Source organism: Callospermophilus lateralis, unplaced genomic scaffold (assembly GCF_048772815.1).
Source record: "Callospermophilus lateralis isolate mCalLat2 unplaced genomic scaffold, mCalLat2.hap1 Scaffold_64, whole genome shotgun sequence".
NCBI classification, from domain to species: Eukaryota; Metazoa; Chordata; class Mammalia; order Rodentia; family Sciuridae; genus Callospermophilus; species Callospermophilus lateralis.
Genome location: NW_027514767.1, coordinates 1,003,464 through 1,075,552, shown reverse-complemented (window position 1 = coordinate 1,075,552; position 72,089 = coordinate 1,003,464). Strand labels below are relative to the sequence as shown.

Sequence of the window (72,089 nt, the reverse complement as noted above, 5' to 3'; positions counted from 1 at the left end):
GTTCCTATTTTAAAATACAATTGCATTGACACTCTATGAATTATAATATGAAATCCAAGCCATAAGCAGAGGTGTGGATGAACAATTGAAAAATGGTGTTTCCTTATCACATTGGCAGAATGAATATATTTTTTTCACTACATTTTCTACTTGTTCATAGGTTTCACCATCTATTAGCATTCTCTAATATTTACAAAACTTAAAAAAAATTATAGAAAGAATATCTGACTTCAGGACATTTTTTTCTTCTATGGAAAACAATTTAAGAATCACTGATAGAGGAAAAGACAAAATGTTACATGTCTAAACAATCATCATCTGAAAGGGACCATATACTAAGACAATTTGGCAAATGGCTTTAGTGATATTCTAATTCAATTAGTTTGCATATATAATAACCTCTTCAAAGTTAAGTCATGCAATGCTGATCATTCCATTAAAAATACATATTATTTCATATATATATATATATATATATATATATATATATATATATATATATGTTTGTGGATGTGTATTGACAATGACAAATATCAGCTGAATAGACCATAAAACAAGGTATCATTTGTGGCTAAAGGGAAATAAAAGGTTCAGATCATGTTCATTCTGCATCCAAAGAAATGCACATGTTTATCAAAACTTTCAAGAACTTGTCTCCAGGATGATGGAAGGCAAAGAAATATTGACAATAGACCATTCTTCTCAGACACAAGCTGAAGGTCAACAGAGTGATCAGTATACTTTTGAAATGCCATCAAGAATACCAGGAGATGCCATTATACCATAGGTGGTGATTGCTTTGCAATTATGTCTGACTTCTTTGGTGTTGCTTTTGAGTGCTTTAATCTCCTCAAGTGTACTTTAAAGAGTTCTACTTATTGTGAAACATGCTGTGAATACAAGGTTGTGTTCTAGTCCAAAGACTTCCATTTTGGAAATGAGAAAACTGAGGCTGAGAGTGGTTGGGACTTATCTGGGGCCACAGAGGTAAGGCAAAACTAAAACCCAGAACTTTTCACAGGTTCTTTTATGTTCTATTATGTGACTGCTCTTTAGAATATATATCTTCTCTTATTAAACAACATGTGAATTTTAATATCTCCAGTGTATCTACAACTATTCTAGTTATTGTGAAATAAAAAGCAGTCTTAAAACAAATTCCCTGACTGCATGACATCATGATAGAACAACACACTATCAACAAAGGGCATGAGAGAATGAAAAAGCAAACACCATTTGTCACCCTGTGTTCAGGTGATTTTTGAAGAGTGAGCTGGACTAAAAAAATATATATAGGTCATTTTCAAAACTCAATGCAGACTCATTAATGAGTTCTCACCATTGCACACAATTTACCTCTCAAAGGACACACTAAAATGGTTCGTATTGACCCTTCAGGTCTGTTGTGGGGTGATATTTTTAATGTCTTTGAGATGGAATCAATGAAACTCTTTCCTGTAAGTGTAGTTCCAACCTACTTGCTCATATTTTTCTCAGATGTTAGATATATCCTATAACTCTACATGTTGTTCAATGGGCAGTTACTTACTTTCTTGAAAAGATGACTTCCTAAATATGTTCATAGTTAGCATTAATGTAAGATGATGGTACATTTGTTTAGTTCGTATTTCTTCTATATAGTTTCTTCCATAACTATAACAACTTTAGGGTCAAGTCTCTGAAAATGTCCTCCACCCAGCTCATACCACAATTTTTTTTCCTTTAGATAGGTTACTTAAACTTCATAGTACTTAATTTTTTTCTTCTAGCAAATGGAAACCAATAATATGTATCATTTAGGATGAGTAGGATTGAAAAAAATTTGTATTTTCACATGTGGCACATTTCTGTAGCTTGAAACCACTCAGTAAATCTTAAGTCACTTTACCTATCATTATACATAGGTTACAATTTAGAATGTTGGTTTTCTATAGGATACCGCAAGCAATCCACATGCAATTTAATAATTTGTTTAAAAATCAAGAAAAATACATTGCTTTAGTTATTTTCAACATTCTAGACTATTATATACCAAATTATAAAACTGAGGTTTATTTCTATTAGTATTCTTCTTGAGTGGGGAGCAGTGAATGTGTTTCACGATATGGCAAAACACATTTTAGAGAGTTCTTAAAAAGAAAATGCAGTGCCCTAAATTCTAATGCTTGTTTATAAATAAGTAAGTAAAGGTTATAGGCATTGACCTCTCATCTTCAGTCTCCTTTTTCATTTTTCCCTTTCTTGCTTAGGAAACACTGGGATTAAAGTGTGGTATAAATTTCTGCCCTTCCAAACTAGTCCTTGCAGCTGAACTAAGACATTAGTAAAGGTTAATGCAGGTTTGTTTCATGTCTGCTACGGAGGATATGACTTTCCTTGACTTATTCCTAGCCTCAAGAGATTAAGAGAGTTTCAAAATTTTTTACCTTTCAACCTTTGATTCAAAACCTGCTCCTATCATCTAGACACACTTACTCTTAAGTATATGTTTAGTGGTTTAGAAGGTAGAAAAGGAGGTTGAATATCTCCAGAGATATTTGCCCTGTCTCATTGGGTTACATCCTAATATTATGGAATCAGAGACTTAGAATTACATGAATTTAGAATAGTCAATTAACATCTCTTTACCACATTTTCCTCCTCAGTGAAAAGGTGATAACAGTGCCTCGGTCATAAATTTGTTAAGAGGATTAATTAAGCTAATGTATATAGAGAATAATGTCCAGGTTGGGGAACTGTAATTCAATATATTGCCATTCTTATTTTATGTGATTAAAGGGACTAGACATGTTTTAGCCTCCTAGAGTGAACTTGCACTTTAGAAAAAGTGATCCTAATGACATATCCTCTCACACACCATAAGCAAGTTAGAATTTTTCCAGACGAGATTTTGGGGCTTATTCTTATCCTTCCTCATTATAGATGAAAGAAAGAAAACACAAACTAAAATAATAATAATAATAATGCTTTCCTTCAAGTTCATGCAGGCAATTTGAAACCAATATGGAAAGCAATTCACTAACATTCAAACCAATCCCAGTTAAGAACATTAATAAAAAAATCTATAATATCCTTAATAAAAAATAAAAAGTAAACATGAGCATTTTCAAGGGTTCTGAAAACTCCAAATTGTTTTGACAATATGATTTAAAAAATAAAAATAGTTATTAAAATTGTCTCCTCATAATATGTCTTTAATGCCTCCAAAAAAAGGTTTATTACTCTAGGTTGCAAAATATGTCAAAAACAAAGGGATCCATCTTAAACTAGGAAAGCATAAAAACTGAGAAATCTGACAGATTAAGGGTCCTGGACTCTTAAAATTAAGTGGTCCCAAAATGGAGTAAGTTTGGTAATGACCACTACAGAGGGGTCCAAAAGAGGGGCTGGAATGGAAGGAAGAAAAGGGAAATGTAGCAATCTGGAGCTCTTTGACTGACATATGCATAGCAAGAGATGGTAAGAGTGAAGAGGAAAATTCCCATCAGCTGCCTGCCTGCTTTTTGTTCTTTTATAATTTCCTTTTTCCTTCAATGCTTGTAGGCATTCATTGCTGATCTTCACAGTAAACTAAGCCTTTAGTACTGGACAGCAAAATAGGAAGAATATCTGAATTACAAAAAGAACCAAAAAAAAGCATGAAAAATTAAAGTGACATGTTGGCAAGAAGCAGAAGTGGTTGAAGAAACTCCATATTATTGAGAACATGTAGGTTTTCCCTTCAGATATTAGCTCATTTAACAAATAAGAAGTTCACCCCCAAAATGGGGTATCATTCTTTTCCTGAAAACTACCATTAAGAATGATGCTGAAATATATTGAATCATTTTTGCATATCCCATATGCATCTTTATTTCAGTTGGTCATTTTATAGAACTGTAACTTATGTATCCCTGGATATGTGCTAGCTGTTTACCTTCTGTTAAACCCTGTGTCTTAGCTTTACATTATATTTATACATGTTTTATAAAATAGGGAGAGCTGAGTTGTGAACACATTAAATGACTAGCCCATATTCCTTCAGCTAGAAAGTGAACAGATATCAGGCCATCATTTTGGGAATTGCTTTGTGAATTAAATGATAGTGTTGCCTATACAATTTAATCTATTCATTAAAGCACACAGAAAATAAAAACTACATATAAGGATGCTGACTCCAAATGGTGTTGGCAAATAACAACTTGCCATGAGATGGTATATGCTACATTAAAATTATTCTTAAAATAAATCAGCCAAAGTAATTCATTAGTTTGAACAGCAGCCAAGTTGAAGCTTTTAATATAAATACAAAAGTTTGCCAGCTAATTTAATTATTCCTGTATAGAAAACATATATGTCCACAGGTGAGTGTTTCTCAAAATATACTCCTCAGTGTACCTCAATGAGAATCTCCTGGAGTGCTTCTTATAAAGGCAGTTTCCAGTTTCATTTGCTAGGTGGATTAGATTTGATTCTCTGAGAAAGAAGGCAGTTAATTTTTATCTTAATGTGGAACTAGGGTACATCTAATAGCTTGGAAACCACTGCTCTAATATTTGAGAACTGTGGAGTTTGAACACCTCTTTGGCATGTACTCAACAGAAAAATTGCCTCTGAAGTCCAAAGGACAGGAATTTGGTGATGTTTTGACAATGTATAAATATATTTAATAAGTCTTCCACCAGGTTGTATTTGTGAGCCAAGTTACATGAAAATTATTCTCTGCCTTATAGACATTTCTGCAGAGGACTGAGAAAATAGTCAAACAAATTGAATGATAGCAAATATTCAAATAATTTAAGTGGTATATAACGGTGTGCATGGATTCACCTTTGAATATATTCCATTTAAAAAGTATATGAGAGTAAAGGGGAATCTCTGAGGTGTACCTAGAAGAATGGATACTTGATTGTGCCACTTCCAGGCTTTCATCACTTTAGTTTACATAAAAGGTAGGCAGTAAAACCAGGCCTTACCCATGAAGCCATAGAAATGCTTATTGTCTTCTAATAGAGGCAGAAGGTCTGAATATTCAGACAAAGTGTAAGTAATATTTAGTATGGTGAAAATAAAGGTTTGATCAACTCCCTACGACCTAGTGGTGATCAGTTGTTCATGATGTGGAAAAAAATTGGGAATGATTCATTTTCTGTGTTAAGTATAAAGTGCATCTATGGTACCCATATTTTCTTACTGTTCTTCTCTGTAGAATCAGTTATGTCTCTTGGAATTAAAAAGGGAAGGGAAGGGAAGGAAAGGGAAGGGGGAGAGGAAGGAAGGAAGGAAGGAAGGAAGGAAGGAAGGAAGGAAGGAAGGAAGGAAGGAATTTGGAAATTTGGGAGATGTTTTAAATTTGGGAGATGTTTACTGATACTTCCACTTTCACTGGAGTGAGATTATTTGCCCAAAGTTATAAACTGATACATGGAAGAGCCAGTCTAAATTCAGACCACAAACAGCGCTTGGGCTCTTGCTTGGAATCAATATTCTACAGCACCTCCTAGTGTGTAAAGTCAAGTACTGAAATGAATTTGTATTGATTTCTTTTGCAGGGGGGTGGATTTCTGGTTTAATGTGAATATTCTTCTTAAAGAAATGGGTAGCTGAAAATGTTACATGCAGTGAAAGAAGAAAAGCAAAATGCAGCATCTTCTCAGATGCCCTCTAATATCTCAACTAAAGATGACAGAAGATCCTTTCGTTAAAGATGTAAATTGCTTATTTTGTTTTATTGTGAAAGAAAGTAATCCTAGTCCCATAAAGAATTGTCTTTCTGTGTGTAAGGTGTTTTAAAATATGCCATGAATTGCATCGTTCTATTGCCTGGCTTCAGATGTCCTACAAGTGTGAACTGTGGGGCTTAGGAACAAGTGTGTAGGAATCAGGCTGATCTTTGTTCAACCTAATTGAAGTAGCTTAAACTTTAATTTTGAAAATAAAATTTTAACAGTAGCTATAGGTTATTTTTTTGTGTGTAATGATTCTACAATGAATTTCTCTAAGTTTTATTAAACTTAATGCTTTTCAGAACCTCATGAATGTACCTTATAGATTAAGATGCTAAGAATTAGAGAAGTTAATCAACCTAAGGTCATAATAATAATAAAGAATAGAGATGGAATTTGAACCCATGATTTAATAGGCATTAGCCTGAAGGTCAGAAATCTGAGTCCATAAAGGTTACCATAAAAGTTTGTGATGTCTAGGGATTTGGGAAGTAATTCAGGAAGTAAAGGACCTGTTGGAAACCACATGAAAATTGGCAGGGAAGAGGACTTGAGTCTTATATACTCATGGATGCATGAGCTGAGTTGGAGCTCAGAATGCAGTAGCATAAGCTTCCTGTTTGCAAGCTGACTCTCAAGGCATCCCATGTGGGAAGAGTATCACCTTTTTTTTTTTACAGATGTGAAAAGCAACAGATGCTTCATCTGAACATAGTCTGTCTTGAATACAAATTAACAATAATAAATAGCAGCCAGATATCTCTTAGGAAATTTTAGTGCTGTTTTACTGGAACTGCACTTCCACTAATAATCAGAAGATGGCACTGTGAAGTACTACAGTCATATCTATTCTAGTTAATCTACTTATACAACATGCTCATTCCAAAAATGATTTAAAAGGAAAGGTTGATCTCACATCAAAATTATTGCAGTACAGGTATATATGTGTGCACAGTATATATAATATTCATACATATATGTTACATATAAATTAATACAATTTTAATAAATATGTATTATACATAGATATTTCCCAGTTTTCTGAGAACTTGTTATTGACAATATGTTTTGTTTAGCAACACACTACTTATCACTAACTGAATTCTGTGAATTATTACAATGTTTCTTATATGATGGCCTTCCCAAAGAGAAATCAAACATGAAAATTTCATAATGTAGGCATTTCCCCCCACAAATACTTTTACACAAGAAACTACATTATAACTTCTATGGTACAAAGACAGTTTTACCATCTTGAATACAATATAACTTCTCCAATCAAGTGTATATATAGACAAGGTTGTCCTGGTAAGAAGGCTTAATTAAGACTTTTCAGCTTCATAAAGGTGTCAAATGATATACATTCAGTATAAACTGTTCTTTAATACACATATGCTCATTTATGGTGACCACTTGTACAATTAATCTGTTTCTCAGTTTCAATACAGTATTCTTATAGATACTCTTTGCATTTTATTATAAACCAGTCTTGCATAGGTGATTTTGCCCTGTCATAGGCTAATGGAAATGTTCTGATCTAAAGTGTTAAGATCACAGGCTGAGCTATCATGTTCATTAGGTGAATGTATTAAGTGCATTTTTGACCTAGGATATTTTCAACTTAGAATGATATATCAGGACGTAACCTTATTGGTAGTCAAGGTGTATTTGTGTATGTGTGTGTGTGTGAATTATGTTTAATGATTGTTGATATACAGCTTAGTACATTAATATTGCATACATAATTCAACCTAAGAGTTAATTTTTGATGCTAATTCTAGAGGAAAATGTTTGTGAGAGCTCCTAAATGTATTGTGTTGCAAACTAAAAAAAAGCTCAGGGGCTGGATGTTTCTACTGGGTTACTGAAGGATATGCATTTGGTCACAGCTGAGAAAAGTACATATTGATGGTGGTGGAGTATTGGTAGTATAAATCTTAAGAACATTCTCAGAATTCTATCATTTCATGTATTGTTGGGTCTTTAATTTCTACTCCAATTTATGAATTAATATAAGGAGGTTCTTATGTCATAGGCTGCCAGATTACCAGAAGTGAACTAATTGCCTTAGAGTACAACCAAGACAAGGGGGAAAATAGAACAATACTCACATTACACATTTTGTTGCTGATCCAGCGACAATCTTTCATAAAAACTGAGAAACACTCCTTAAAATCTTGAGCTTCCCTAATCAATGTGAAACTTCCTGGAAAAACTATGAATAGCTCATGATGGTAGTTTTCATTTCAAATGTCTAAATTGTTCTTTTCCAAATAGTAAGAATGTTCAAAATTAGAATAATTTTGTGCTATTATGTGGTGCTAATACTTTACTCAGAGTTCTTATTTATTTACATATAAAAATATAGCATCACTTACCCAAATGTTACGTTTTTGGTTATGTTTTCTCCCATATGACATAACTTTACTTTTGTTCTATTTTTTTTCTTTTCTTCTTATTATTATCATTTTTAAGGTAAATAAAGTATGATGATTATTGTTGCCATCTGAGCTATTAACATGATTTTCTCTCAGTTAATGGAGACCTACTTACAATGAACTTCTTTTAAAGTTAAAAAAAAAATTTTGACATGCCAATCATCAAAAATTAAGCAATTTTCATGTACCTTGAGATTCACAAAAAATTTTTGACATCATTAAAAAATCTTTACATAGAAAAAAATTTAGTAGTCATAGATGGTTAGTCTTCATTCTTTAGTAATCATTGGTAAAGTTTTACTTTATTTTTTATCAGTGCAACAATTAAAAACAACAAAGAAATGAGATTTTTTTTAATAAGACAAGACCTATATCCCAAAGGATTATCAGATATTGGGACAATATAAATTTATCAATAGCCACTTTGAAATTATATTGCTGCTTTGTCTCCTAAGTAATAAAGGGTAAAGATTATTTATTTTAGTATGCTCAGGATTAATTCAGGACCCATATCATTTTGCCTGTGACTCATTTCTGCCCCTCATTCCTTGTAGCCATACCGTTTTAAGGCCAGGACTTGGGTCCTAGACTGATTCTAAAGCCTAGAATATACAATGGAAGAGCAGTCAACTCATTCTATTAGTACCAAGCAAAGGTTAAGTTCTGGCAGAAATAAGTGAATTGCTCTTTTAGGAAATCACCAGCCTTTGTCTCCCTACGACCTTTCAGAGACTGGGGCAGACAATGTTTATGTAAAAGAAGCGATGAAAAAGATGATAGGATGGAAAAAATAGGAGTTGCCAAACCGAATGCTAAGTGGAGGAGCCAGTGAGACCAGAACTGATCTAGTGTTTTGATGTTAGCAATGTATACAGGATTCCCTGGCTATGTTTTACAACAATCTCATCTAGCTAGGGAACGAAAGCAGACCTATGGAAAACAAAATGATTTAAACATGAGTGGTGAGCACAGTGACCATCAATAAACATATGTTTTATGTCACTGTTACTGAACAGCGATCTGAATTGGCAGCAGAGAAATCCTCCACTGAGTGTTGAGTGACTTTTTTCTCATTTCTAAGCAACAAAATGACATATAAGACAAATTGGAAGAGAGAGAGAGAGAGAGAGAGAGAGAGAGAGAGAGAAAGAGAGAGAGAGAATATGAAAGAGTTCTTAATTCCCTGTCCAAGGTGAAACTAATAATAGAGTGAGAATAATAATATATTTATTTGTTTTGCATTATTATAACAAAATGCCTGACACTAGGTGACTTCCTAAAGTAAAAAAAAAAAAGTATTTAGTTCATAGTTTTGGAAGCTGGAAGTTTAAGATTGGTCAGGACCATACTCAATAAAAGAGAAAGATCACATCACAAACCAGGAAGCCAGAGAGAAGGGGAAAAGTACAACTTACTCCTTTTATAAGAATTCTCTTGCTGGAGATGTGATTCAGTAGTAGAGCACTTTCCTATCATATGCAAGGTCCTGTGTTCAAGGAGAGAGTACAGTGTGGTATCACAGAAGTACCTGAAGTTTTTCTATGGACTCAGAACTTAAAAGGTTTTTAGTTATTGTTTGTTGTTGTTGTTGTTTGTTTGTTTGTTAGTTTTTGCTTGTGAAAATGAATTCCAGCCAGAGAATAGCAATGTGTAAAAGCAGTAAAATAAAATAATAATAGTGTCTGGCTGATATGTAGGTAAAAAACAACCGACTCCTTCTCAGGGTGGGTTTGGGGTGGGCTCACATCTGGGATGCATTTGGTGCTCCTGAGTTACCTGGGGACTAGGTGAAGCTGGTTTCTGACAGGGATCACTTCCTTTTTCAACTTCTTTGTCCTCACATGTCATTCTCTCACGTTCTTTAGAAAGTGCTCATTCATCTCCTGTATATCAAATTTCCAAAGGAAACTTTCACCTTAGAAGACAGACCTGAGGCAGAGACTAGTTCACCCAGCTTTGAATCCCAATGTTTCACATCACTAATTATGTGATTTGGAAGGACTGTGGAAAATTACTTATGTGAGATTTTCCTCTAGCTGATTTGTGAAAATAATGAGGTGAAGATTAATAGAAAATATGTTTATAAAGGTGGAAACTTATACTTACTTGGTATATGCTACTATCATTTACCATTAAATGACCAACATGATGTTAAATGCAAAAAAATAAAATCTATGGGACAGGTCTTACATGAAAATAAAATGCAAACATGTTTAGCATATACAAATTATGTGACCATTAAATGTAGAAAACATTATTTGATAAAATATATATTCCAATACCCTCTGTTGACATTTATTTTTCAGATTTGAGATTTCTTGTTACCTTATATATCACTTTACTCTGTTAATTATTCTTGATACAAAATAGTATTTTTTCATTATAATATATTTTGCTTTATGTTGAAATGTAACATGGAATCTTATTTTGAAAACAGCAGTTACTTAAGAAGTTTTTACTAAAGTTTAAGAATACTATACATGAATATTATCTTTCAGATAAAATCTTCACCATTTTTTTTTCAATTTTATATAATTTTAGTTGTCTAAACAATGACTCCAAAAATATGAACAACTTCAAGAGATCATAAAGCACATTACTTGTTTTGGTTTTAATTTTTTTGATATGATATCCATAATTTATTTTCTTGGAAATCCATTTAAGAATGTTGAATTTATCAAAAGGCTTAAGTAACTAAATGAGAATTTTGTCTCAACATAATGTAGAATATCTCTGTTGCCACCCAGTGTCATTTTCTTATTGTGTCTGGAGAAAGAAAAAAAAATTCTTTATGTGTCGAATGCGTATGTATATAAGAGTCTCTTTTTAATGATGTAGAAGTTCTGCATTTGTATCACTGAGAAAATAACTTTCCTCCTGTAAAATAACAATTTCCTTGTCATTTGATTTCTGAAATGACACATTCCAGGAATTGTTTCCAAATGTGAGATGCTTGCATGCTCCCTGAACACTTTGTATCCATTAAAGCTCTACTGACTTGGGAAATAAAATGCAAATATTGTAGAGAAAATGATTCTTTGAGATGAAGGGAGTGAACCTTTTCCTTTTACACTTTATTCATGAATAAATAAAATAGTTTTTATTAAATTAAGGTAGAGAAAAATTAGACATTACTTATGTGTTAGATATTACTTCATTTAATTAGTGAGTTAGGTAATTTAACTTGGTATGAAGCTTATATGAGTTAAGAAAATCGTTTCTCCTAGTCAACTAGTTAATGATAGAAACAGAATTTAAGTGCAGAGCTGTATAAAACTATAGCATGACTTTTTATCACTACAGCTATACTTGTATAAAACTCTGAATTATTCAGAAGAAAAATCTGTTATGCTTGTTTTCTCCTTGTAACATTGTATAATTACAGTTTGGGTTAGCACAAAATAAGTAGATATCTAAAGATATCCTTCTATACGTATTCACTGAGAAATGTTTCCATTCCCTTTGAAAAAAATGTAAAAGAAACTGCTTAGAGTTATTAATGATAATGCTTATTTGTTGATGTTGATGACTGAAACACTGGAATATTAATGTGGGTTTTATGCACATTTATTAGGGTCATCTTCTCCTTGGTCTTTATATTTTTTTGTTTCCAGTGTACAAGTATTTAATAGAGGAAGAGCAGGAGGAAAAGTTTAACATTAAACAGAGTCATGAAGTGGGAGGAAAAGGGAGAGAAAAGGGAAATTGCGTGGAAATGGAAGGAGACCCTCATTGTTATACAAAATTACATATAAGAGTTTGTGAGGGGAATGGGAAAAAAATAAGGAGAGAAATGAATTACAGTAGATGGGGTAGAGAGAGAAGATGGGAGGGGAGGGGAGGGGGGATAGTAGAGGATAGGAAAGGTAGCAGAATACAACAGTTACTATTATGGTATTATGTAAAAATGTGGATGTGTAAGTAACCGATGTGATTCTGCAATCTTTGTAATGTTTTGAATAACCAATAAAAAAGTATTTAATAGAGAATGTTTTCATAAATTAATTTTTTCTTCCAGACTGTTCTCATTTCTGAAGTCTTCCTTCATATATTAACTATAGTTGTTTATCACACCATTAAGATCATATTTAAAGACTGTTTATGGTCTGTATCTTAAATATCCTTGGAAGCACATATGTTGATCCTCAGCTAATAGTGTTGTGGGGAGATGCCCTTTCTGTCTCTGCTACTAGACGCAATGAGGGGAGCAGTTTTGCCCTTTCTATCCTGCTACTAGACACAATGAGGGAAGAAGTTTTGCTCTACCACCCACACCCCAACATGATGTTCTACTTTGGCACATGCTCAAAGTGATGGGGGCAATTGAACTGAAACTTCTGAAAACATGAACCAAAATAGATATTTTCTCCTTTTAAATCATTTTTTCTGTTACTTTTTGTCACAGAAGTGACTGACACAAAACTTGTTCAGATTACTTCTCAAACACTCCTCAAACATAATTAATTTGAACGAGTTTTGAGTTTGATAGAGTCTTGCACTTTGAAAAATAGAGTCTGTCATTTAGGAAGATCCAGGAACTTAGATGTCAGTTTAGGGAAAAAGACAAGATTTTCAATAAAAAATTTTTTCTTTGAAGTTTGATTGTTTTATATATTCATAATGTTTTGTGCTCAATTCCTTGAAGAAAAATGACAAAAGAAGTATGAATTTTCCATAATTGTGATTGGATAGTGAACATATTAGAATACACACACTATTTCTACCTCTAAAACTGTTTCTGTGAAAAGTATCTGGGAAGAAGTTTTTACATTCATTTCAGAGAGAATGAGGCAGTTCTGCACACGTCCTAAAATGTTCTCTCTTCTCACATCTTGATTTCCTTGGAAAGGTCATTTATTTATTTTCTGTTACGTGAAGGCTATCCCTCGGCTTTTAGCAGAACCCTGCCTTCTCAAAGTGAATAAATTCTAGTCACAATGCACTTTCTAAAATACATACGGAAGAAAAAAAAGCACTTAATTTTTTTTTTCAAAACATTTTCTGGCTTATCTTTTAATTTTTGAGTGTATCTAATTATTAGAAATGTTTCAGTTCAGACAATTTATAAACATGTATTAATTAACAAAGGACTGGAACTATCTTCACTCCACTCTGCTGACACAATATAACAACAACAGCTACTATTAGTGTCATGTACCATCACAAAGGCTTTACTTTCACTATCTGAATGCTTTAGTTTCATTGGCTTTCTTAGCTTATTATCTGATTTCAGAAACTATATAGCTATTTGGTAAAATCCCTAATATCAGCAATTTTTAATTTTGGAGAATTGGAGGAGGAGGATTGTGGGCTCAATGTCTATGACCTAAAGGAAGGGTTTGGAAATGAAAGCCATAATAGAAAGATGAATAAAAGGAATTTGATGCACATGAATGCATTTGTACTTGATTTTGAAGTATTCTCTACAATAGAAATCAGGTGTAATTTCCGAGTTTCTCTCCAAAGAAAATACACATCTAGTACAAGTTGATACAATTGTTATACTTGCACAGAAGAGTGTCTGCAAACTTAAAATTTCTATACAGTGCTGATAAGGCTGGGTGCAGTGGTGCACACCCTTTATCCCAGGGACTCCAGAGGCTGAGGCAGGAGGATGGAAAATTCAAAGCCAGCCTCAGCGCCAGCCTCAGCAACAATAAGCAGCTCTGACCCTGTGGCTAAATAAAATACAAAATAGGGCTGGAATGTGGTTTAGTGCCCCTGAGTAGTTCAATCTCTGTAACAACATCAAAAAAAATGTTAAACTGCTGAGTAAGAGTTAATAGAATGCTTGCCTATTATCTTTAATTCACTTTGAAGAAGAGTTAAGTATATCCCACATTCTTATTCACAAATTCACATATCATAGCTCAAGATAGCTATGGGAATTGAAATAGTTGGACTTGTCTCTCACCCACATACCATAATAATGTGCTAATCATTTGTTTGGGGAGGGGACGGAGTATAAAGAAGCATAGTCCAGAATGAATTCTACTCATATGAGAACTGATATGTGGCCTTGATTAGGTGTAGGAAACCTTGATACTACAATTCAATACATAGCAGACATACCAGTGAAGCACCAGATCATTGACTCTCTCTCAACTAGCAAGGAAGTCCACAGAACAGGGTAGAGGAGAATGTGGCTATGGAGTAGCTAATCAAGACCTCCAGAGATCAAGCAGGAAGTAGGTCTGATTTTACTATGCAGTTACCATGTGTATATACTCAGGTAGTAGCTAAGCAGATTACAAGCAGCCACCAATACAATTTCTGCTAACTGTCCTTGCAGAGACCAATGGAAGCATGGGCCATGGTGCAAGTGCAGGGAGTGCAACACATGGCCTCACGCCCAGAGCTGTGCCTACAGGGTAAGGGTAAGCGGTTTGCTGCTCACACACCTACCATGGGGGAGTGGTTTGCCACTCAAATGCCCTTAAAATATGCCATGTATGCAATATTCTATGCGCTTATACCCACATCAGATACTTAATTTTGGTAGGCAGAAAGCAGGTTCACTAATTAGCAGTTCAAAGAGTAAATTCTCTCTGCACATAAAATTGCAAAAAAACATTGCTATGGCAAACACCAAAAACAAGAGTCCATACATCCTGGTATGTTGTTAATTCCACTATGAACTTGGAATATATTCGTCTGAATGTGGTGGGACAACATGCAACAAGCTATGTGAAATGGGTTTATTATGGATAAGTAGGTAGCAAGGGAGAAAAGAAATCTTGGATCAATTGTAATTCACATCCCTTTTACCCCACATTTCCACAACCATTTATTAGTATTTGTATTCTTGATCATTGTCATTTTAATACAAATGAGAAGAAATCTCAGTACAGTTTAAATTGACATTTCCTTGATTGCTAGAGATGTGGAACATTTTTTATATATGTATTGACTATTTACATTTCTTCTTTTGAGAAGTGTCTGCTTAATACTTTTGTCCATTTATTGATTAAATTATTTGTGTGTGTGTTTTCATTTTTTATTCTTTATATAATCTAGATATCAATGCTCTATCTGAAGAGCAGGTGGCAAAGGTCTTCTCCCATTCTGTAGGCTCTGTCTTAATGTTCTTATTTCCTTTGCAATGCAGAAGTTTTTTTAACTTAATGCCATCCAACTTGTTAATTTTTATTTTTATTTCTTATGCTTTAGGAGTCTTGTTAAAGAAGTTTGTCCCTGTGCCAACATGTTGGAGTATTGAGCCAAATTTTCTTTTAGTAGGTGCAGGGTTTCTGGTCTAATTCCCAGGTATTTGCTACATTTTGAGTTGACTTTTGTATGGGGTGAGAAATACAGATAAATAGAGATCTAGTTTAATTATTCAACATATGTTGGCACTGCAAATCAGTGCAACCACTCTGGAAAGCAATATGGAGATTATTCAAAAACCTAGGAATGGAATCACCATATGACCCCATTATCTCAATTGTCAGTATACATCCAAAAATTCTAAAATCAGTATGGTAAAGAAATGTAGCCATATCAATGTTTAAAGGAGCCTGATTCACAATGGTCAAGGTATGAAACCAGCCCAGGTGCCTCAACCAAAGAACTGATAATAAAAATGTGGTATACTACACAATGGAATATTATTCAGACTTAAAGAGCAATGAAATTATGGCATTTGTAGGTAAATGAGTGGAACTAGAGACAATGATGCTAAGTGAAATAAACCAGACCTAGAAATTCAAAGATCAAATGTTTTTGCTGATATGCAGAAGCTAGTCTGAAATAAGGGGGAAATAATGCCCAGTGTAGTGGTGCACACCTTTAATTACAGCAGCTTAGGAGACTGAGTCAGGATGATTGCAAGTTCAAAGTTCGCTTCAGCAACTTAGCAAAACCCTAAGCTGTAGCCCAGTGGTTAAGTGCTCCTGGGTTCAATCCATAGTACCTAAAAAAAAAGGAAAGAAAAGAAAGGGGCTAGGGGTGAAGTCCATTAATATAGTGCAGTAGAGGAAGGGGATTGATTTGGGGGGCGGACAGAAAAATGGGGAAAATATAAGAATGGAATTAATCTGACCTAACTTTTCTATGAACATATATTAATATGCCACAGTGAATCTTACATTTAGGTATATCCACAATGCACTAATTAAAACAAAAACAACAAACAAACAAACACTAAGTGAATGGTTGAAAGATCAGTAGACCAAGAGGGAAGGGAAGTGGGGAGAGAGTATGGGAAGCAAAGGGATATTATTGGGGCTGAATTAGAACAAATTATATCACATGTTTTCATAATTATGTCAAAATGAATCATAATATTATTCATAACTAAAAATAACTTATAAAATGAATTTCAGAAAAAAAAGAAATTATATTAATGGTAGGAATTTTCACTCAAATTCTTGGTTAGTTTGAGACAGCATAAATTACTGTTGCTTTAAAAAAATATCATATATAGCAAATCAAATAATCTGTCATAAAACAAACTTGGGATTCTTCTGAACCTGTTTCAGACATTGTCCTGATGAAATCTTTTTGTTGTGGTTGTTACTATTTCTTTCTTAAACTGGGAAAGTACTATGTCTGAAAGAGATACATTAGATAAATTTCACTTGGGAAATAAAAATGCTAATGTTATAATGAAAGAAAGAAAGAAAGCTGTCCAAGATAATAGGAATATTGATTGCATATTCCTTACTTCACAGGACAGCTGAGGGACTACGGATTCAGACCATCAGGTTATACTTCAGGGCCCGGGTGAAATACTGGGCAACACTCTGGAAGATGTCTTATTTCTAGTGAAGAGGGGAATAAAGCATGTGTTATCCTACACAGTTCTTTCCTCACTCAAGATGTCGCATTCCATAGGAAGGACAAGAACAAGGCCAGGAATGTTTCAGCTGGTTCCTCTCTGTCTCAGAATATTATGTTTAGAGAACATTCTTCAGTTACTCTTGAGAACTATGAGCAAAAAGGGAGAGAACTAAGTCAGTCTGAGGTGGTCTATGGAATTGTCCAGCAATCTGAATACAGCAAAATAAGCCAGATCACCTGAGAAGATAGGTCATATTACTTAAACCTAAAAGAAGTTGCACCGTAAGCTAAAGTTTCAGTATCGCCATTGAAAAGGAGAAACAAAATACAATGGTGGTAGATACTAAGGTTTTATAGTCACTTTCTTACTTCCCTGTGGGGAAATAACCATGGATAATGAAATCTTTATCAGATCATAGTAATAATGACAATAATTATTGTTATTGTCAATCATTATATTAATGATAATAACCAAAACTTCATTGGTCTCATCACTATAGTAAATACTTCATACATTTTATTCCTCTTAAGAAACTTCAGAGCACAATTGATTTTTTTTTAAATTTTAAATCACTGTCATTATAGAGATGAGGAAAATGATGCTTGGGGAGGTAAAGAATTTGCATAAGCCTTGCAGCTGATCAAAGACATAAAGAGGAGATTTACACACACATTTGTCTATCAGTAGACAGATTAAAAGGATCTTACCCAAGTACATATGAACTTTAATTGGAAGTAGGACAGTTGGCAGTTCTGAAGAATAGCTTAGACATTCATTCATTTATGTGGAAGACATATAAGTAGTAACTGATTACCTTTCTCTCTTTGTCCACTGAAACTATATCTTTTATTTGGCCAGTGAAAACTATTCTTTTTATTTTCTTTTCCCTCACCTTTAGACAGAATGATTCATTCATTTACTTGCTTAGTTATAGTCGTGGGTTTCTATGTGTCTTACTACTCTTTTTTAGTCACCTTGAAGAAGTGCTGTGTGAACCCCACCCTCTCATCCACACATGTCCATGTAGCTCAAGATGGTGTGTCTTCATCATGCATAGACTTCACCAGGCTGCTTCTGAAGGAGCCCTGTTGCCTCTTCTTCTGACTATAAAATTATCATCTTCTTTGTAGTTAATTCAGGATGCCTTTCATCATCAGAACCATTAAATCATCTTTTGGACCCAAATCTTGCTGAGAGTGGTTTCCCCAGATAATCTTGGAAGTCTTATTTTAAACGAGGACTGTCTACTGAGTATACTAAAGTAGTTGTGCTTCAAAGGAGCTTGTCCTGGTCTAGTTTGAGAAAATTCTAGTTTGCCTTTAGAAGTGTATATGTATTCTTTCAGAATCTACAATCTCTACTTCATGTAATAAAGGCACTCTCAGAGTAGATTTTTGTCAACCTGCACTCCACTGAAGTAATACTCCTAAACTTGTTTTAAGTAGTAGAGGCTGCTTCCCAGTAAGGACTTCTTCCTTCAAAATTTGGCACTTTGTATTCCAAACAAAACTCTTAATATATCAACCATATACTCATTCAGGCTTTGATAAAATTAGGGATAATGGCTTATATCTATATCCCTCAAAGTTCTCCAGGGAAAAACAAGTAATACAAGATAAGTGTGTGTGTTTGTATGTGTGTACATGTGCACGCATTTGAGAGGAAAAAAATTTACTTAAGGAATCCTCGTATGGTCATGAAAGCCAATAAGTTCCATGGTGTGCCATCTGGAAGCTGGAGAACCAGGGAAGCTTATTTTATCATTCGAGATAATTCTCAAAGCCAGAGAATTGTGGGGCCAGCTGCATATATCTTATTCTGATATATGCAGTGATGCACTTATTCTGAGTCCAAAAGCCTGAGAACCAGCAGTACTGCCATCCAAGGGCACAGGAATATGATTTCAAGCAGAGAGTGAATTGTCTTTCCACTTTTTGTGGTTTGATACCTCAGAATATTGGCTGGTATCTGCCCGCACTGGAGAGGGGCAATTGCTTTACTCAGTTCACCAAATTAAATGCTAGTCTCTTCTACATACATATTCACAGACACATCCAGAAATGATATTTTACCAGCTGTCTGGGCATCCTTAGCTCAGTGAAGATGACACATAAAAGTAGCCATCTCATAAGCTAACCCTTAATAATTAACACAATTGCATTTTACCTTCAGGTTTCTGAAGAAGATACCATTTGTCATGTTGGCACTGTTATAAATCCCACACAAAAGAGCATACTATCTAACCCCTGCAGAACACAGTTGCAAACTTGGGACACCGGATTTTTAAAGCTTTGTGGATAAATGTGAGGAAAGAGAAATTATTAAAATAAGGATTTATAGAAAAATTAAATTGAAGGTATTCATATATGTATAAAAGGAATTAAAACCCAGATTGGTACTGAAATGCACTTGAGAAACCTTGAATTGACAATCTGCAATGAACTTTATTCTTGGTAATAGCAAATTTTGAATTTTCAGGGCAGTAGCCATGATTTAGTAGGCACCATTTTATAAATTGCCTCTTTGCTCCCTATTTCTCCTAAGAATATGTAGGGTACACTACTTTCTCCTACTTAAATGTTTGTGGCAACAAAATGTTATTAAAATTGCTTTTTTGGCTGACAGAATGAGACATGATTTGTTAATCCGTGATTCAGGTTCATAGATGAATTGGATATGGATCCTGTATTCTAAGAACATAAAAACCAGAAAGAGATTTTTTTGTAAAATATTTAATATATTTCCAAAAGTAGATTATGGCTTGGAAACATACATTTAAGGTGTTATAGAGGTAAAAGAAAACAGAGCTTTTATTCTACTATGATAAAGAATAAAGAATAGCCAACAAATATCTAATCAAGACTTGTCTTTTACTACACATCTAATATTTTCTGAAGTTCTATTATATTATTCAATATATTCTTCTCCCAGATGGCTGGAATTCTGTCATTAAACTGATATCCAACTTGGAGATTATAGGAATTACCTTACTAAGGTTTCCAGGGTTGTAGTGGAGTCAAGAGGGTGGCAGTGGCAGCTCTGTCTACACTCTGGTTAGCTCTAGAAGGAAGTGGAGCAATGTTGACAGTTGACAGGATGTTTTCAATCCCCTAGCTTTGTGTTTCTGTAGTTGAATATGAATGAATATGTATCTCATCTGTATGTAACCTTTTAAGAACAACAATGTAATTATGTTTGATGATAACAGAGTAATAAAGGAAGGCTAAGCTAAAAGTCTTTAGGGCATGTTTCTTTAGGAAGGAGAAAAAGGAGCATCACATTTCAAGGCTAAAGAAGGACAAATTTATTTTGGATTCAGTAGTATACCTACTTCATGCATCAATTTGTCATTCCCCACCTTACTTTTCACAGAGTAATGAGACAACTTTCATAGAAGTCACCGCACATAGTTTAATTAAGAGGAAATATATTTGGAATTGCAAGTTTAATAACTCTGGTTCCAGTGAAGCAGATCACAATGAGGGAGCAGCTGCTTTGCAATTCAAAACAGATGGTGCATTTCTTTTTCTATTCAGATTTCCCTTTTCTAAATGGCATGTCCATTGAATACCAGAAAAGCTAGGACTTCAACACTTCTAGGTCATGAACATGCTTATGGAAGATGAATGTTAGAAATGTTTTGTGCTTTATATGCATGCTGCCTTTGACCACCGGTTTGTGACCAAATATTGGAATTGACTTTTTCCCACAAAACTGTAAGAAATTAGACCCTGCAAAGAAACCTGTTTTGAATAGTTTAAAAGCATAAGTTGCCAGCTATTTTTCTACAATACATTAACTGATTTTGATATGAAGGTATATTATCTGAGGAGAGAACATGAAAGAAATAATATGGTAGGAAGTCATAGAACCAACAGGTTGTTGCTGATGCTTCATCAGAAGGGCATGTTTTCTTAAAACTCATGAAGGAACTATGAAACCTGTGTGGAAAGACAGATAATTGGGGCTGGGGTTGTGCTCAGTGGCAGAGTGCTCGCCTAGCATGTGCAAGACCCTAGGATCAATCCTCAGAACCACATAAATATAAATAAATAAAGGTATTGTGTCCAACTACAACTAAAAAATAAGTATTTTTTAAAAAGACAGAAAATTTGCTATAAATATTCAGACAATTTTATAAGATTTATTCTAAAAGTCACCTCATTATCAAGATTCTGGCTTAGCTTATTGTATATTTTTCTGAAAGAAGCGAAATCTGTTCAAGTCATCTAAATATACAGTGCAAAGATATAAATATGGTTTTGGAGCCTCAGTGCATCTGTAAGCAAGTCTTGGACATGTGAGCAAAGTGGAGGCTCCGAGGGTTGGGTCTGTCAGGCTGCTTGGTATCCTGCAAAGTCAATTGTCTAAAGTCAGACTCAAGTTTTAAATGTGTGGTTTGATAATTTGTCAGGTTGGCTGCATTTGAGCTGACCTTTAAATCTAAGTGGCAATCCTAAAATACTCTACATTAGCTTTTTTATAGTCAGCTAAGAAAAGGTCTGAGATTAAATGTGCACTGATCCTGTTGACAATAAGAAGCTTGTTGAGCTTTTAATTGGAGTTTTGATCTTGACGCTACTCAGAATGACTGATATTTTAAAGCAAGATTTTTATTTTAAAGACATTCTATATTAATGATTTAGAGCAATAAAAAACTTTGAAACAGTCTTTGTAAATCCAATTTCTATAAGAAAGAAAAGTCATTTTTATACATATGCACACAAACTCACACACACAATTAGGCCTGGCAATATTCCCTATGATAAAACTTTTATGACCTGCTTTCAACCTCTGGTCATACAGTGAGAATCCTTCTAGAAGGTGCATTCATTATATGTTAAAATTGCTTTTGGGTTTAAGAAATCTAAGTTTTTTCCATATACTATATCCCTCTAGACAACATTTAATATTGCAGTTTAATATTCAAAAGAAAACTATTTTTATAGCACTATAGACTGTAGAAAATAGAGAAAAGCAAAAAAAAACTATTCAATTTTAACTTTCACATTTATATAAATTCTTCACGTCACAGATCATGGATAGTGTGTTTTAATAATGCTAACTGAATAAACATATATGATGATTCACTTACAATATCAAGGCTTAACTTTTTGAAATATCTTAATTTAAAAATCTGATACATTGAAGACATTGGTAATGGTTCTCATTTTGACAAGAAGCATGTTTAGACCGACTTCTTAGCCATGGGTCAGGAATTCTGGTAACCAATATTCATAGATAATTAGTCATAATAGAATGCATTATTATTTTAATTTAGGTCATACTTAATCTCAGTGAATAGGTAATGATTCAATAGTCTTAACATTTATTATAAGCCTGCAACATTATTTTGTAATATATTAACTCTGACTACAACTAGATATATACATTTAAAGCAGTAGAGAGAGTGAAGCATAAAGTATTACCTAAAACTAAAAATGCTTTGACTATATATATATATATATATATATATATATATATATATATATATAAACAAAAAAATGAAAAAAATGAAAATCTCTTAATAGAATATTTTGTGAAGACTTTTTAAAAATCTTGAGATCAGGTGAGGTATAAGGGCAGTGAAAGCCTGAATCCATACTTCCATTCATTTGTCTCATGAATGAGTCAGAATTTAATTCACTTTAAACAAGGATATTGGACAGATGCTGATATGGAATAAAAGTCTTGTTCTCAAATTAGTTTCTTTGGATATTGTAACTGTTTCAGCCACAACATTTTCTTTAGTTCTACTTTTATAATTTAAGATATCTCAAAAGACATATTAATGTATGTATATATGCACCTTGTGCATATAGAATTTAGAAAGAAACACATAGAAAAATATGCCTGCCTTATCAAGAAAAACAATAATCATGATTAAATGAGGGCAACAGAATAATGTGTATAAACATGTGGAAGTATGGTATAAAACATAAAAGATTAAATTAGGAGGGTTGTTAGTGGTTGGCCAAAAATCGGCACTAACTATTAGTTTGCAGCATATGTGCACACACACACAGAGAATATGTTGAAATTATATAATTCACAATGGCTACGTAATTTGAGAATATTCATCCATTCAGGAAAGTATGCTATTACCTGTAATTGAGATTAAAAGAATGTGTTTACACGGATTCCCAGAGATCGTAGTATACAACAGAGTACATAGAATTTTCTTCAGTATCATTAAAATGAACAGAACAGTGTATTGTATATGACTATATTTTTATTATATTCGATATTAACTGCATTTGTTGACGCAGAATTTCTTAGATGTGGCACCAAAAATAAAGAACTGATACATTGAATCTGATCAAAATCTGAAACTTTTGGTCTGCAACAAATGCTTCTGCTAAGAACAATTCAAGCTACAGGAAGGGATTAATATTTGCAAATCACACATCCAATAAAGGACTAGTATCTAGAGTATATAAAAAAATTCTCAAAACTCAATGTTAATAGAGGTAGAAAAATGTTGGAGGTGAGTGATATCTGTATATGATTCACAGGTGCCTATCTGATGCCAAAGTTGTATACATTAAATAACTAGAGTTTTTATATGTCAATCATAGTTCCATAAAGTGGTTTTTAAAAAGGAAAAAAATAAGAGTAATAAACAGACTTTTCAATGGGAAGATGGGTAAAAGACATGAACTGACAATTTACCCATGAGGATAGATTGTAAATAAATGCAAGGAAAATGCTCAACATCATTATGTATCTAAGAAACTCAACTAAAAATCACAATGTGATATCACTGTACTCATATCAGAATTGATGAAATAAAACACAATGATAACCTCAAATACTGGAAAAGACAGAGAAATTGATCACTTGCACATTGAATGTGAAACACTATAATTATTTTGGAAAATAGCTTATCAGTTCTTTTAATAAAGTACACATGGAATTATGAGCTATTATATAACCCAGAAATGGCCCAGTTGTGATCCTGGGCATATTACAGAGAAATAAAAACTTAAGTTTACTCATCAACTCGTACATATTTGTTCATAGAGGACGTATTTACAATAACCAAGAACTGAGAGAATCTACAATAGTGAATGAGTAAACAGACTGGCAAGAACACAGAATGCGTCAGTATAGAGGAATGAAATATGGATATATGCAACAATTTTGATCAATCTCTAAGGAATTTTGATGGTTGACAAATGCCACTTCCAAAGGCTTACATACAATCTGATACAACCCATATACTATTTTTGAAAAGACAGAGTTATAGGAATGAATAACAAAAGAACGGTTTTCAGGGATCAAAACTGGAGTAGGAGCATCAAGGGAATAATGGGTGGATGGTGACAGGCCACGTGAGATTTTTTTTTTTTAATTTTGGGTGATAGAAATATTTTTGTACCCGGACTATATCAATGTCAATTTCCTGGTGTTTATATTTTACTATAGTTTAAGAGGACATTATATCTGTAGGAAGATAGAAATTACAACATCTCTTTTGTTTCTAACATATGCATAGGAATCTATAGGCAGTTGAGAGTCATAAATAAATGAAAGAAAAAGGAAGAAAAGAAAAGGAAAAGAAAGGAAGGAAGGGAAGCAATCAAGTTTTTTATGACATTCATTATTTTAATTAGTAATGATTAACTGCTAAGTTTTATGGCTTAACAGAGCACTGTCCTGTTTTTCTGGTCACGTTTCTTTAAATCTTGAAGGGCAGTAACCTAATAACTAGAATGGCTGTCAAAATTTGAAAAAAAGATACTTTCAGCTTAAAGTAGTATGTCATAGTATAAAAATCCATCATTTAAATCTAATTCAGAGAGAGAGAGATTCTCTTTTATGCATTTTATAAGCATATAGATGTCGAAAAAAATCCTAAGTTTCCAAACTTTATTTCCAAAGTTTACCTAATACACAATTGAGAAAAGAAGAAAGAATAAAGTAGAAAAAGATGTGCCTGGGAAGATGATTTTGGATTCTCACTCTTAACCATCACCTCAGGTGTTACCTCCTGAGTTCATTAATATTAAATATTGGTCACACCAAATCACAAATACTACAAACGTTTAAAATTTAAGTATTATATTAAAGAGGAAAAACATGTGATGGTGACACACATTTCATAGATGCACACCTTTAGTGTCATGTATTTTTAACAAAGATGATCTATCTAATTAGTTTAATATAAAAAGTTCAAAGGAGGCTCACTAGTTAAGTACAAGCAAATTCTTTCCTAAATTCAAGGAGGGATTGTGTATTCAATAAAAACATAGGAGGGTTTTCTTTGTAATTTTATTTTAATATTGGACCCCCTCTGTGAGTCTTAGTATTAATTATCACCATAGAAGCATGGATTTTAACAGTGTAACAAAAGTTGTGTATGACTAGCAACTTTGGAGAATATTAGAGGAGTGATAGATGTGCCAAATCATCTTCCCACAGTTGTGAACTTCTCCAAACATTCTTAACATTACACTGTCACAAACTTGACCAGAGCTAGGACATAAGCTTAAAATATTCAGAAAAGGAGTACTATGACTGGAAACCATCCTACTAGATATCTTTCAGAATATTTGAGCATTGATATTGCTACTTAATTTGCAAATTTGATAACAGGAATAACATAATATATTTTGCTCATTTTTTATTTATCAGATATTATGCTAAGAACTTTCTAGATTTAATCAGATATTATGCTAAGAACTTTCTAGATTTAATCTTTAAAAATTTAAGTATAGGTATTATGGTTTAATGAATAAAGAACTAAGAAATGAGAGGAACCAAAAACAAGTGTCACAAAGTTATGGCATGTCCCCAGCCAATCCAATTCTGATATTCTAGCTACTAGGTTCCCTGAGATAGCATGTGATAATTGGGATTTGTAGTTTTCCCAGTCATAAGTAGTTCCTCTTCCTTGCCCCAAGTCATGGCTGATGTTTAAGGGAACATAAGGAGGACAAAGCCACACAACAGTGGAACTTGGTCAACACTTTTCTTATATTCAATACCTAGGAGAGGGTACAAGTAGAAGACAGAAAGAGATAACTGGGAAAAGAATCAGGAAAATAATTATGGAAAGTAAGGAAAAATCCACCCCCAAATGGATTTCTCATCCTTCAATATCCAGAAATACAATCTCCAATTGGTGTTCAGGTATCTTCTCTTCCCAGGATTGCTCTGGGTACTGAGGTGCCTGTCTCAAACAACAGCAAGCATTTTTTTTCCTCTTTATTATTTTCTGCTGTCTTCCAAACACCAATGTTCCTTATATGTATTTTGCCTTGTTGTTTATTCTTTAAAATAGTGCTAATGGGTAGATGTGTCATGGGGAAGAGTGTCATGCAATTCTGGAAATGAAGTTATGTCGCTTCTCTTAGAGATAAAGAAATCACCTTCCTCATAAAATCCTAGAAAACATGAGGGGGCTTCCTTGGTATTTCTGTTCTCCTAATAGTTTTGATATTATACCTTTGATCATAGTGACTTTATCCTTAAAATGACTTCCAGGCAGAGTAATCAGCTTGTAAAAAATATTGACTTTCAACTCTGAAGCAAACTAACTTCAAATGACTGTACCTTAAGGAAGACAGGTGTGGTCATAGGTGGGGTCAGATTAAACAGGTTGTAATGTGATTGAGGAGAATTGTGATTAGATTGATACTAGTGAAACCAGGGAAAGATTATAATAATAGGTGTTAGTGTATTACTTTCTTTTCCTGATTTCACACAATTTGAAGAGTTTGGTCTGGAAATTTTCTGATTTATTTTACACACACACACACACACTCCTTAGTGGCAAATGTGTATTTTAGAAGGTGTTCTAGGAAATCATAGACGTGTCATATTTTGATGACATATTTAATTTGACCAACTTTAAGGAAAAATCTTGAATTAAAATAGGAAGTGAGTAGATGTCATTCAAAAATATAAGGGAGGTGACCAGGGTCAGTCCCATTTACACTTGAATTTTGCTTTTATTATATGTCTACAGTAATGCTTTCTATTTTTACTCATAATTCTAAGGAAGGATCTTGTGCATATAGTTTCTTTCAGTTAGCATATTTCCTTGTCATAGCATGTATTATGATTTTATTCCTTTTTATTGGTGAATTTACAGTATTACATTGTATGGCTGTCTCATGTTTTATGTGCCTATTCACTCATTAGTTGGTTGACATTTGAATTTTGGTTATTATTAATAAAACTGCACTGAACAATCATGTGCGATATTTTATGTGGACATATTCTTCATTTCTCTTGAATAGATACCTATAAGTAGAATTGCTGAGTCATATGTTAAGTAGGTAACTTTTTACAGTAGCTGTCAGATTTTGCAAATTGGGTGTACCATTTTATATCTCTACCAGCAGTATGAAGGTGTTTTCTGTTTCTCTGTATAGCAGCATTTATTGTCTTTTTGATTGTAGCCATTATCAGTATACTTAACTATAGGTTTAATTTACATTTTTCTAATGACTAATAATGTTGAATGTCTTTTCATATGCTTATTTTTCCCTCTGTAAATCTTGTTTGTGAAATGTCTGTTCAAATCTTTTACCTATTTTTAAATTGAATTATCTCTTACCTATTGAGTTGTAGGTGTTCTTCATGTACTATAGATAAAAGTTCTTTATTTTTACAATGTTTCCTCCCAATCTGTTGCCTAATTTTTGAAAACATGATTATTTTAATTTAGTCTCCTTTATTCTGATTATTAGTATTTATTTATTTATTTTAAAATATTTATTTATTTATTAAGTTTTAGATAAACACAATATCTTTATTTTACATTTATGTGGTGCTGCGGATCGAACCCAGTGCCTTGTGCATGCTAGGCGAGCACTCTACCACTGAGCCACAAAAACAGCCCTGATTATTAGAAACTCAAAAACAATTTGCTGGAGAGGACTTCTAAAACTTTTGAGATACAAAAGTATAATTGAATCAAGGGACAGTATTCTCTCACAACCGGTATAAGGGCAGCTACCTTGGGCTTTGCTACAGAAGTGGTACAATCAGATGGATGTAAGGAGAGGCAACTATGGGTGGGTTCAGAACTGCTCAGATAAACTACGTAGAATGCATTATAGCTTACTAATAGAATAAATACAAAAAAGGCTTTAGAGGGAAAACTACTGTTTCTTTGAATAAAAAAATAAATCTGCCTTTCCTTGAAAATCTATCTTCCTAGCTGACATCACCTTTATTTAAATGCTATTTTAAAATTAGAAGTTATAGTAACTTCAGCATTGCCTTGTGTCCTGTAGAGGTTGAAAGATACATTCAAAATTGGTGTTTGTGACTTAAATTTTATTTTACATGGTTAAAAATGGCATAAGCTATTATATGATTTTCCTCTTACACACAGCTGCTGCTTCTGATATTAAATGGAGGCTATATAGATTGAATTCTTCCTAACGGACTCATTCTTTTTGATTCTGAGTCATCTTCAGAAGTTTAGAGATTTTGTTTCACAGAGATTTTGTTTCACACTGAAGCTTTTGCCCCTATTTTGAGAATACTTAGGGGACATAAAAAGAACAATGATATGTTCTAGGTTTCAACAATCCTATTACTTTCTAGAACTTTAAAGAATAGAAGAATATGGTCTAGCAGTAAACATAAGTACCAGGCTTTTATAATTTTATTTAAATCTTAAACCTCTTAAAATGCACTGTTAAAATTGCTGTAATTAAAATTACAGCTCTGGAGAGCTAGTTCTTAGAAACATTGTTTTAAAGACAGTAGTTACAGATTCAGGACTTGCTTTAATTGATTTCTAAATAAAATATATTTGAGTATCTGTAAGAAAAAGAATTTAATTCAGCCCATAGTTGCTGATTAAAGACATTATAAGCCTTAGAGTTTCATTTATTCTTTCTCAGAGGATTATAGTTTTCTAATTTTTTTATCATATTTCTTGAAAATCAGTGGCAAGGTATGGGAAAGAGAAGAGTGTGTGTGTACATTTTTTAAAAGAAATTTCCTTATTTTTTATAGACACAACATACCACCCTATATTTTACCGTTATAATGCAATAATGGCAAAAGCAGTAGAACTTCAGGTCAAACAACTCTTGCTACTAATGTAAACTCATTCTCAGAAAACCATTCTCACATGGACAGTGGTTAGAAAAAAGTACATGAATGTGCTACAAAAATAGAGCCATAAGACTTCTCACAAATAAAAGAAATTCCTCTGTATAAGTCCACAGTTGACCAAGGGCCAGCCTCCTTAACAGTGAGCAACAGGAAATATGCTGCCAAGTAACCATCTTCAGTTCTGAGAGTGAGTTTACATGCTTCCCCAAAGGCACAAAGTCTCATGACGATCCAATGAATCAACAGACACTTGGGAAATATTAATAAACAAGTTTTTATGAACTATTACAACAAAGAACTTCAGCAAGAAGGAAAATGAAGTTTATGATCCTTGAGTAAACATTTTTAGTGTAACAGTCTCTGCGACCAGATATTTAAAGAGAAAAATTAAGGTTATAAAACACGATTTCTCTGTTATCAACTGGAATACACTAAAAATAGGATAATGGAAATACATGTTCTTAAAGCATTTCCACAGGAAATGTCCATAATTATGACATTCTAAACCATTTAGCAATTGTATATGCTACATTAACTAAAACAAAGGTATTCCTTATTGCACATTTTAAAGGTGGAAGGATACTCTAGTTTAAGTGGGGGATATTTAGGGGGAAAATATTTTGGCTCCAAATGTATACTGCGCCAAGGCAGCTTCATTCTAAAAACATAAACCATTTAAAATAAACTTTTATATTTTGAAGCCAATAATCCTTCAACACAATGAATAGTTCATAGTCCACTTTCTGACTAAGTGTCAGAGGTTAATTTTATGGGCCCTGTTTTAAGGCCTGTGAACAGCCCTCACTACTCTGAGAATCGGGTGTAGGTGGAGGTTCATCTTTAAAGCCTGAAGACATTAAGTCTTTTGCAGCAGGTGGTGGCCCATAGTCTTGGGGACCATGAGTTGGAGGTGGTAATGGGGCACCAGGAATGAAGTACTCTCTTGGGCCAAATGAGCCTAAAGGTCTAAATGGTGCAGGTCCTGGAAAAAAATCACGAGGGTCAAAAGGCAAATCCCGTTGTCCAGGTGGAACACCTGGTGCATATTCTCTGAAGCCTATTGGTGGACGGATACCAGGACCTGGAAAATAAAAAGGAAGTTACGTAAATACCCAGAAATTTCTGAACTTGGGTGATTTCAAGTATGTTAAAATAGTCTTTAATTTCTCCCAAGCCTAGAACATCAACTGGTGAACATCCTGACTTGCCAGATGAGGCAAACTGAAATGGAACAAGTTTAGGTTATAGCCTGGCCAACCAGCCATGAAGCAACATATTAAGGATTTAAACATGGCTCTACCTAGCTCCAGGCTTATCTTTTTTCTTTCCCTACTATATAATTGCAGAATTATTTCTATCTCACAAGAGCTCCATTTATATTTGGAAGTACTATATTACCATGACAAGATGATAGACTATGAAATAAGAACTTTACTACATCAAAGAAATTTTGATAAAAGGAAATCTTACTATTTATTACTGTATCTATTAAAAATTCATAAAGTATTTCTGCATGGACTTTACACATGCCATCAGAATCAAGGTGCATGCCCTCCTGGAAAAGGCCTTCCACAGCCACCTAATTAAATCAGCAACATTTATTAGGTCACTGTTAAATCCTGCTCTTTAACACTTCCCTCTGACTTTTCTCAAGGTAAGGAGGGTTTGACTTTTCCTTTTCTATATTCTATAACCTACTGCTTATGCTTCCATTATGGGTGATTACAAACTTTATGCTATAGGATTTTCATATCTGTGACAAAATTTTAAGTTATGTCATGTGTCTCATCCACCTTTCCATCTATTGCAGTGCATATCAACATATTTTCAACAAACATCTGCAGAAGTAATATTTCTGGCTTTTCTCTATATAGCCCCTTATCCTTGTCTATGAGATAGCTATTGCCTATCTCAGTATAAGATTATGTAGTGTCCCATATGTCCCAGAAAACTGGAGGAAAAGTTAAAATGTACTCAGCTGTATCCTTTCATTGTTAAGACCTGAGATAGCAACCAACTGTTTTAGCAAGCAATAGAAATGAAAGATGAATGTGATTTATAAGTCAATCACTACTGTTCAGATCATCATACCAAATGGTGGAGGAATTGGCCGAGGCCCAAAAGGCCCACCGAGCTGAAATGGCGGTCCATACCAAAAGGGAGGTGGTGGAGGCCGTCCCATCGGGGGTCCCATAGGGGGGCCCATGAAGGGTACCCCTGAGAAAGGAGGGGGCCGTTTCATAGCCATATTAACCTGCAATTTAAGATTTTAAAGCAGTTAAAAGTTTTTAAATTCCTATGTATTAAGACAAAGTACCAACACCGATAAAAACTAAAACCCAAAACAGGCACCTGTCCAGAGAACACCATCAGTGCAACAAAACTCTACCCACCCCTCCTGTGTATTCCCACTGACAGCTTACAGAAGTTAGAAGGATTCCACAAGAGGGAGCAGTTTGTAACTGATTATATCTGCACAGGAAAGGGAAAGGCAAGAGGACTGGCAGAGGTTATTAACACAGATGATTTCTGACCAGTATGTCATGCTGTATTCACTACAACCTATTTCAAAGGGAGTCCTCCCCCTCCCCATCACTTCGTTTTCATCACAATAGCTCATTACTTCCATATTAAGAATGAACAGAATAAAATGAAAAATCCATTCTCTACCCATGTAATAATAGCTACTAGAGTATCTTCAGTAAGTCTTTCATATATTATTCAACCTCTGAGATCTTTAAGTAGACTGTCTTGTTTTAAATAAGAGGAAACAAAAGCAAATGGATTATCATAATTTGTTGAAGGCCACACTGCATATTAAAGGGTCTCAATCCCAGGTTTGCCTCCAAGCCATGCTTTTCCCACCTCTACTCATCTCTAACAACGGGTCTTTGCTCTCTTTTAAGTCTTCTACTACAAAGGGGTTTGGGGGTCTTATCTAAGCTGCCCTTAGATTGCTCCAGAGATGTATATTCCTGGAATATGTATACACTGGAACTTGAGAAGTATTTTCCAACACAATGCTATATACACAAATTAGGAAGACAAGGCTTTAATAATTTACTTTCATTTACTGTACACCATTTGAGATATTGATTTATCATTTCCTATGAGTAGTGGGTTTGAAACTAAACAATTAAAAATTTGTTTTATTATAGAGCTGCAGAAGACCTACCAGATATAATAGCAACACAGTTACAAGAGAATGCACTTATGTGAACAAATGAGACCATTGCTTGGGACTGGCTCAAGAGGTCATTTCAGATTATCATTGTTGCACTGAATCAGTATTTCACTTTCAGAAAATCTGATACCAATCTAATTCAAATCACTCAAAATAGGGTTTGCACAAATGGAGGAATTCTTAAATAGCATTCTTCCAAACAAAAGTAAAAATGATGAATTATATAATTTATGATGAATTTACTTTGCCTTAGATCATTCAACACAAAACACCATATAAAGTTAGAGTGATAACTTTTCACATTCTGTAGTTCATTATAGTTGTACACACTTAAGCCACATTTCCAAGTTAAGGAGAAAAGTAAGCTCAATATTGCATGCCATTTAAAGCAAACAAGATCAGTGTCATGCTCTGAATATCCTTCCCAGAAATGCACAGAATAAAACCCAATTCAGTTCTCAACCTCTAAGTACTTACTCCAACTGGATGCTCAGTCAAAGAAGTAATGGTAGAAACTGAAAGGGTCTCAGGTTCTTGGGGAAGAGTTTGCTTTTTAAAAAACAAATGGGATAGTACAAATAGAACACAAAGAAGGATAAAGCAAAGAGCAAGTACTGTAGGAAAGCTACATGTTCCTGCACGACCACGTGATTCACAGTAACTACAGAACTTACCTTGCCCTCATCCGTCACCTTAGCTGGAGAAGAACTTCTGGAGCTGCTGTTCATGTGAGCTGGACCACATCCTGGGTCTGTTAGAGATCAAAGAATGGATTCAGACTTATTCTAACATGAAAAGAATAAAAATCCTGCATCCACAATTACAGATTCTTTGAAATTACTTGGTCTCTTTACCAGAGGCAACGGGTTTCCCAGATGCCTCAGAAGACCATTGAGTACCAGGTAAAGGTCCATCCATTGACCCTTGGTAAAGAAAGATCAGAGCGCTTGTATGTATTTTTCAGAAGAAATAAACCACTGGTGGACAGGTCAGGGTTCAACAATAACTAGAAAGCAACATTAAAAATGGGTTGGCCAGGGGTTGGGGTCGTAGCTCAGTTGTAGAGTGTTTGCCTAGCATGTGTGAGGCACTGGGTTTGATTCTCAGCACCACACCATCTACAATTAAAAATATTTATTTAAAAAAATGGGTTGCCCAATATGTAAATCACAATTTATGAAGAGACTTAAGTAAAATAAAGAACTGCCTTGGGTTGATAGAACAGCAAATTAATACGTACTGGTCCTAAACTTTAAGCTATAGACTTGAAGTATGTGTAGGTTGGCTTTTCTTTAGTCTGTATAACCTGACTTCCAATCTTACCAAGACTACAGTCCTATTTAGAATTGGAAATAAGACTCAGTATTTCATATTGGAAATATGTATGCCACATAAAGTTTAAGGCTACTTTTATAATATTTGGGAAAGGAACACCATAGAGATTTAATTTAAAGATAAAGGTTTACACTTCACAGTGTAAAATTTAAAAGAAAAAAACAATACAGGGACCTCCAGGAAAAAAAAATGTTTTCTATTCTAGAACAGATTTTACAGAAAACATTCACTAAGATAAAGTAAGAAATCATCTTCTATATATTGTACAGGCCCAAATTCTATGTTTTCATTAGAATATTCAAAAGGGAAAAAAAACCAAAACCTTGAAGCAGTTTACTATAAAGCAACATGTGAATGCTCACCAAATCCATTTCTAGGCATATCTCTTTGATTAAGAGTAGCAGAAGGAGGTCTCCCAGCTGGCTCTGCTGTCAGTGGAGGGGAACATTCTCCACCACTCACGGGGGATGGACCAAAAGAGCCATTATGGCTCAGTGGACCTAAAGATAACAATGCCATGTTACTACTTTAAGGCAGCCTTCTCCCTGACACCAACCCCCACACCTCCCGCTTTAGCAAATCATTCAGATTATTTCATAACCATTACACACAGAAATAAAAAGTAATTTACATACATTCTGCACCCAAGAAATAAAATAGCTCCTTTTACAAAGTGCCCCCTACCTCTCTCAGGAGGATTTTGTAAATTTGGTCTCCCCGGCATTGGTTTTACAATCACAGGTTCATATTGCCGCATTGCCATCTTTTGGGTTATTTCCAGTAGTCTTGAATATTGAGAAAGAATGGGCTGAATTATGAAACAGCAATCATAGATAATATCTAGCATAACCTTAAAACACTATAAAACATATAGTAAGATATAAAAATCACATACTTCTGTCTCAAATTAGCAGCTTCCCTTTTCTCTTCAGCTATAGCTCTTTCTGCAGAACGAGCTTTGAGCTATTAAAGAGAAAATATTCAAATTCAGTTGCGGTAGGCTATGCAAAAAATAAAGAAAAGGGGGAAAAAATCTTACCCAATTATCATGAGCTTTCTTCTCATGCATAGCAATCTGAAAAAGACAACACATTAAAAAATGTTTTTAGGGACTCATTATAATAGCCTATAATTGTCTGTATTAGATTTCAAAGAATTCTGCAACTACAGGACAGTATTAATTACTACCTGGTTTTTAAATGAGCGCTTGGTTTTCTGTAATTCTTCTTCCATCTCTTCAATTCTCCGCCTAAGAATTACAACAATTGAATAAAATTTGAAACATTCTGACCATTTTCCCTTTATTCCATCAGCTATACTTTTAAAGACTTTTATCATACATAAAAAAACATTTCTATAGTTATATGAATCCAGTGTGATCAAAACTAATACTACAGGCCAGGTGCAATGCCACATGCCAGTAATCCCAATGATTGGGAAGCTGAGACAGCAGGATCACAAGTTCGAGGTCAGTCTCAGCAATTAAGTGGGAACCTATGCAACTGAGACCCTGTCTCAAAGTAAAAAAAAGGTCTAAGGATGTAGCTTAGCAGTAAAGCACCAAAAATAAATAAATAAATAAATAAAATAAAAACCTAATACTAATAACTTTTTTATCATTTAATTGCTAGAGATTCTGAATTGATAAATTATAATTTCCTTAACTGTTCATCAGTGTGTTCTCAAGTAATTCTGCTAGAAATATCTTCCTCCTTAAAACTTTTTTTCTTTTTTTCAAATTATATCCATAGAAGATTTCCAAGGTCTATCAAATGCCACACTTTTGCGGGTCTTGATATAACACACAGCAAACTGATTTCTTAAAGAATTACTACAACATACAAAACCCCCAGAACTGTTTGCATTGACCAAGTTCCCTATGGTCTTGCCCATTGGGTATAAGTAAATTTTTGTTAACATTTTTCATTTGTTAAGTTGAAATTACTTTTTTTCTCCTGTGTGAATTAAATGTGTTCATATTCTCTCGTTATTTATACTTCCGTGCTATTTTCTTCTATCTACATAATGTAAAAAAAAGATTAAAAAGAAAGCTAACACTAATTCATTAGACATTGACACCCTCCCTTTAGAAACTGAACTCACTTGTAATTTTTAACTTCCTGAACAGCGGAAACCACCTTTTCATCTGCAGCTGACAGCTGCTGCTCTTTTTCTAGTCTCTCACATTCTTCTTGACTCAGTTTCCTAAAATAAAGCCAGTTATCAAATCAAAAGTTTCTCTTTGTGAATATCACTTCCCACAATTCTATAAAATGCTTAAGCACATAAAATAGGAATTCAAACCTGCAATTTCATAAATCAAACTCTGGCAAATCACTTACATTTTCTAACTTCTCCTCTTAATTCTCTACTTACCAGTAAATAAAATAAATGTGAAAACAACATGTGCCCCAAGGGCAAGTCTCCTGTGTGTAAGATAATAAAAACTCACTTTACTTCAATGTGGAAGATCAGGACTGATCAACCTAACATAATTAAACATATTAGGATAAAGCAGGGGATAATTCTTTTCTCGTTTCTGCCATGGGTAGGACACTAAGTATATCTTTGTCATGGAGGAACTCTTTTCTCAATCCAAGACTGGTACCATAATAAAGATATAGTCAGTCAATCTTCTAGAATATGTCTTTTAGCTATGCAATTAACCACAGAATATTTTTCACACTTTAGATATCTATTTCAAAAGAATTGTAAATTAAGCAAAAAGACAAATCTGAGTTTTGATAATGTCTATCAACCAGAAAAAGAAGCCAAACTGACCCACTATCAGAGTATTATCTACTGAGAAGTTTTAACTCTGATCATAAAACTCAAGATGTTCATCTACTGACACAAAGGTAGCCACATTTAATGATTTAAAAAATACTATTTTCTGCTATCCTTGTACTACTTTAGCCATAGTTCCAATTCAAAAGATAATTAACTTGAAACTTAATTTTCCATAAATCAGAAGAACTGCAGTAAAAAAGGATTACTGATACCAAATAGAAAAAGGGGACTATATATTCTTATATAGCTTCTAATTTAATTCTTCAGCAAGTATTTTATGAGTGGCTATAATATACTAGTTACCTTGTAAGATGCTAAAGAATAAAAGAGCTCACTGTTTCAGGTATAAATGATGCCTGAAGGAATATAATAATTTTCCCCACTGGCTTAAGAAGGAATATGGAGAAAACTGAATCTTGAAGAAAAGAGAGAATTTTGTTTCCAATTATCAAAGAGTTAGTCTGAGAGCACTAAGAACAATCAAAACATCTTTATAAGAATATAAAATTGTGTTTGAAGGGATCCAAGCTAAAAAGTCAGTGAAGATATATGTATGTGGCCAAGATCCATTAGAAAAAGGAATCTCAGAATTACAAGTAAGGCTGGTGCTTTAAGGTAATTTTCTCCTATTGAAGATAACACAAAGATATGAGTCTGAACCAAGCCTTCATTAAATTCCTGGGCTTAGAGGAAAAAAGAGGCTACCAATAAAGGGACCCTTAATAAAAGCCCTAGCCTTTGAGTTTAGATTAGAAAGTACTGCACACTTAAGTGATGAACAGGCAAAAAATCTAAAAGGAACAATACTGAAACATTGAAAAGACAAGTCATTTTTGAATTACTTAATTGCTGACTAAGTTTAAAGTGACAATCTTACTCAAGTAACCTCAACACTTTTCTATAAGAAGATAACTTCGTCTTAGTCCTCAAATTTCATCTATAATTATCACAACAATGTTGGCCAATCAAAACTGATCAGGCACTCCATAAGACAAAATTCTGTGAGAAAAAATCCCACAGAAAAGGAAACCAACAAATGGGGTTATCCGCACATGTTTTAAAATCACTGTGCTTTGTATAGTCAAAAAAGTAAAGTCAAGATTATGAATTTTAGGGCTGGGAATATAGTTTAGTTCTTAAAGTGCTGCCTTGCATGCACAAGGCTCTGGGTTCAAACACCAGCACCACAAAAGAGGAAAAAAAAAAGATTACGAATTTTGTCAAAGGATTAGAAACTATAAAACCAAGAAATAGTTGGGTGTGGTGACCTACCTACAGTTGAAGATACTCAGGAGGCAGAGGCAGAATTATGAGATTAAAGATAGCTTGGAAAACACTAAGACCCTAGTCCCTTATGAGAAAGAGCAAGGAGTCTGGGGAGGTAGCTCAATAGTAGAGCACATGGCTCAAGGTCCTGGGTTTGTGGCTCAGTGGTGAAGCACGAGCCCCAGATGTGTGGGGCACTGGGATCAGTCCTCAACACCACATAAAATAAATAAAATATTGTGTCGGGCTGGGGATGTGGCTCAAGCAGTAGCGTGCTCGCCTGGCATGCGTGTGGCCCGGGTTCAATCCTTAGCACCCCATGCAAACAAAGATATGGTGTCTGCCAAAAAATAAAAAATAAATTTTAAATTCTCTTTCTCTCTCTCTTAAAAAAATCCTATAAAAAATAAAATATGGTGTCCATCTACAACTAAAATAATATTTTAAACCCTGAATTTTTTAAAATCCTAAACTCAATGAATGATTTTAGCAGCAGATTTGGGAAGTAAAATAAATCCTAGCGCTTTTAAGACAGGTCAGAAGAAAATATCCAGAAGAAGTAAATCCAGAATGTAGGAGGCAGGGGAAATCAAATTCGAATATGCATTATTATAATCAGAAGAGAGAATGAGGTAAAATCAACATTTAGAAAAAGACTCGAAAATTCAAGAAGTGTTTAATGGTCCCAAGCAACATAACTGCAAGAGGAAAAGTGGGTGGGGTGGGGAAAACTACACCTAGGCACTTCCCAATACAACTGTTATAAAAACAGAGAAAGGACTACAGAAACTATGGGAGGGATAAGACCAAACAACAATGATAATGGACTCCTTAAAGAAAAAATTTAAAACAGATGGTAATTAATTGGATATTTTTAAATTGCTAAAACTAAGTAACAGTCAAAATTCAGTAGCCAAAAGAAAGATCCTTTAATAATGGAAACTGGTTTTAACTCTAATCATGAAGTTCATGTCAACCTAATACAGATTATAAAGGTAGCAATATTTAGTGGATAAAATACTATTCTCTGTTTATCCTTGTACTACCTTTGATACACTAATCAAATCTATCATTAAAGGACAATGTTCAAATAGAATGAAAATAATTTCAAATAAGAAACCAACAGTGTAGAATGCAGAACTACAGAAACTTTAAATATGTGTATAAATTGAATGAATGTCTTGTGGAGTTCACAGAATATGAAGTACTAACATACAATGCCACAACAGTTATCTGATTCAGGAGCTACTTAAAGCCCATAAAAAAAATAATAAACCTATTAATCTATGTCAGGTTTTTATTAAATCCAGAATATATACCATGGCCTTTAAATTATGAGAAGATGAATAAAATTATAATTATATAATTATAATTCCATTATAATTTATGATTACAACAAGCTTATACTGGGGATAAGGAAAATAATTAAAAATATTTAAACTATTAAAAAGATACAAGGAAGAAAAAAAGAACAGGTCATCAAATAGAAAGCAAATTCTTCATAAACCACAGGCACATATTCACATGGACAGACTTATATTTTAGAAAGTCCACTTCAAGTGGCTATAGAGAAAACTACTAAGAATTTGAAATAAGTTATATACAAATATAAAAAATGGAGAATGAAGACAGATGATCTAGGTTAGAAACAGAAAAGATGACACAGGCATGAACTAACATAGTACCTAGGGATGAGTAAAAAGAATACAAACCACAGATGATGACTGAATGAATTTTGGAGGAGTTGAAAAAAATAGTGCTACAATTTAATTGCATTACAAAGAAAATTAATTGCCATTTAGGTCATTCAGATTACTAGTAGGGACAGAGAAAACAAGTGTTCTTTTAAAAAAAAAGTGATAAAATGAGAAATGTTTCTTTGAAACAGGCCAGGAATTTAGAACTGGCCTGAACAAAAATTTGAGATTCTAAAAAGGTTGCTTGGAGATCACAGAATTTTAGAAAAGTTAATGGAAAGGTTTCAATATTTAATGCATTAATTAGGCAACAGAAGTCAAAATACCTAAAAATAGTTAGGTCTGTAAGAAGGTCTGTCTTTGCTTTACAAGATATATATATATATATACCGAAGAGTAAAATCAGGTGCAAACAAATAAAATCTGACACAACCTATTTTTAGAGAATTCAAGTATTTTTGTGGATTAAAAACTTCAAATGAACTTTCAAAAAATAACTAGCTCCACACTAAGAACATTAATATATAAATATATACTACAAACAAGTACTTCTGTAATCATAACTCCTAAGGTCCTTGCCACAGTTCCATTTTGTGTGAACATCTGAGATATTCAAGTCCAAAACTTGTACCATCAATAAGTAAATATTATTCCTTTTTGAAGTTTTTATTCTACTAAAACATGTCATTCCAAATCACTCAGTATTTTTAAAGGTCCAGAGTTAGAGATACAAGTTCAAAACATTAGAATTACATGACTGATCACAATGAAAGGTAATTAAAATAAATAGGGGGATCATAGAAAGGGTCTAGAACTTTGAGAGGTATTTCCACATCAGTGACTGTTAATACCATTTTACCACTTCCTGCCTTCATATGAATTTGACAATTGATTAAGATGTCCTCACAGCCTTAGTTTATGGTTCCAACTACCTCAGGACTCTTAAGACTGATGATGGAAAGAAAAATGCAACTTATAGGAAACAAAACACAAAGGAAAAAAGACAAATCTCTACTTATTACAACTAGAAGAAATTTTAAATAATCTTAAGATAAAATTATCTATTAGTTCACACAGTGATAACAATAACAAACAATGAAAATCTTACTTTTGTAGTGCCATCTCATCTTTCTGGTAGAGTTCATTTAAAATCTCCACTTTCTGCCTTAGAGTTTTGCATTCCTCTTCCAGTCCAACTTTAGAAGACTGTAGTGAATTGCAGTCACCTTCTAATTTCTTTATTTGGTCTGTAAAGGATAAAACAGCTTATCTCTATATGTGTACAAGGACTTAAGAACTTGTTTGAGGGAGTCCTGTCAAGAAAAGTAAGAAGCATGAAAGCAAGAAGCCATTCTTTATCTTTCCAATAAAATTTTAAGTCTTTCCAACATGGCAATTTCTTCTCAAGAACAACCCACCTTCTAGATTACATTTTGTGGACATCGAGGCTCTTAGCTTAGGTTGTAAAAGTTTTAGATCCTCTTCAACTACTGATATTGTAGTTTGTGTCTAAAATTTGCAGAAAAGAGAGGTATTCTTAAAAGTGAGGCACAGGAAGAATTCACAGGCACTATGGGACTCTTACAAAGAACTATACCCGAGAGACATCCATCATCTGCTTAATTTGATCATTGATCTTCTCATTTCGATCACCTAAAAAACAAAAGACTTTAGCTTTTTCTTTCCTTACTTTTAACTCTATATTCTCCTAACTTCCCCAAACTAAATAATGATTGTGTTCAAACACCAGAAGAAAAAAAAAATCAATTAAATAACTAAACTGATTAGACTAATGACTTTTAAGAAAATTGCAAGCTTAGATTTAAAAAAAAAAGAGAGAGGTGAATTTCAGGCTGGGGTTGTGGCTCAGTGGTAGAGTGCTCACCCAGTATGTGTGAGGCACTGAGTTTGATCCTCAGCATAAAAATAAATAAAAGTACTGTGTCTGTCTTAAAAACAAAACAAAAAAAGGTGAATTTCTAGTTTGCACAACTAAAATATTATCTATGCTATTCTTGTAAGATAAAAGCTTTTCTTCTCTCTCAGATCTATCTTCACCTGGGCAAGTAAGTGTCTTATTTAGAAAGATTCAATCCTCTGTCTTCTCCCTGAATCTACTACCAGGTGTGGTTTGAAATACTTGCTATGTAAGCAATATCCAACTTGGGAGAAAACATCTGGAAATATTTTCCTCATCAGTAAACACTGTTACACTCCCTCTCTCTAGCTTTCTGATAGTCTCTAGCCTCTGTTCTCACAGCCTTAGTTTATGGTTCCAACTACCTCCGGACTTTTAAGACTGACTGTGGACCTTAAAACCACAGAGCCATAGAGATGATGAGTATCAAAATCAACTATCATCTGCATAAGTTAAGAAACAAATTTCTCTTACTGTACAATGTTCAATACTTAGAGGTATAGGATGTGACTATTGTAGCTGCAGTGTACTTACTAGTTTTCAATGGGATAGAAAAAGTCAGTGTTGTTCACATGCCTATTGCTACATTATACCCAAGCAACCCACCTCTGCCAATGCAATAGACATATCTATAGATCCAGTGATATGTGTCTACAACCCTGAAGCTTAAGAAGAAAATCAGCCAGCTGAAAAGTGGCATCTGTATAAATACTTAATTAAAGACACGAAAGCAAAAAAAGGATTCAACCTCCCTGAGACTGATCTTACCTGCTACCTCTCCATTGGTTAATTCATCTGACTCATCTTCTCTATTTTGATCCTCAGATTCAGATTCACATTGTAACTGATTCAACTGTGTGATATAATTAGTCAAAGCCTAGAAAAGAAGCAAAAGGTTGGAAGACTCTCGATTTTAATTCAGAAGATTTCAGGAGAATTCATGAGATGAAACATGTATTTGGAGTATAAATTGACATTAATAGTATCATCTTTGTGATTAAGAGCTACAAGTAGATCTTTCTGGGTCTTCTCAAATGATTTGATTTGTTCACTGAGCTCAGCGTGTGATGTACTCCAGTCTTTGACTTCCTGCTGCAACTGAAAAGTCAAAACACATGAATTCCTATGGGTTAGGGAGGAGTTTCTGCACTGGATACATCAGGACTACAAGACTTAGACAAAGAAATAGAGAACCATACTCCTCGGTGGCCTGCCTCAATAGAGGGGGTTGAGACCTTGGTTAAGGAAGAGGGCAGAGTGGCCCCAACACTCACAGCTGCAGTAAGAACATCAGAGCTCTCAGGAACTTGACCCTGTTTATTGCATTCCCCAGAAAATTGCTGCCAATTCAAATAATTTACCTCCAGCAGGAATGGCTGGGCACATATGACTGTCTCCTAAATTTAGACTCCTTATCATGTAATCTTCCCTTGGCCAGTGAATCAGTAACTACTCAAAAGAGGATTATAAAATACTTAATTTTCTGGTTTAAAAGTTTCTTTGAGGCTATGCAAGTTAATAACTGATTGACATTTGATAAGAAAAGCAATAATCCAAAAATCCAAAACAGATGGAGAACATATATATGCACTCAATTTAGGGAGCATGTTTAAACTTTGCATATCTAGAAAAGGTCCAACATGAATATTCCTTACCTCAGAAACAGATCCAAGAAAGATACAAGATAATGATATTCACTTCTCTAGTTTACATTATGTATGACATCAAATTTTCTTTACCTGCTCTTTCGTCTTCTTAAGCATGGTATTTTCTTTCTGAAGCTGACAGCATTCCAACTTCACCTTCTCTTCACGAAGCTTAGCTTCATTAAAGACAATTTGAAGCTAATGCAAAACAGTACAGTTAGTGAATTAATTCCAAAGAAAAAACAAAGTTATACTTTCCCAAACCAGACATCATATAGTTCTCATTTTTTGCACATTTTAGCACACTTCAAATTTTTGGTACGCAACAAAACTAAGATGTAGTATTAATATCCCGTTAGCAAGAGTTGGCAGCTTTACCTCTGAAAGTTCAGAAGTATTCACTGAAATGACATCTTTAAGCTTCTCTATAGATTTCTTATTTTCCATTATCTGCCAGGTGAAAACAGAACACAAAATATGCATTAGGATTTCAGTAGAAATAGTGATATGTGTGTGTGTGTGTGTGTGTGTGTGTGTGTGTGTGTGTACACACATATATATACTAAAAAAGATAAACACAACAAAATATTTGTCAAGCCATCCCATTACATTTCAGGTAAATGCAGGGGATCCAGCTATGGACTAAGCAAAAAATCAAGAACTGAAAGAGATGAGGGAAAATGAAGTCATAAATATTTCATGGCATCCACAACCTTACTGTTTATGAGATAACCAGAAAAAAAGGTCGAAGTATAGAAAATCATAATGCAATAATAAAATGTTTTAAAGCATAGAAAATTAATTAATTACTGTTTCAAATAAACCAGTTCAAATTACTAATTTTTTTCTAGTGATAGAGAAAAAAATTTCCCAAGATAATTTTTAAAATTTTCTTATCTGAAGTAAAAAAATGATAAAATTTAAGGGAGAATAGACTAATCTCACATACAGAAGAATTCCAAAAAATTTATAAATATATTTGCTCCTTAAGGAAGTGGACATAACTCTGCAATCTTTGTTTGCAATGCCTGGGATTGAATCCTGGGCCTCATGCATGCTAGGCAAGTGCTCTACCATGAGCTGCATCCTGAGCTCGTAACTCTTCATACTTTAACTGTGGGCTGTGCATGGTAACGTCCAAAGAATATAATATGAAAAGGATTGGAAAGAATTTTTACAGTGACGACATCTGATAAATACTACCTCAGCTAGGTGATCAAGCTTACATGGGGGTAGGATATTTCAGAACACACTCTCTACTATCTTTTGCAACTTTTATGTAATTACAGAAACTTATAGAAATTGGAAATGAAATATGTAAGTAAATTTTTTTTAAGTACAGAAAATTGATTAATTCATTACTCTTTCAAGTAAAAAGTAAACAAATACTGTTCAATTGGACAATAGTTTTTTAGTTGATCTGCATGTTTCCAAGGGCAGAGCAAAGCAATATGAAAATTATCCAAGGTTGAGAATAAAAATAATTCCTAGGCCCATAAAAATAATTTGTTGTATCAGTACTTAAAAGTTCCACAAAATGGGCACAGATGTGGGTTTAAATTCCTTGACTCCTAATCTTACTTTAGTTAACAGCTGGACTAAGTTCAACTTAACCAATTTTACAAAATATTTCAAAAGCCAAATTAAAGCAACACTTAGCAGCAAAACTCTTACCAAGTCATGATTCTTAGCATTCTGTTCTCTTTCAGATTCTAACATAACATGAAGACTTTTAGCTCTCTCATCCAGAAATTCTTTAGCTTTTTCAAGAAGCTTTATTTTATCCTGGGAAAAAAGGTGTCAAGATTACTCACTCATTACATTTACTTTTGAGTTTAGAATGTAATTCCCCCCAAAGAAGGGATTTTTACCTTATATTTAGTTGCTTCATCAGAAAGAATCATATTTTGTTTCATGGTTTCTTGGATCTGTTTCTCTGATTCCTTTATCTATGTAAATAAAGCATTCAGAATTAAGATCCACAAATTATAGTGCTACTATACAAGTTACTTCCAGACAAGTGACCCTTTCCAGAAGAAAGCAGTACTTAATACATATGACTGCTTAGAATTTGGATGATTTGTAGGAAATAATGAAATTAAAACTTTAAAATATGATTTTTAAATTAAAACAGGTAGAAATGATTCAAGCTAGAACCAAGGGAGAAAGAAACAAAAAAATAATTATACCTTCTGTTCATACTTTGAAAATTTCTGTATCAGTTCTTCATCTTCTTTCATGAAATTGATTATCTTTTGGGCAATTTGCTGTTCAGTGACTAAAAGGGGGAAATACACAAGATTATTACAATCCCTAAATGAAATCCAATTACTCAATCTACTAAAAGCAAAGACATGTTATATGGTACTATGAGGAAATACTTCTTAGCATAACTATTATGCTTTTAAAAAGCAATCTATGCTTATTAGCAATTAGAGTATAAAATTATTAAAATTTAAGAAAAATATAAGAACAATGATATTTTGCTGGGCGCGGTGGTGCACACCTGTAATCCCAGTGGCTCAGGAGGCTGAGCTAGAAGGATCCCAAGTTCAAAGCCAGCCTCAGCAAGAGCGAGACACTAAGCAACTAAGTGAGACTTGGTCTCTAAATATAGGGGGTTTGGGATGTGGCTCAGTAGAGTGCCCCAGAGTTCAATCCCAGGTACCCTTCCCATCCAAAATGATATTTCAATTTAAGCTTATTTCACAGATGGGAAATACAGTAAAGTGTTGTAGCTTGATATTCCTCCCTTCTCAAAACACTTTCTTTTCAGAAAATGGAATCATTTAATTCTTTGCAAAGAAAAACAGAAATGAAAGCATACTGATTCACATTACCATTCTCTAAATTATCTACTCAATTACTTAATGCATGATTAAATCATTAGCATAGAAATACTCTTCAAATGTAATGCATCTGCATTACATCAATATTCAAAGTTAATCTGCCCCAAATTAAAACTTATCATCTCCCTATCCACAATTTGTTCCTCCTCTTTATTTCCTATCTCAGAGTTGGAACCATCATCATCTACTCAGTTATCCATGCTAGCAACCTAGGAATAGTAAAATTTTCAGGAGGTAAAAAAAGTAATAGACATTAAAAGTCACTGTATCTACTTCTAACATACATAAAACACACATCAAACACCAATACAATACAAGTTTAAGAAACCTAAAAATTTACCTTGATATACTCTATCTTTTACCTAGAAGAGAGAAAAAAGATTAAATTTGATGTCAAACATCTGCTCAATAGAAACAGCATTCCTAAAACAACAGTCAGAATCATAACCAAGTGAGAATTTAATAACATGCTGGTTCAGAATAATAAATTTATAGGATTAAAAATAAGTAAAGGTTAACAAGCATTTTAAATTTAATTGGTAGTTATATTTCATAAATAGGCTCTGACATAAAAACACTAAGATATGTACCTTATTTCACAGTAAAGATGTGTGTGTGTATGTGTGTGTGTGTGTGTACTCAAAATCATTTACTTGAGAATTCTAAATAACCAGGATAAAGTCTAGAAACAATGACTATTCAAAAGGAATTTGAGGAAACAATATTAAAGGCATAATCTTTGTACTAAGATATGCCACTTTCACTCACCAGAAAACATCTTAGAACTCCAATTTAAATTTGGCTATTGGCTGAATTTAGAAACTAATAGGCTACATCATCTTATTTCTACAAACCACTAAATATATAGCAAGAAATCTGAAAGGGAAGACTGCTAGAAGAAAATGCACAAGCAACAAGAGAAATGACAATTAACATATTTTGGAAAGGACAAAAACAATCATTTCCTAAAGACAGCAATAAACTGCCTGATAATAAAACCTAAGCAGAATTTTTTTTAAAAACATCACTAAATTTCTTTGTAACTTAGCATATACTTGTCCTTTCAAATGTTATAAATGGTGATGGAATACTCAGATGTGTCCATGGATCATCCATGGGATCTTTGTAATAGGAAATTGCATTCAGAAAACTCCAACACAGAAAGAAATGGCATTTCTTTAATGTCATAGCCTTGCTAACCTTTTACTCAAAATGACAACAGAAGAAAATGGGAAGTAGCATAAAAGCAGTCATCTAAGGAAGAGACTAAAGCTCCAAAGTCAAATGCTGAAACTGAGGAGCAACAGCTAGGAACCAGATCCCACATAACCTAGTGAAAAGAGAAACAGATATTGTTTCTTTCTTGAAATGAAAGAAACAAGAGAGAAATATAAAGTGTTTTCATGTTTTTCCCTTCTCTTTATCCTTCTATTTCCTTTTTCCTTTTAGCTGAGAAAAAGTTCAATGAGATTGAACTGTGAAAATTCCTCACAGGAATCCAGGCAAACGATTCTTCTATTTAAGAAGGGAATGCTTTTTAAGAGATCTTACACTCAATTGTACAAGGAGAGGAAACTTATCTTAACAATGATATGTCTGATATAATTAAGAAATCAGAAAAAGAACACTCAGATTTGAAAAGATTTGTATCCCATGCTTTTGGCCTCTTTAACTGTTAGGCTTTTCATATGCAAAGTCCATTTACCTAAAATAATTTTCTTCCAATTATGTTAAATAACTATGAAACAGAATGACCTACAGTACAAACATATGTATGTATAAGCTTATATATATATGCTTATACATATATGTACACACATACACAGAGATAGACTAATTCTGCTCAGAAAAAAAAGACTTAATGAACAAAACATTTAATGGATTTTTGGACAACACATAATCTATACTTCCAAATAAAAAGGTATTTTCTGAACATATGATCAAATCATAAAATCTGGGAAAAATATATATATAAGACTGGAAAAATTATCTTATCTCCTTTTTCTCATATTACTGTATTTGTTTGTAGCATTTCCCCCTGTTTATATGTGTTTATATTAACATACAGTTCATCAACATTTAAATCTTAGTTTCTGCTTTTTTTTCCACTTCACATTTAATTGTGAGCATTTTCTGTACCTAAAAGCTTTGAAATAGATAAATCTGCCTACTATTCCATTAAGCGAACATACAATATCCCCTAAATGAATTATGTTGTGCTAAGTCTTCAATCTAAACACTGTTCCACTGAAAAACATTACCAAAATCTTCAAAGCATAGTTATTTCTTTAATATAGATTACTAGACATATATGCTACATAAAAGGATATTTATCTAACCTATCCCATCTTTTATCCAACTTTTAAGACTTCTGATATGTATGAAACTACTGGTCAGGATGGCTGTAAGAATTACCAGTTCTACCAACTGCACCCACACTATATTATTTTATAAGGTTAGTTTGACTTAAACCACTAATTTGTGTTTTAGCAACTGAAAAGGAAAAAAAGTGGGGGGGCAGTGACTATATAAAATAATCCTTGTGCTTATGTGCTAAGGTATAAATAAGTTAATTTACTCACAACAAGAACAGTTCTCCAAAAGAAAATGACAAAGGATACCAATCCAAAGAAAACAGTGAAAACTACAGGCTCCCATGGTAGTCCATAAAAATCAGGCCCAGGTTGATACTCATCAGGCAATGTAGTAAACAGCTGAAACAGACAAATTAGAAGAAATGGGAAACCTTAAATTTATAACAAAACAGTCACTAAGAATCATGGCAATTCTAAACCAACCTCCTCGTCAGAAATCCACCTCCTCAATATTTTCCAATAGTTTCTTCAAGAGAAAGGATACTGACAGTCTCATATTTTTTGTTCACTTGCAGTGTTTTCAAGTATAATGAATCTAAATACTTTTTTAAAAAATTTATTTATGTATCTTTAGTTTCAGGTGGACACATTATTTTGTTTTTATATGGTGCTAAGGATCGAACCCCTAACCCTAACCATCTAACCCTAACTCTAACCCTAACCCTAACCCTGTGCCTCATGCATGCTAGGCAAGCGCTCTACCACTGAACCACAAACCCAGCCTGAATCTAAATACTTTAAATTGAGCATACTTTAAATTTTCCAGTTTGTAACAGGCCCTATATCATCACATTGTCTAACACCTGGCTAGAATCCCTCTGGATCATTCTTTTCTTTTAGATAACCTGGTTTTTATAATTTAAAAAATTCATTTAAGACAAAAACTTAAATATATGAAAGAACTAGTTAATTTTATGGCAACAAATAAAAACAATGAAACAATAACAAGATTTCAAGCCCCTTTGGGTATCATTTGATAAGCTAGAAGAATACCTTACTATTCTGAAAAGTGTTTAAATAAAGAAAAGGAATCAAATATTTATCTCCTGCCTTAACTATACAAACCAAATAACTGTGTAAAGAATAATCAATCATAGCCAGGCGCCGTGGCACACAACACTTGTAATCCCAGTAGGTAGGGAGGCTGAGGAGGGAGGATAGCAAGTTCAAAGTCAGCCTCAGCAAAAGGGAATTGCTAAGCAACTCAGTGAAACACTGTATATAAATAAAATACAAAATAGGGCTGGGGATATGGCTCACTAGCCAGATGCCCCTGAGTTTAATTCCCAATACCCCGCCCCCAAAAAAAAGAATAATCAAATTTTTATTTGTGTAGGCATCCCATCCTTTAAATGAAGAAAGAAAAATCCAGCAACTCAGACCATTGCTATTTTGCAGCCTATAATATATTAGCAAATCTCACCAACGTCACTGTTGACTAGTAGTCAACATCAAAGGAGAGGATATGCATATGTCAATGCAATATTTCCTATTAAGTTTTCATAAGAAAAAGAATTGAACCTAAACCTGACTATGAATTTCCAAGAAATATAAAGCAACAGAGAGAAGCTGAGGTTGTTAGCTCAGCACTTGCCTAGAATGCATGGAGCCCGAGGTTCAATCCCAGCACCACCACAAAAAAAAAAAAAAAAAAAAAGGCAATAGAGAAAACAGGTTAAATTGTTGTACCAGGGGGATGTCATTTATTCACCAAAACTACAATATATCCTAGAAGTCCCACAAACATATTTTTTTCAATTATTGCAAAAAGTTACAACAAAAGGAGAAATCAATTAACTTATATGAGACTTGTTTTCCCACTGAAAGCAACCAGAAAGTTGGAATGAATATATATATATATATATATATATATATATATTTGGTACCAGGGATTGAACTCAGGAGCACTTGATCACTGAGCAACATCCCCAGTCTCAGCCCCATTTTGTATTTTATTTAGAGACAGGGTCTCACTGAGTTACTTAGAACCTCACTTTTGCTAAGGCTGGCTTTGAACTCATGATTCTCTCTCAGCTTCCTGAGCCACTAGGATATTAAGGCATGTGCCACCATGCACAGTCAAAATATATTTTTAAAGAGCTATTTTTCAGATAGAAAGCCACAAGGGACATGCAACTGTCACCCCTAAGAGAAAGAGAACAAATAGGTGAGCATTCTACCTTGAGGCACCCTCTAGACCTCAGTTTGGGAAGGGGAACCCAAATGGGGCCTAACAGTCTCACTGAGGAGAAAGAGACCAGAGTTCCAGGAGATTAAGCAGCCAAAAACATGTAGAGAAAACTATCAGAAAGATGGGAGCCACAAAGAAAAAGAGTTCCAGAAATCTGCATGGAGGTGGTCTTCAGTTTGGGGCTACATTCTAAGCAGTACCTGCGAGGGCCAAGAACAACTATAAGTTAACCAAACCCACAGTTGGCACTGAGCTGGGAGAAGTCTGGATTCCAGCTAACCAGAGAGTTGACATACAAAAACAGTATGGTCAACAAGCTCATGAAAAAGTATTTGATCCAGGCATGATAGCACATGTCTGTAATCCCAGCAGCTCAGAAGATTGAGGTTGGAGGATCCCAAGTTTGAGGCTGGCAACTTATTAAGAGCCTAAGCAAGTTAGTAAGACCCTATCTCAAAAAAAAAAGTTCACTCAATATCATTAATTATCAGGAAATAAACTCACAAAGACATACCCACTAGAATGGCCCAAGTGCTAGTGAAGATGAAGTCAAGTGGAAGTCTCCTAAATTGCTGGTGGAAGTATAAAATGATTGTGGTCATTTATTAGCATGGTTTGACAGTATCACATAAGATAAAAACATACATTAAACATAGGAGGCAATTGCACTCCTAGATATGAGTCCGCTTATAGGGGCATATATATGAAATAGTACTGTAGGAAAAATGAATCTACAGTTTTAAAAAAAAAAAAGTTATCAGTGGTTGCCTGGAACAGGTGGTGAAGAAACTCACTGGGAAGGATCCCAAGAAAACCCCTTTTCTAGTGAAAAAAACTGTTCTATATCTTGATTATGGTAGTTTTTACATGGGTATCTACATTTGTTAAAACTCAGAGTGTGATTGCTTTGGCAGCACATATACTAAAATTGGGACAATACAGAAAAAATTAGCATGGTCCCTGAGCAAGGATGACACCCACATTTGTGAAGCATTCCATAGTTTTGTGGAAACAACCCTTCAACAGATGAATGGATAAAGAAACTGTGGTACATATACAAAATGAAATGTTACTTATAGCATTAAAAGAGAAAAAAATTATGGAATCTGCGGGTGAATGGGAATATCAGGCTAAGGGAAGTAAGCCAATCTCAAAAACCAAAAGCTGTATGTTCTCTCTGAAAGTGGATGCTGACCCATAATGGGGGTGAGGTGGGTGGCAAGGGGCATGGAAAGAATGGAGGAACTTTGATTGGGCAAAGGGGAGGTAGGACAGGCGAGAGGGCATAGGGATAGGAAAGACGGTGGAATGAGATGAACCTCATTACCCGAGGTACATGTAGGACTACTACATGTGTTGTGTACAACTAGGAAAAGTTTTGTTCCATTTATGTACAATGAATCGAAATGCATTCTGCTATCATGTATAACCAATTAGAACAAATTAAAAAAAAACTCACTGATATTGGCTATCAAGGAATTACTGTTAAGTTGGGTGATGGCCCGTGGGTTCATTATACTATTCTCTAAAGCTTTTCTAATTACATTTATTTTTTAATTAGTACATAGAAATAAACATTATAATTATTGAAGTAGGTAACATGACATTTTGATGCATGTATACACTATGTAACATTTAAATCAGGGTAAATATATCTACCTCCTCAAACATCATTTATGGTAAAACTTTCACAATCTTTTCTTCTAGTATTCTGAAATGTACAGTATGTTATGGTTACCTATAGTCCCCTACTATTCTCTCTGCTCTTATTTGAAAGTTTCCATGATAAAAATACTAAAAATAATTTTTAAATTAAGATATAACTTCAAATATTTAAAGGATTTCTATGTAGAAAAGAATTCAATTTTATAGAGGAAATCATGTGGAGGAAAATTTGGAGTCAATACAAGGATGAACTAGACAACAGAGGAACATATAGCCTTGTAAGAGAGTGACTCATGCTAGGAAATACTGGTGTACAGGCCTCATAACTACTCATCAGGGCCACAGTAAAGAAAATTACAGCAATGAGTGAGAAACTAGACTAACAGCCTTCCAAGGTTTCTTTTAACACTAAGATTCTACTAAGATTCCATTGATCAATGAATCTGATTGGTGCACATCTCCCAAACACATCAGAGCCTATTACTCTCCAGTCCTATCAGATATCATACTACTTGTTTAAGATTTTACATTGACTTGTTCATAATTTTTGCATTTATTTGTTAAGTCCTTTTCTTAAGGCTTTCAAAAATCACAATCATGCCTTACACCTGTTAGACTCTTTTAGTCCTCGCACAATGTCCTGTACATACTGGGCATTCAAAATGCCTTTTTGAAGGCTCCTTTCAAATCAGTCTCGTAACATTGTGCCTCTTCTTTGCCACTCACGTCAATGTCTTACATATCACCGCAAAATCACTGACCATACCTGCACCACATTCGTGTACCCCGACCTAGACCTAGAGGAGGGCTCTGTGCATACCTAAAAATATGAATAAAGAAATCCTTCCCATATCGTGAGGCTGTAAACTTTCCAAGTGATGTTGATTCATTCTGATAATCAAATTATGACTGTGGAAGACTGCTTTAATCACTGGAAACATCATTATTCTAACTGCCTGGCTTGTACGTACTCCTTACCCAGGTGGCTGCCACCACCATGAACAAACATGGAGCAAACTGAAAAATGATTCATTTCTCCCCATCACATCTTTTCCACCCTGGTGGTCTTTCCTCCCCAGGTATTCATTGTCTTTATACCACCTCTGACTGCCTACATGAGAATTAGGGGGTGCGTGGGGGTAAAAACCCTACAAAATGCCAGACACCTCACCAGACACTTTACCTTGTCAAATCATTTAATTCTTATGATTGGAGTAAGCATTATCTACATTTTTCAGATGGGGAATCTGATATTCAAAATTTTAGGTATTTGCCCAAACTTCTAACTGATAACCTTGGTATTTGAAACCAGATCTACCTGGCTTCAAAATCTATACATTTTACAATGAAAACAACAACATCACTTTTCTTACACAAGTCTTGAAATAAAACAACCTACAGGAAACAACTTCAGTTGAGAAGGATTACTGTCACAATGGCCCTAGGACCATCTTATCCTCCAAGCTCTAAAAGCTTTCTCATTCCTATAATTAAACTCTAAAAGTCCAATATCAACAAATACCATGAGGGGGAGGTAAGTCCTAAAATGCTTAGATAAGCTTCTAGACGGATTAAATGTCTTGTTTGGATCATGATTTTCTTTAGAAAGGTCAGCCTTAAGTGACTCTTTCTAAGAAACAGATCTAACCTAATTCCTTTCATTCTTAAAACTTTCTAAGGATCCCCACTATTAATGGTCTAATGCTACTTTGGCTCATGACTTCCTTTAAGATTTGCTGGCCTCTCCAACAGACCATCCCCCTCCAACTTCACACTTTATACAACACCAACTATTCACCTTCTCCTGGCCTCCCCAAATATCCTTTTCTTCATGTTTCCATTTCTCTGAACACATTTCTTCTGACTGCCAGGTTCCCCCACCATCCTCCACCCCAGCCTGTCTAATCAACAACAAACCACATGTCACACTCCTGTTTGCCCTTTGCCTGTGCTTCAAACACATCTCAACTACTTTCTGACCTTATTGATCACCCTTTCAACCATAATAAATGCATTTATGGACAATAATGTTCTACCATCAAATAAATACCTCTCTTTCTGCCATTATCTTACTGTGTTTCAAGTGAATGATATTATCTCCCTGCCAGAATGAAAGGTTCTGAGGGGAAGAACCAAGATTTTACAGGTGTACAAATGTCCAGCCTTGGTAGACAGCAAATCTTCCTCATATGCTAAACTAAGTAGCCATTAAGCCACACCCCTATGGCTTTTGTTTTAGGAGCTATCTACTCAAAGGGTCAGGAATCATTTTCATAAAGACATTTTAAGTTCTTCACTTCATCACCAGAAGCCACTTAAAAACTAATAAATAATCAACATTCTAATTGAAGAAACTATGTCAAACTTACCATCTTAGTGAAATAAAGCAAGAATGAATATAACAAGGAAAGCACATTGTCCAAATGGGTGGCATCTGCTGGCTCTTCCACCTTTGTCTCCTTTATTTGGTTTTCTATATCAGCATCATCAACAGGAGTACCTTCTGTTATAAGTAGCTCTAAAATTGAAAGGGGAAATGGCTATTTTATTTTATGCTACAGAATAAAAATTGTCTCTCTTCAGTTTCAATATTCATCGAGTGTTTCACTAAATATATGAGTCACAGTGCCTGGAATATGTGGCTCTCCTAAAGACAATTAACACAGAGAAGAAAACTTCAAAATCCTAATTAGAGCTGTCAGACCCTTCAATTATAAAATGAACAAACTCCAGTCTACTCTCCACTACTTCCATGGCCATACAACTGCTATCAGAACAATATTTACTAATGGAAAATTTTTAAAACCAGAGATATATAGACAGGGTCACATTCAACAAACATGGATTTAGTGCTGGTGAAACTCTGTGGTAAAAATTTTAGGAAAGCTGAAAGAGAGGGAGTCTTGGTTTGCAGATTTACAGGTGGAATGAGCCAAGGCTTAACACAGCATCTGGCACCTGGCAGAGATACTCAACAACTATTTATTGAGTGGACAGATGACAGCTATTTAAAAAGAACACAGTAATACCAAGAGAGACTAAAGGGAATTGGGTACAGACCTGCATTGAGGCTCTATGAATGAGGTAGAATTCCAGTTAGACCTGAGAGCTTGTAGGGGTGGAATTTCAATATGAGTTACATGAGCCTGGGGTACGTTTGATTAAACAGCTAGGAGTCCAACATGCAGTTATTAAAAAATTGGACCAGTTGGGCTGGGGATGTGGCTCAAGCGGTAGTGCGCTCGTCTGGCCGTGCGGCCAGGGTTCGATCTTCAGCACCACATAAAAAAAAAAAGATGTTGTGTCTGCCAATAACTAAAAAATAAATATTAAAACTAACTCTCTCTCTCTCTCCCTCTCTCTCTCTCTCTAAAAAAAAAGGAAGTTGAACCAGTTGCCTCTAAGTTCTTTCTCAACCCTGAGATTCCATTCACTACTATTTTTTAAGCTTTTGCCTAATTTTTAAATTTTTTTTTTTTAGTTTTTGATGGACCTTTATTTTATTTATTTGTATGCAGTGCAGAGAATCAAACCCAGTGCCTCACATGTTAGACAAGCACTCTACCACTGAGCTAAAACCCCAGGCCCTCCATTCACTATTGGTCTATGAATTTGACTGCTGGTGAAGTCTGCCCATTGGCTCAGCATCTCAGCACCTGAGACACATTAAATGACATTTGGGAAGATTTTACCTATAATGGTGATTGACATCATTTTGTGGTGGAACCTAAAAGGCCAGGGAAATAATTCATGCTTAATTTTGTAAGCCAAGTTTTCCCTAATCTTGAAAGTTTTGGAGCATGAAAATAACAAATCTTAATGGTGCGTGATTCATTTTCAGAACCTTATGGAGTTAAACACAGTTCAGAAGTCAGTAGTGTTCATATATGGATGCAATGTCTTCTGGAAAATGGGAGAACTGATATGTTATTCCTTCTCAAATTAACTGAATCCCCCCTGCTATGAGTTCTCCTACACTCTGTGTGTGCAGATGGGGGCGGGGTCAGGATCAGTGCTGCTAAGCCCTGCACTGGTGCAGGATAATGCTATAGCTATGCTTACAGACCAGAACCTTTAAAAACACAAAATACAGTAATTATGGCTTCATAGCACCATACTGGATGGATAAAATAAAACAATTAGTCATCATCTAATTTACTGATAAAATGAGAGTGAGCAACACAAAAGTAGAATGCTGTTGATGCCATTATTGGGGATTTTTTTGAAAAATTGTTTCTCATCTCCCACTGGATACTGTGCACTATGATGAAGTATTCATAAGTGTCAGTCTAAAATGGATTACAGTTCTGTACTGTTTCCTGTAAGTATATAGTATAAAGATCTGGACCATTGACTGCATTTGAAAAAGTTTAATTACCATGTCCAGGAAGCAAGTCAAAACAGGACTTGAGCTATATTACATTCCATTTAGAATAAAAGGGAAAAAACACAGAATTTATGAGACTATGAACAGTGATTCTCAAGCTAACTTGTACCAGGCCAGACTTTCCTGGAAGGCCTGCTAAACACAGATTGTGGGTCCCACCCCCAGAGTTTCTGGTGCTGTTGGTCTGGTGGAAAATTACAGTTTTAGAGCATAAGGCCTTTGAAGAATAATATTTTAGTTGTAAATGGTTTACACAAGCTAGTCATAGCTAAACATTTGCTTTTAGGTGAGTTATAGTCTCTGGCCTATTTTTGATTTCTAGTCATCTTTATTCTTGATTTTCTCTCACTTAAGAGATTTTTTTTTTTGAACTCACATGTACCTATATCACTCTCTGCTCTATTTTGTACCTTTGGCAACAAACATCCTTAAAAGCCTTCATTATGATAATGCCTCTACTTTGTAGAGAAAAATTGGCAAGCTTTACCTGGGTCTACTTTCTCAGCATTTGGGATCTGAGACACTTCTAAGACACCCATGTCCTCAGTCACAGGTTGACTCAAGAGGCTGGGCTCTTCAGGATGGTTCATATTTAAATGATGACTCAGGAGGCGAGGCTCTTCATGAAGATTTCTATTAAGATGATTTGTGTTCTCTTTAGGAAAATCATCTTCATGGGGTGGCTGCATCTCTACAAGGGAGAAGAATGCACTTAAGCCCAATGATCAGCACTCCCCCTCAGCACACAGCTCCAGATACCTCAACACTGCCCTCCATGTCCTGGCATGCGCCCATGAGAACAACTGGGCAAGGATACGGGAGGGTTAACTTTTTTCATCCCATTTAAAGGATGACTGAACTATACAGTCAAATATATAAAGAAGCCTTTAATCCAAAGTATTTCATAAACAAATACATTTATGATAGAGGCTTCAATAACTTACCTTCCCTTGGCAAATAAACATACACCCACATGAATAAATGTGCAGAAGAGAATTCTGGTCCAGAACAAAAATGTGAAATGTCTATTCTGCTCAGAAATAACAGGAACTCTTTCATCTACAAGTGTGCTGGTCTCACCGAGCCAGTATAGAGAAGGGAATTCCGTAAGTCTAGCTTGCTAATGTGCCTTTCAAATATGTTCAAAGTAACCTAGGAGCCAAATGGTGAACCTATCTCCTTCCTGAGCTCAGGACATAGACCAATAGGATCCAGAGCAAAGATTATCTCTTTACAGCTTCATATTCTACCCTGAACATTCACTTGTACTTTGCATTCTTATCCAAAATATATCTGCTTTGATTAAATGTACAACTGTTTTCTTCCCCAAATTATCAGGTAAAATTAGCATTCTTGGGAAGTAAATTTTTCCAATGGCTTTATGTCCTTCTGGAATTCTTATCATATACTCTCAGTTGAAATATTTCAGTTTGAAAAACAATGGATAGAGATGATCAAATATGAAACAAGGAAACAGAAAGCTTTTATCAGGATATTGGCTCATTGTCAGTTTGACGAATATTTAATTGAAAGGCTTCTATGTGTCAAGCACTACATTATAAGGCTTGTCATCCTGGTTCCATCCTTGATTAATATGAATGCAAGGACCTTAGAACCCAGAGGAGTAAAACCAGAATAAGTGACCTCTCCCCCAAGAGACTGGAAATAGCATGGTATCCACAAAAGATAAATGCTGGGGAGGGGAATTCAGGCAAGCTATTCATTAAAAGTTATTCTAGGGCTAGGCTTGAGTGACAGAGCACTTGCCTAGTGCAGGTGAGGCACTGGGTTCGATCTTCAGCACCACATAAAAAGAGATTAAATTCTTAAAAAAAAAAAAAGTTATGCTAGTCACTCCACACCCACATGATCTAGTACAGATATTTTATGATTAAGAAATTATGTTTAATAAAGCCCTTTTATAATTTTAACATAAATTCTGTACTGTTAACAGGTCTACTTTTGTGCATTAGTTTCTCATTTATATCTTTCTCTTTAGCTTTTTATAAAATTTCTCTTTGAACATGCTAACAAATCCCAACTGTTCTAAAGGAAAAAAAGAATAAGCAATGTCCTTTCATGCTCTAGCCCAAAAAATGAATAAAGGAACATATGGGGCTCCTGAGTCAGCCTTGTTTCTCCTTTAGGCACATGGAAACTGAACAGAACTTTACAATAATACACAAAAACACCTAGATGGAACAACTCCTTTTCTCCAGCTCAAGCCGCAGGCAGGTATTTACCTTCAGCTTTAGCCCAGATTTCCTCTAGAGGAGGCGCTGTTATCAATGGAGCAGTCTCTTCCACTGTGGAGTGCTTGTACCTCACAAAATAGATCAAGTATTGGATATCATCAAGCACTGCAGCCTCTTCAAATATGTTACTTTCCTTTATTCCTATGTCTCTAATATCATTCACATGATTATCAAGCATTTGCTCTGCTACGCTCAAAATGTGTGACTCAGAGGCACGGAAGACCTTATCTAGAACTTTTTCCTCGTTATAGGGCAGGCTCTCCTGCTGTGCCGACTTCAGCTTTAATGACATTTCCTGCAACATGGCTTCCAGTTCTTGGACATCAAAGTACTTCAGGAAGCGTTGCAAGGACTTTTTTTCTGTAAAGAAGCTGCAGATTATGGGCAAGTCTTCCTCCTGATCACTAAGCTCTGGCTTTAGGGCTATATGTGGACTCTGTGGGAGTATATCATCTTCAAGATCTGCAGAAGCAGGACCCTGGCTTTCTGCATCTGTGATATGCCCTATGTCCTCAAGGTCCTCTTTTGAGATTTCTTTTCCAGTAGCCTTTTCTGTAGACCCTGAAGTGTTCAGATGTTCCTTAGGGTTGTCTTTTTCAAGATCGTCAGAATTTTTATCCTGAAATACTTCACTTATCCCTGAAGTCTGAGTGTTTTCCTCATCACTTCCGTCAAAGAGTCCCTGGGCTTCCTCATCTGCCAGAGGACTTTCCTCCTTTCCCATTTCCATATCACCTCGTTCCTTGTCCATCATGTCTAGCCTTTTGGCTGTGGTTTCACTTTTCTTAAAAATCTCCCAAATTATACTCATTTCTTGTTTGTTTTCTTTGGTTTCTAGATCAGGATTGATAGTCTCTAAAATTGCTTTCTCAAGAACATGCTGGTTAACATTCTGAATCCCAGAATGTTTTTCTTTTGACTGTTTTGCACTTACAGCATTTTCATCCTCCAGTAGCTCTTCAGGGGAATAATGATCCTCCTCTACTGCTGCTGGCCTTTCGGTATGGAGACCCGGTACTTCTACCTCATCAGTTTGCTCTGTTTCTTTAATTTCCTGTGTCCCCTGTGTTGCCTTATGCTGAGTCAATTCTTCAGCCGAGGACTGCTCTTTACCCTCGTCCTTGGAAAGCCCTATCTTCTCATTTACATGACTAACTGTAACAATCTCATCTCTTTCTTGTTGCCAAGAAAGATTTTTTCTGGGACTGGGCACCTCTTCTTCCGGTTCTCTTAACAAACCAATTTCATCTGGAGAGGAGAATCCAGATTGATTTTCAGTTTTCAGATCTAGTCCCTCTTTAATTTCCTGAAGTTGATGCTCCACTGAGTCTATGTGCAGGGTTGGTGTACTTACTGAACCTGGCTCCTCCATTCCATCTTTGGATGCATAATTTTGATTATCTCCCAGGAATATTGCAATACCCAAGGATTCTGGTGGTTTACTCTGTTCTTGGGTCATCAGACTCCCTACAGCTTTATATAGAGATTTATTCTCTAAGCTATCTTCCAAAATCTTCTCTCCAGGTGAAGAGAGTTCTTCATTCACTTCTTTTGAGTCTTTTGAGATATGGATAACTGCTTCTTTTAGGTCATTCTCTTTGTTTTCAAAGGCTGATTTTAATGTATCCTTGCCCTTTTCAACAGCTGGCAATGAGCTGAGCTTATTGCTTTGGGGAGAAGTATATGCAATCATCCCTTCTGTCTTCTCATCCTCTAATTCTGAAACATCTTGCATCAGGTGCTTCTTAGGCTCCTGAACATCTGTCTCTTTTCCTTTAATATGAAGTTCGATGTCCATTTTTGGCTCTTCATCATTATCTGTCTTAGAGGTTTCCACAAAAAGACCATATTCTGCACTTTCAGGATAAATATAATCTGTTGCTGCTTGTGGTTTCTTCTGTTTTCTATCTGGAACTAAAGCTTCCTCATCTTCTTTTTCTTCTTCTGAATAAGAATTCCCCAAATCCATCATATCTGTTTTCTCGTCACCACCTGTGCCAATAAATAAAGTATCCTCCAAGGTTGTCAGTATATTTTTATCATTATCCTTGATGCCTGGGGGCAGAGTTACCTCAACCGTATCTTCTTCATTTGAATTCTGCTCTTCACCTATTGAATATTTCTCCACTCCAAACTCCACTGGGAATTTCATCCCTTCTTCACTTATAAAGGTTAGTAACGGGAGCTCCCCAAAGCTTTCCTCATTCTCCTCTTCTTCCTTATCAAATGCATAATAATCAGCATCCAATTCCTCATCATCAAAATCATCTTCTAATGAAGTCACCAGTCTGGTCGTCTCATCATCAGACACAAGTGCATCAGCAGTAGAGCCAAATTTGGTTTTCAAGTCTAATGTCATTTCTTTTTTCAAAAGTGTATAAGCATCAGTCTTCTGTTCGTTTGAGACCTGAGAACTGTTGCTGGTTTTGTTGTTTTCACTTTCTGGCACTTTCAATTCATCTTGTAGTATTTCTTCAAAGGGTTCAAATGAAGTTTGTTCACTCTGAGCATTATCTGTTTGACTATCTGCATGAGGATGGTTCTTCTGAGCCAAAAATTGTTCCTCAAGATCCATAGTGTTTTCTGAGAATGCACTTTCAATTTGCTCTGAGTTTGCTACTACTGGTTTAGGTTCAGGTTCAACGTCCTGGGATACTTCAGGAAATTGTTCCACTTTTTCTATAGCTTTCTCAGAATCTTCATTTGCAGAATCATACAATTCCAAAAATCCTAGAAGTTCTTCTACATTATAATTATCAAAATCATCTCTTCCACCATCAAAACAGACAAAATCTGTCTCCTGTAAGGAAAAGGAAAACATTAGTGTGTCAATAACAAAGTGTCACAAAAGCAAACTCATCCACGCTCCCAAATTCAGGATTGGTTCTAAAGAATCTTTGGGGTCAACCAGATTACCCTCCTCCAACCCCCATTGGCTAACTCCTTCTATGGCTGAGTAAATCTGTCTTTTTCTAGACTACAGGGTTAGAAAGTCTATTCTTTCTTTCTTTCTTTCTTTCTTTTTTAAACATGGGTCATGTTCTTTAAAAAGCATAATGAGTAAAAATGGTGACAATTTGGTCTCCAACAGCCTGACTCTTGGGTCTCTCTCAATTTGCTCTGAGCATAAGTAGGAAAAGGCAAGGTATCACTTATAGGATCCTCCAGCTCTTAATATCTACACCTATGTTTCAGAAATTTAATTCTTAATCATTTGCTCAGGAGAAGCTGGAAGATCCTGCAGCATTGAGAAAGATGAATCAGTTTTAAAGTATCTTACTGAGATACAAGTACATTTGATGGAATAAAGAATGACATTAAGGAGGCTCCTCACATTATTACCACAAGAACAAACTGAAAATAAGATTCAACAAGTTATACACCTTCCTCTTCATCAGGGTTACACAGTCACTAAGATCTCTCTCAGGACTATCTATATATTTATCTAGTCTTCCTTCTTGCCACTAGTAAGCAAATTGACATATAAAAGAAGCCATAGTATGAATGGAAATTTTTTTAAAATTTTCCATCTCCTAATTAAATCTTCATAATATTCTGCGGGGGTTCTGGGGGTGGGGAAGGCAGTTCAATGTAGTAGGGATGAGTGATTTCCTCTCCCCATCACATGCATTTCTAAGCCATGAGGGATGCATGTAATGGGAAACATAATGAGAAGGCAGAGTTCAAAACAAATGAGTTCTCTGTAATCAGTGAACGGCTGTCACAGCTTAAATCCCAAGAACTAACTCTCTTTACCAACAATGAAGTCCAACAAGCAACAGAAGTGATTTTATGGCCCCTGAGATTATGAAGAAATTTTAGGAACAGCAACAACAAACAGGATGACTTTATCCATTCACCCCATCTAATCTAAGAACTATCCTAGCCTAGCAGCTTGCATATTCTACAGCCACTACAAAGAGCTGCCCAAAGATGTTTTAATGTTGGTGGGCATCAATTACTACATAATTTAAAACTCTAGAAAATAATCAGCTGAAGTGAGAATTCTAGAACACGAAATCCTTTCAGTCACAAAATCAATTTAAGTCAGAGAACAATACAGGAATGCTGTATAAAGGAAGCAGTTGGGGCCTTAAAAGATCTGAGACTGAACATCACCTGAAACGCTCAGGTCCCCTTTTCCAAATCTATAACATGACTATGATCCCATATATGACTAAGAATAAGAAAACCTTTGTAAGTACATATTTCTAGCCTAGTATAAAAGTTAGAGTTTATTAATTTAACCTAAATATACTTAAAATGTCTAATAACTATCCAATGAGTAGTTTTCAAGTTGGAATACCTCCTTTTGCCTGTAAAATGAAATTATTTACCTCTTAAATTTAATAGCCAAGTACAAATATATTAAATTATTTATTTTTCACATATAAAACAGAAGAGAAAAGCCCTATAGTTGAGTAAACAGCCTTCTACAAGAATATCTGTTTCAATATATTAGAAAACTCTAAGATTATAATATGATCACCCCTGAATGCCTTTCAAAGTTTTTTTAATAGGTAGTCTGATTTCAAATGAAAATCTGATACACAAATGTTATAAACACATTATAAAACTTTCAGAAGCAGTTAACTGAATATAACGGATGGATTTATAAGCCAGTTTACAATTGAGAACAAAAAAGAAATCTATAACTTACATCTGTTGGAATTTGTAGCTCTTCTTTAGTATATTCACGAACTACCTTGATGAAATCTTTTGGAAAATGTCCAAAAATATGGCCAACCTATAGTGCAAAAGAGACAAATATCAATAGAAGTGGCAGAAAATATACACATAATAGATAGGTATATGGGATAACCAAGAAAGAAAGTTGCTATAACAATTACACTGAGATTACTATTCCAAATAAAAATTAAGTACAGAACTGTTAAAACAACATTTCCAACCACTGAAGTTTTCTTTTTTACATTTAGCTTAATTCTCAACACAGAGCATATAAAGTTAAGACTTCTGAAGTAAATAAAAGATCTGCATAGGAGATTATTGTATATTATATGGTTAAAACTATATAAATCAAAGCTGGTTATAAATGCAATTCCAAATAACCTCTAGCAAGAATTTACCTGTACATTTTGTAGCATTGCTCATAAACCAATATTTATGTCTTTCTTACCCAATACACAACAGTCATGAAAATTAATAAGTAAAAACAATACAAAATCTCTAAAATGTATTACCACTATAGCAAATGTATTGATAGTATATGCTTTCCTAACTTTTTCCAAATCTACTTTTACAAGTACTTGGGAGAAAATAAAATTACAATATAATGCATACTAAACCACATATCAAGTTTCAGTTTCACCCAAAATAAATCCTCTGCAGAAAAGAACCCCATTTATTTTCAGCACCAACAGCTAAATTATATGAAGTTACATAAAGCGTACAAAAGGTATATAAAGTTCCCCTTGAGAAAGACACTCTTATTACTAACTACTGACTAAAAGGAACAGAAGATTCTTGCCAATAATTAAAGGAAACTGATAGGCAAATCAAATGCCCAAAAAAGAAAATTAAAAAAGGCATCTTATCACTAACTCTAAAATATCCCCATTCATGAATGTTCTTGTTATAAATAGAAACCATCTGAGAGCCAGTATTAGTGGTAGAATACTGCCATGAAGATTAGATAAGACGGAGCAATTAAAAGCTTCATCACTGGCAGATAAAGTCTGAGACTCTAGAAAACCAACAACATTGCAGAATGAAAACTAAACACTCAAAAGAAGAATCATTTTGAAAACTAAAGAGTTTTTAATTTCCTAAGTATAACATTCATGACACGAGAGGCGAGTCTGAGGGGAAACACACTTTTCCCTTCTGATGAAAATTCTATTAAGGTTAACTTTGGAAAAGGAAAAAAAAAACAGAGATGTATGGAGAAAGGAAACACATTTATCTCTTATTAATCTGTGTCAACTGAGACCATAGATTATATAAAGCTCCATAATCACACACTGGGTGGTATCCTATTTCTTGTGATATGAAAAAAAAATGATGCAGAATTATGGAGGCTCATGACTGGAAATAATTTTTATACCTAATTTTGCTTCCATACATCATCCCTGCCAAGGTGCTGCTGATTTGATTTGTGGGTGGGGAGCAAAGAACTGCCACAAGAGAACAAATTCTGCATAAGCTACTATCAGAACAAATGTACTTAAGTGCCACTGCCCTGAAAGGAAATATTCAAAAGGAAGATGGATTAGACAGGGGTCCTTTCCTAACTGAGTTTTTCACTTTATAGGGAGCTAAGATAAAACACAACCTGACTGAAGGCAAAGAAGACAAATGAATGCCACAGGAGCAATGCAAACAAAGTGCCACCCAAACACTCATCAGTCGGCAAAGATCCTTTCTGGTCAGGTGCTGAAAGCAGGGCTCCTCAGGAAGACAGGATGAGTGCTGCCACCCAGAATGGCAAGAGTCCTAGAGATGAACATAGTTAACAGGCTACAATGTGACAGGAGAAAATGTAAATCAAGCCCATTTATCCAAAAGCTCAAAGAAGGGGAGAAAGATGACTACTGTATGAAAAATGCCACTTAGGTACATGGAAAAACAGTTCCAAGTTTAAAGATTACGAATCCTATTTGGTATACTTGAAAGAAACAATAGATGGTTCTTTATATGGAGTACTGCAACTGGGACTCTGTCTAAATATAAAGTTTGTACCTAAAGGCACCACACACTGGGTGGTATCCTATTTCTTGTGATATGAAAAAAAAATGATGCAGAATTATGGAGGCTCATGACTGGAAATAATTTTTATACCTAATTTTGCTAATTTATACCTAATTTTGAATCAGAAATGGCAACAAAATGAAACTAGTTTTCCCATAGGGATTACTCTTATTTTCTGCTGTGTGGTATTTTATTTAGGGTGAGAACTTTCAGGGATGCAACCCGGAATGTCTCTAAACTGGAACATTCCTACAGTCATCAAAGACCCTTGCTACCATTTTAAGTAAACAATCCACATATCACATTTTTTTAAATGAAAAGGACAATACTCATAAATCTCTCAATGAGGTCACTCCTAGTGAATCTCCCCATTTAAAATATCAAAGCATGATATAAACAATGTCAAGTCTTTCATCAGAAGATCCATACAACTGGCTAAGTAGAACCCCTGGGGGAACCTTCAGGCATAGATTATAGGAAAAGCAGAAAATGGATGACCCAGAAGTTGCAAAAAAGAAAAAAAAAGCACATAATGAACATAATATTCTGCTTTTTTAGAGTAAAATCAGCACAAATGATTAGGTAAAATACACAAAAAATCAACTTTAAATATGCATGCCTGAGTTACTATATCAGACTTAATTTACAGGATTAACTCTAATGTCCATGAATCCTTCCCTTTTGAAGCAGCAAAGCTAAGAATTGTCAGGTTTTCACCATGACAACCTTTATAATGTGTAGAGCCTTCTGGAACTTGATGTGAGGGGTAGCAACCACAACCAGTTCAGTTCTGTTTCAGAAAGTCTACTGAATTTCTATGCTGTGCCAGGCCTAAGGTGTGTTAGGAGCACAGGGCCTGGCAGAGAGGTCAGGTTAACTCTACAAAGACCCCAAGAAATCAGTCATTTAAATCTACACTGCTGAAAAAAGCATCAAAAGTAAGAATATAACACCTGTCAAACTTTTACTTACACTTCCGGCCCAAAGTTCTGGTGATACCTCTGCCAGTTTATAGTAGACATATACAGGGTCACCTTTTTTAAAATTCACAAAACGACAATCTGAGCCTCTGAAATATTCAAGAGCTTCACCTCGGTACATTAACACTGTATATGAACATTGAAAAAAGAAAAGCAAACATTAGGACTTGATTTTTCACAATCCACATTGACCCATCAAGAAATACGAATCCCACTATGAACAAAAATCAAGTTTTTCCAGTACTGGAATCACTTTTAATTCACCTGCTCAAAGTATCTAAAATTCTTAGAGATTTTATTGCTATAAAATACAATATTCCCTGCAATTAGACAAGGGAAAAGGAAACTTCTCTATTTTTCTCTGTGCTGAGAAATAAAAAGCAATGTGGCTACCACCAACCATGGCTGGTTTCAGTGAAACTCTTGGTTCTTGCAGGCCTCAATTTTTTTGCTTCATAATCATAAAAAGCTTCATTTTGCAAATATGTAAATTCAAGTGTAGACACGGACAGGCTTAAGTATGGCTTCATGCAGAGGTAATAGGGAGGGAAGAGGGAAGAATATCCAGGAACCCCCAAGGGGTTAATTAACTTGAACTAACCGCTAAAAGACATTACCTTTAAGTGGCTGCAAGTGCTACCATGCAGCCATAAATACTGTCAATTTCATTTGCAGCAGAGTTGCTGTCTCTGTGTTCAGCATCTGGGTAAATTACCAGGAAATATATTTTCTCTGAGCAAATATTGTTGACTATATCCAACATTAAGATTGTTTCAAAACATCCTCATTCGTATTTTTTTTTTTAATAAACAAAATCAAAAGTGGGTATCCTATCTGACAAGGAACAAGTTTAACCATGAGAAAAGGTCAGGCAATACCTTCATGCTTAAAATGCAGGACTAGAATCACAATTGATCTAGAAACTGGTAGAAGCAACATTTTTCTTTTGGTTGACCAAATACACAGTTTCTGATTTAAGATGAAATGCACAATAGATGTATGTAAAAAGCACAAAGAAGAAATGGAAATAACACTTTTTCTAAAAGCCAATTAGCAGTAAAATACACAAGAATGTGTGTTTTATAAAAATATATGTCTGAGGAACAAACACAGATTTGGAGAGGGTAACTTGTTTTTTTGAAGCTAAAATAGGACTATTTTCAAAACTGTCAGCATCCTAATTCATATATAATTAAGAGGCCAAGTTGAAGGTGAGAGACACTTTAAGGTGGGGAATTCTCATCACAAGTGGAAATGGCAATGTTTCTCTTGTTCCCCCTTAGGTCATAGAGGGTTTACAAATCAGTAATATATTAGGTGACAACATAATGCATACTATGGAGCACCTATTTAGTTCTTATTTTTTTTTTGGAGCACTTATTTGGAAGGCACACAAGGACACCTGACATACACACCTCACTACTTCCTACAACACAACACAGACCCACCTGTTGTGTTTGGTCACATCTGTTTGGACACAGGCCATTTCTCAAGTTATGTTACCCCACTGAACCTTACCAACACCATGTCTTAGTACTGAGGAAGCATCAGTGATGAGATTGTCCAGGTAGCCCACGTAGGATAGCGCGTGATAGCAAAGAATAGCAAACATTCTACCATGCTGGAAGCCTGATTTTGTTCACCCAAAACTGAAAGGAAATATCATGGCAGCTGCTTTGCTTTTCTGAGTGTTTATTTACTCCAGCCTTAGGGTTACCTCTAGGAACTGCTTAACATATATTGGAGACATCTTTTTTCTTTATTGGAGTGGAACAAACAATTCAAATTATAAAATTTGTTTTTGGTAACACCAATTTAGGCATAAAGAGCTCAATGGTAAACTTCTTGGCGTTTTTATCATGAATATTTTAAAATATGTACTGCTTACAATTTATGGACAACACGGTCATCAAGTTACAAGGTTACTAGAAACCAAGCGGGAGGCCATAAGAAGTATTCTGGGCCAGTAAATATATAGAGGAAAGAGGTTCCAACAACACTAGCGACTGAGTCTAAAACTGAATTGGCTTATAAAAATCTTGGAGTATTTATTATTGTTATTGCAACAAACCTCTTCATCTCAATCTGAATGGCTACATCCTCCCCACCGCCCACCTCCAATCCAGGACTGGGAAGCAATTCTGTCTGCTTCCTGCGCACAGAAGAGGCTGCAGTTCCCAGGTGGCCGGTGCAGATCCTTGGCCTCTTTCAAAAGCAAAAGATTACTGGCCCACCTGCTACCCTACCTCAAATATGAAGGGAGGCTTCTATGCACAGAAATGACAGGATTGAAGCAGAGTCAGGGCCGAGACCTCGGAACACATTGTGTGCCTGGACTCGGTGCTCTTTCCAAGCCTAAACTCTAGTCCCTGTTAAAAGGCAAAACCAGTCCAATCCCCAGTGCAGCAAAAGGACAAAGGGGCCAGTGAGCCTTTCCCAAGTAGCCCCACCATCAACCTGCCGCTGGGATTAGGGCCACCGGGCCCTGGAGGACATCTGCCCTGATACCGCACCGGCCCAGGTCCCTGTGGCGGGGGCAGAAAAGTGCTCTGCTACAGCGTGGGGAGCCCCAGGCGCGCAGGGCGCAACCCCATCACCCACTGAGATCCTAGTCAAATCCTGGAAGGGAATAAACTGAGAGCTGTCCCTGGGGAATCCTGTTTCCCAACCCCCGCCTCAGTCAGTAGAGAAAAATAAAACACTGGCAACAAGTGGGAGTCGAAGCCCCCGGCAACCCAAGCGGGCTGTCCGGGGTGCCGGCAGAGCCGGAGGGGACACGCAGGGTCCCGAGGCTCTTGTCACTCCTGCGCCCCACCCGTCATCCTGCGACCCCCTAGCCCAGCCCACGGGGCTGGGGACTGGGGGGGATCAGAGCCCCATGCAGCCCCGAAGAGCCACTGCGGAGACCCGAGGACGCCCGCCCGCCTGCGCACTCACTGCTGCATTTGTGGTCTGCACAGAGTTTGTGCTTCCAGAAGCGCCGGCCAGTGCTCGGGTCCGGTTGGCCCAGCACTCGCCAGGTCGGACAGAGCACGAACAGCCAGAAGAGCAGCCCTGGCACTGCAGCCATGTTGTGGTCACCTCAGGGAGCCTGTGACGCGGTGGAGTAGGCTGCAGGGCTCAGGGGGCGGTGGGTAGCGAGGCGCAGAGGGGCGGCGCCCGGGAAGGCTTCAGCCTTTCCCGGTTGACACGTCAGCAGGGATATATGGGGGTCGATGCACTGGCTCTACTGGGGAACACACGGAGCCGGAGCTCCCCGTCCTTCTCTAGTGGAGACCTTCTCCTCAACTGAAGACCTTCTCCTCTAGTCGCTGCCATGGCAACTAGGACTCTTTCTCGTCCAATCACCTGCCTTTGCTTCTGTACCCTCACAAGCCACCCTCCGCATGATTCCATTCATCACCCACCCATCCCCCGCCACTCCACTAACTGGTCCTTTCTGGCTTTCCTCAACCTCTCATTTCTGGTCCATCCTGAACTAGCCTACTCCACTTCACCATCATTACCATCCCCCATTCCTGGTCTGGTACCTCCTTTTCTGAACTACCAAATCCCACCCATGACTTGTGACAGCTAGTCTATGGTTTCAAGCTCCCTCCCCTTCAAACTCCTAGAGGTTCCTTGAAGCCCCACCCCAAGATCCCTCTGATTAGGAAAGGGGAAAGTGGGAAAGTGAATGGAACTGTGAGTGAGGGTGTAAGCTGGAGACTATGGCCTGCTCTTTTTAAGGCGGGGGCAAGTGAGGGCAGAGAGATGGGCAGTAGTCTTCAGGCTAAGATCTTGAGATTCTTATCTTTATCCATAAGGGAAAAAATCATTTAATTCAACAGCATATTTTTAACTTTCATTTTGTGCTACCATTCATGCCAGACGCTGGACAAAGCCCTAGCATGGTGTGGGAGTGGATGAAAATCATAAGACAAGATATCTGGTCCTGGTCCGAAAAAGTCCACAACATAGTGGGAACCAACTGTCAAAACCGATTGTCAGAGAAGAAAGCTATTAGCTAACATTTCTTGAACACTTTCTTTATGTCCAGTTGTTATTCTGAAGGTTTTATACATATCAATTCATTTAATCTTCATAACAATAGTACCTTACAGTAGTAGTAGGTCCTATTCCAATCCTTATTTTAGAGTAAATTGAAGCAGTCACACATCCAGTGAGTAATGGAGCTAAGTTTCAAACCCAAGGAGTAGACGCCTTTTCATCACAACCCATCAACTAACAAGCAAATGTTGTACTTTCTGACAAGAGGAGCAAAATCTGATTTAAATCATAATATAGCTGAATTACTGATATGTACAGTTAAGGGGGGGAAAGGCACAAGCTAGCCAGCCCAAGGAAGAATGTCTGCAATGCTCCCATCCTTAGTGGAGCCATTCTCACTTGTCTGTGACCAAGGGCTTGTTACTATAGTCTCTGCTAAAGTTATTCATCAACCTCCAACAATGAACCCATCAGTTGTTTCCCCAAATTAACTGAATCTTTAAAACTTAGAGAAAAGAATGTAGTCCACCATGTTCATAATGTTAAATAAAGAAAACAATGGAAAAAAGGTGTGTACAAACATTTGTCTACAGGGGTCATGAGAGGTCCCCATTGGTCCAGTGTACTTCTGTGCTTTCTGGAGAACCAGTGGATCATAGAGAGAAACTGAGTCATTCTTCATTTCTTTTCTACCATGTATTTATTATGTTATAAAATGTATCTAGTAGGCATCTCTAACAACATGTTGAAAACTGAACTCATTTTTCTCTCAAAATCTGCTCCTTTCAGTCTTCCCTATCTCAGAAATAAGAATGACAATTTAATTCCCATTATCCAGGTGCTCAAAGCCCAAAACTTACAAACCATCTTTGATCTCTTTTCTCTCACATTCCAACTCCAGTCCATTAGACAATATTATGTCTTTATTTTTATAATTTTATTGAGATATAGTTGACCTACAATAAATTGCAAATGTTTAAGGTGTACAATTTGATAAGTTTTGACATGAATATACCCATGAGACTATCACCAAAATCAAAAGAGTCTTTCATCCTTCTTTGTAATCCCTCCCCTCACCTTTTCTGGCTGTCTCCAAACATCTCCTGTCATTATAGATTGTTTTGCATTTTCTAGAATTTGATATAAATTATACAGCATTTTATTTATTTATTTTTCTGACTTCCTTCTTTCCAAGTAAGAATTTGAAACATGCCCAGAATCTGACCACTCCTCTGCATCTGCTAAGCCAATATACAGGCCAAACCCACATCATAAGTCACCTGAATGATTTCCATAGCCTTCTTCTGTCCTTGCTTCTGCCCTCATTTTCCCCAATATCTATTGTCCTGATGGCAACTAGACTGATATTTTTAAATATAAATTTGATTGTGTCTCTCTGTTCAAAATCTTCCTATAGCTTCCCATTTCCAAATAAAAGGCAATGACTTTAGCCAGGCCTGGTCGTACTCATCTGTAATCCCAGAAGCTCAGGAGGCTGTCAGGAGGATCCTGAGTTCAATGCCAGCCTCAGAAATGTAGTGAGTCCCTAAGCAATTCAGTGAGACCTTATCTCTAAATAAAATATTTTAAAAAGGACTGTGGGTGTTGCTCAGTGTTTAAGTGCCCCTGGGGGTTCAATCTCTGGTATCAGGGAAAAAAAAGCCATGACTTTATTATGGACTGCCCTGCCTTATTATGGACTGCTCTTAATCAATGTGACTCCCCTCATCCTTTTCTCCCCATTTCCTAACATTCTTCTCTTGCTCTGTTAGTTCTATTTAAATACACCAAGCCCACCCCTGCTTCAGAGCATTTACACTTGCAACTTTGCCTCAACCTTAACT

General features: G+C 35.3%; 1 protein-coding gene and 1 non-coding gene across 2 annotated transcripts; one reads left to right on the top strand and one right to left on the bottom strand.

Annotated features, from left to right (window-relative positions):
• Positions 1–29,455: 29,455 nt before the first annotated feature.
• Positions 29,456–69,325, bottom strand: LOC143388568 (transport and Golgi organization protein 1 homolog). The gene is made up of 28 exons (XM_076842250.2): positions 69,193–69,325; positions 66,248–66,381; positions 63,228–63,314; positions 58,556–61,367; positions 56,800–57,003; positions 54,295–54,443; positions 48,277–48,408; positions 46,035–46,056; positions 45,035–45,123; positions 44,717–44,794; positions 44,520–44,630; positions 43,224–43,295; positions 42,939–43,043; positions 42,175–42,297; positions 41,968–42,076; positions 40,879–40,934; positions 40,700–40,790; positions 40,390–40,528; positions 35,632–35,733; positions 34,717–34,777; positions 34,568–34,603; positions 34,424–34,491; positions 34,213–34,313; positions 33,891–34,028; positions 33,048–33,116; positions 32,868–32,944; positions 31,101–31,263; positions 29,456–30,090 (listed from the first exon to the last, which is right to left on the bottom strand). The coding sequence occupies exons 1-28, from the start codon at positions 69,323–69,325 to the stop codon at positions 29,777–29,779; spliced, it is 5,775 nt and encodes a 1,924-aa protein (XP_076698365.1). The 3' UTR covers positions 29,456–29,776.
• Positions 51,159–51,265, top strand: LOC143640814 (U6 spliceosomal RNA). Its single transcript, XR_013155154.1, has one exon. It is a non-coding gene; the product is annotated as a U6 spliceosomal RNA (small nuclear RNA).
• Positions 69,326–72,089: the final 2,764 nt, after the last annotated feature.

Excerpts from the sequence above, each read along its gene's own strand:
- LOC143388568 (XM_076842250.2), bottom strand. The coding sequence starts at position 69,325 with ATGGCTGCAGTGCCAGGGCTGCTCTTCTGGCTGTTCGTGCTCTGTCCG. Across the intron at positions 61,368-63,227 it reads AGCTACAAATTCCAACAGAT|GAGACAGATTTTGTCTGTTT; the intron begins GTAAGTTATAGA and ends TTTTCCTTACAG. Across the intron at positions 48,409-54,294 it reads TGCTTTATTTCACTAAGATG|CTGTTTACTACATTGCCTGA; the intron begins GTAAGTTTGACA and ends TGTCTGTTTCAG.